At 35.1% G+C, this 72,089-nt stretch overlaps 2 protein-coding genes across 4 annotated transcripts; both read right to left on the minus strand.

Annotated features, from left to right (window-relative positions):
* Positions 1-3,537: 3,537 nt before the first annotated feature.
* On the minus strand, positions 3,538-13,598 carry LOC104901608 (FAD-linked sulfhydryl oxidase ERV1). Of its 3 annotated transcripts, none has more exons than XM_048634339.2 (6): positions 13,295-13,597; positions 11,662-11,739; positions 10,997-11,044; positions 8,077-8,141; positions 4,063-4,140; positions 3,538-3,859 (listed from the first exon to the last, which is right to left on the minus strand). In XM_048634339.2, the coding sequence occupies exons 1-6, from the start codon at positions 13,463-13,465 to the stop codon at positions 3,670-3,672; spliced, it is 630 nt and encodes a 209-aa protein (XP_048490296.1). In that variant the 5' UTR covers positions 13,466-13,597; the 3' UTR covers positions 3,538-3,669. The 3 variants fall into 3 exon arrangements, with proteins under 3 accessions (XP_048490296.1, XP_010687499.1, XP_048490297.1); XM_010689197.3 differs by having other exon boundaries at positions 3,538-3,787; positions 13,295-13,592; XM_048634340.2 differs by lacking the exon at positions 10,997-11,044 and having other exon boundaries at positions 13,295-13,598.
* Positions 13,599-42,641: 29,043 nt separating this feature from the next.
* Positions 42,642-54,986, minus strand: LOC104901609 (uncharacterized). The gene is made up of 4 exons (XM_010689198.4): positions 54,431-54,986; positions 47,497-47,725; positions 43,163-43,287; positions 42,642-42,945 (listed from the first exon to the last, which is right to left on the minus strand). The coding sequence occupies exons 1-4, from the start codon at positions 54,830-54,832 to the stop codon at positions 42,862-42,864; spliced, it is 840 nt and encodes a 279-aa protein (XP_010687500.1). The 5' UTR covers positions 54,833-54,986; the 3' UTR covers positions 42,642-42,861.
* Positions 54,987-72,089: the final 17,103 nt, after the last annotated feature.

A 72,089-nucleotide genomic window follows, 5' to 3' on the forward strand; every position in this document is an offset into this window, starting at 1 on the left:
AAATGGTGCAAATACTGCTCCATGGTACCACTGTATATTAATATATCATCAAAGAACACAAGCACGAACTTACGTAGGTAGGGTTCAAAAATGTCATTCATAAGGGCTTTGGAGGTTGCCAGGGCAATTGTGAGCACAAAAGGCATCACCAAAAATTCATAATGCCCAACATGTGTTCTAAAAGTTGTTTTATGAACGTTATCTTGCTTCATCCGAATCTGACGATACCCTGATTTTAGATCCAATTCGGAAAAATCGTCAAACCCATGAAGTTCATCTGATAATTTATCAATCACTGGTATGTGATATTTATCACGCACAGTAACATTATTCAAAGCTCGATAATCCACGCAAAATCGCCATGACCAATCTTTTTTTTTAACCAATAAGACATTACTAGAAAACACACTATGGGAAGCTTGAATTATTCCAGCAGCTAACATGTCAGAATTAAGTTTACAATCTCATCTATGATTGTGGATATCGATATGGACGTACACTAACTGGGCCAATTCCATTTTTTAGGTTTATGACATGCTCATGACCTCAACTAGAGGGTAGTCCAGGGGGCATGTGAAATACGTGGTCATAGTTCACAACCTTGGAGGCAATCAAATTCTTCATAGTGTTTCACTTGTGGTGCTTCTTCTTCCAATAACCACCACCCTCTTTTGTAAGAGTCCTCATCATCGCCTTAAGAAAAACGCAAGTACACAAGGATGGATCTCCCTGGAGAGTTACAGTGCTGCCACCCAGCTTAAATTGTAGGCTTTGTGTTTTCCAATTTGTCACCATATTGCCTAGCTGTTCCAACCACTGAATATCGAGTTTCACATCTGAATTTTCCAAAGTTAAAGGGAGAAAATCTTTAATCACTTTCACTCCTTACAACACCAAGGGTATCTCCTTACACATATCTTCTCCTTGCACTTCGGCATCGGTCCGCAAAGAAACCCCAAACGTCTTGTTGGTATGTGAAATTGGAAGATTTAACCTCACCACAGCGCTAAGAGAAATAAAATTATGAGTGGCCTCCGGGTCCACCATAATTGTGACAGGTTTTCCATGAATATAACCTTCCATTTTGAGAGTATTAGGGCTGGAGATTTCCATTACAGAATTAAGGCAAATCTTAGGTTATGTTAGGTCGAGAATTTGGGGGTTTGTGGGTTGTTCAAGTTGGGTTAAATAATCATCTAAGGATCCATATTCGAATTCCTCATCTTCATGGCCCAATAAAATGCTCAATTCCTTCATCTTACATCGGTGTCTCATGGATTATTTATCATCACAACGGAAGCATATTCTCTTCTCCTTATTTTGAAGCTTCTTTTCACTCAAGTGTTTGATCTTCCCAAATGGTTTGGCTACTGGCAAGTGGGTGGAGTATTTTTTTCTGGGTTGAGGTGGTAGGTTAGTAGTGTGGGGGAGGATGCTGAAAACCTAGAGAAACTAGAATAAGGTGGTTGATAAGAATGAAAGGATTTTTGTGAGTGCATGGATGGGGTGTAGGTGGACGGCTTATAGGAAGATGGGGCTCATATGAATTGTTTTTGTTTTTCCATTTTTTACGGGGTCCATGGTTTGATTTCTCCTAATTTGGACTGATAGATCCATCGCATGGTCTAGTGTCTTAGGCCCAATTACTCTAAATTCATTTTTTATTTCAGCCTTGAGTTTACTAATGAATTGGGCATGGGCTATTGCTTCAGGATTTCCTCAAAGGGAGCCAATAGCCAATGAACTGTCTCCTGTAATCAGCCACGCTACCCACCTGCTCATGGCTCAACCATTGCTCCTACAACAACCCTAGTGCTGTGTTGTGAAATTGGCGGAGCAACAACGCCTTCATCTCTGACCACCGCAAGATCAGCCGGCTGCCGTTTTACCAGCAGTACCACAACAAAGCATCTCCATCCAACTACACCGCCGCCTCTACTTGTTCCTCCACACCGGATGATCCAACAATCGGGGTTGATGCCGCAGAAGATCGGCAGATCAAGCTTTTTGGCTCGTCAATTTCCTCCTACTTGACCGTCGTATCCTTCTCCGTCGAATCCTTCAAATTCCTCCTCATCTCCAAATCTTCTCACTCATGGATTCGGGTTCCCCTGTGTGGGTTACCAAACCCAGAACCATTCTAGTCGAGTTTGGTCTCACCCTCGCATCTTTTTCTCTCAATTGTTTAGTCGCACTGTCCAAGCTAGTTGCGATTTGGGCCGCTAAGGCTTATTGTGACACTCCTACAACCTTCTCCACTATTGTTGCAACTTCGGTAGTCAGAGAAGCTTGCAACTCAGCGATGCTTTGTTCCAACTGCTCAATCCACTGGGTACTTGACGCCAACATCTTAGCCACCAGAATGTACCGCTCTGATACCAACTTGTTAAGAACTGATTTTCCTAGCACACAAGTACAGAAAGAAAAGCACAATAAAAGTAAGCAAAACCAGAATAGTTGATGTATTCAGCAAAGATCAGAGTAATCTCTGTGTTACATCCCTCAGAGGTCAGGACTCTCCCAAAAGCAATATTTCTCTCCGCAATTTTCTAAATGAATTCCTTAGGCTGAGCCCAGCTCCTATTTATGTACAACCCATTTCTCTTTCTTACATCACTTTCTCTCACTATATCATTCTCTAACAAATTTAGTTAAAAAATACTCAAAGAATATTTCCTTCTTCCTCCACTCTAGTGCCACTTGTAGTATGCTGAATAGTGGCTTCCACATTCTTCTTATGCTTCCTTCTAACATACGTGTATAGTATAGGAGGGATTTAATCATGTGAGGTCTTAACATATTGTAGTCAAAACAATTGGATGTCTCATGAGTCATGACAACTCAAAGTAACTTTTTTTTTAGGACTGAAAATTAGAATTTATTCATTCGTGGAAAAAATACCATTTCTTAAATGGCTTTCAATGTCTTATAGAAACTCTTCTATCCAAATTCTTAAACCCTTAAAAAACTTGCTAAATTGAGCTAGTTTATGTGCTACTACATTACTAATACTCCTTACATGAGAAAAATAAATAAAATTATAAGCCTATCTATAAGCAAAATATTTTGGATGATACTGCCAAAAGTAGTAAGCTCAAATATTCTCTCGGAGTTTCTTGCATCTCCTATTCACTACAAACAACACCGTCCCACTAATACCAGCAATTGTCCTGCATCATGACCCATTTATGGCTTTCAGCAAGTTAGGTTATACAGAAACTTCAAAGGTGACATAAATTGTAACATACATTGGGACGTGTTTTGCATTTCTAAACACTTGTTTTAGTAACATGAAAAACCCATACATGATAGGAAAAAAAAGGAAAGAATAACCATACAAAGATGTTCCATGAAGATTATACAGTTTGGTACCCTGATCTCATCAGCAAAAGACGATAGTGGACAATTAAGAGCTAGCCTAACATTATATAACTTACAAAAGTCAACGAGATGACTGCTAACCAGTGAGAGAGCTGACAGAGGCTAATAGATAACTGGAAGGAACGGGCTTCAGTTGCTAAGGAAGGTTGAAAGGTGTAAATGTAATTATAACTAATAAACTTCCATTATTGCCAACAATTATAAAATAAGCACCGGATAAATATAACCATATTCAATTGAAAGTGATCTTAATATCGACAAACAAGAGAAAATATAGGAAGTAAAGTCTTATAAGATGTCGTCCCCGAAAGTGTTTGTTCCCTGTAAATCGCACATCCGCTTCTCACAATCCAGCTTACCCCATCTAGCATCAACGCGCTCGCAAGGGAATATGGTCTTGCCTAGGCTGTTGAACAAAAGAAGAAAATAAGGACAGAACATGGACTTAAGAGAACACTTCTCCAAAGCAATATTCCATCTATACAAAAAACATTGCCGTCTTTGTTATTCACTTATTGTTACTTTGTTAGACCATAAACAAGTTAAAAAAAAAAAAAAACTAAATTGAGTTATTCAAAAATCCGTCCATCTAACTAGTGCTCAGTCCACAATCATCAATTTGCCCATCAATTTACAACCCATCGCAATTCATTAGGCCGAAGTATTAAGTGTGGTTCTTACCTTCTGTTAACAACATTGTGAACATGACATAGCCATTGAGAGAACTCAACTTGAGATCCAGCTTGTACAGGATTTGCTCTGTTTTGGACCCAAGGAAACAGAAAATGAGAGAGGGAGGTTATAAATTATTATAAAGCAAACAAGAAGGTTCAAAATTTCTGCCAGATCTTTATCAATTATTGTTCACCAATGACAATAGATTCATAATCAAGAATTTAAAGCCATATAATGTTCTGAATCTGAAACCACATAGTACTCGAGCAAGCAAGCAACTTCACAAGTAAAACACGAACAAATGGGTGAATATAGAGACAACTATAGCTGCAAATTAATGCTGAATCAAAGAGGATCATGCCATGAAAGCAGGTTATTACTAAAAAGGTAGGTCTCCAAACTTCCATATCGAATATTGACAAATCAGGAGACTGAGAGCTAATATCAATATGCTTGCTCTTGATTTACAACCCAGACCCCTTCTACCCACCCTGCTAGCAAACAGGCAGAGACTGAGAGCTAATCCTAAGAACAGAATGCTATCTTGTAATGTTTGTATGCAAAATCTTGTGATGAGTCAGACGCCGCTAATTTTGCTTTACATTTGGCCTCGTGATGAGTCAGCAATGTTACTTGAACTCGAGAATAAGGATTGGTTACATGTAGGGATCTTCAGTCTTCTTAATTCTATATAATACAAGGATTCAATTGGAAGAATAAATGTGTGTTTTAAGTTTAAAATATGACTCATAAAAACCCAATACCTCGTCAGAAAAAATTTAAAAGCAAAAAAGTGATCCCATCTAGAAGAAAGATCTATGGGAAAAGGTCAAAGTATTAGGCAGTACTGAATTTCGCAATGTGCAAAATAGAAATTCCTTTTGAGGAAAGTAAACTAGGTTGGGTCCTTGTCACAGATTCGACCTAAGTCATCCTTATGGATGATAATAGCAAGATGAATGTAAGAAACCATATAAGAAGGGAGGGCTGAACCCAATGAGCAACTGCACAGCCTCATTAGAAAAGGAGATTTTGCTTTGGCTTTGGCTTGCTTGTTTCCATTCCATCACTATTCGATTCCTTGCTCCAGATGCACATTGAGTGAAACAATATCAGATTCCCAAAACATATACTTCCTCCGTTTTTTATTAGATGTTACACTTTTCAAATCACGGACTCCTAGGTAATTTTTGGAGAGGAGAGAGATAGAGAGAATGAAAAACAAAAGGGTCCCATGTGAACATGTGATAGGAGAGAGATAGAGAGAAGTTATTACCCAAAATAAAAGTGTAACATTTAATTTAAAACTTTCTAAAATAGAAAGTGTAACATCTAAAAAAACGGAGAAAGTATTCTTTTTGAAAATACCATCTTGCATCATCAATATTAAAATCTCACTATTATTATCAAAAATAGGCGATAAATGGGAAAAGGGGAGGCTAAGGGATCCGAGATCTCATGTCCAGCCAACGAAGATTGCTGCCAAGCTGCTAGAGCAAGCCTGTGACAATATATACACTGATGTATCCATGCTTCACCCTTGACTAAAATCCCTAATAGCTTGACTATTTGCTTATGGATATGGCTTTCAATTGCCAAATAGGTTGCCGCAAGCAAACCAACAGCTGGTAATAGTGTTATTTTCTGATTTGAGGCCCCTTTTGTGGAGGCTAATAGGCCCGGTCACACACATAGAGAAGCATGTGAGGCTGTATCCCCCTCAATGGTCCAAAAGGGATTCTGGTCTGTATCCTGTATCAGACTGTCTTGGCGATTTGTAAGCCCTACATAAAACCCGTTCGAGCATCATAGTAGAGCACAATACGTTTAAGATGACTAAAATAATACTTCCTCTGTTACGTAATACTTGACACACTTATCCGGGCGCGCTTGCCAACGCATAACTTTAAATATTAATATTTCTTAATGTCCTACATGTAAAAATTACAAAAAAGTTGATATTATGAAAATACACGGTACATATCAAGACAAATCTAACAAAATCTCACATGACTATTTTTCCTTACGTAAAAAATCACAAAACACGATCAAAGGAGAGAGTGTGAAACTGTGAATAGTGTAAAAGTCAACACACGTCATCTATTTCGAAACAGAGGAAGTATTACGTTGCTTTCTAGTTTCTCCAACACTCATCGCCGTCATACAATAAGTTTTCATGAAAACTGAAATCACATTAGCTCTCTGCCTTCAACTAAACATGCTTTGCAGCGAAAGTCTTTTGGTTGAATCATTGGCACATCTCACTCAAAAAGAGGACTAGGAGGAATAGAGAAAAAGAATCTTGCACAAAAAGTTAGGTCAGAAATCTTGGCAAGCTAGTTTCGACTTTTGGGTTTCTTACCATGATATATTGATATACATTCTCAATATCCATATACATTATTATTTTTCTGCTAGTATACTTCTTTGGAGTAACTCCTGATTGTATATGACATTTATAGCCAAAAGAGTTGATATTAAACATCCCCCGGACCCCTACTTCAATACAGAGTTCTTTCACCCACCTCTCATCAAAAAAATTCTTTCGATGTATGCCTAAAAGAGTTGTGCAATCTTTGTAATGGACTACTTTAAATGTCTCAGAAGTGTCACTAGACCGTCCTCAACCTCTATTGTGATGTACACTAAATCACTAAAATTTAGAAACAGCTTCTTCCCCTTGCAATTGCATATGAAGTATTGCATACTTCCGATCTGTCTACACCTGACATTAGACAGTTTAAACAAAATAACCATAAACTTCTAAACATGATCCTAGATCTCAGTCAATAAGCCACATATCAGCTAATACGTAACAGTTTGTCAACTAAAAGAATCAATACTTCCCAGTGTCACAAAGGACTGATACTTATCGACTGATAAAAGCTCACAACAGGATTATTACGGCTTATACAACCAACATCAAATCCTTGTTGCATAACATTCAACATCGAACCTTCAATGCAGCACAGCAATCAAATATGTTTCTGCAATGCGCAACCATTTCCACAATTGCAAGCATTACCGCAAACTAAACCCCTGCTTCCTAAATCAAAGTGTGGAGGTGATACCATGCACAACCAAAACATATTCCTAAACCAAGGTTACCGCAAACTAAACCCCTGCTGTACCAAGGCGTTATGCATACTTTGGTTGTTTCACCTCTTTAGTGGTTGAAAGAATGCCATAGTTAGAAAGCAAGGACCCCTACTTTCTTTCTTTTCCTTTTCATACTTACCCTCGTAATGCTTCTACTTCCACTCAATTTTAATGCAAAAACATATACTCCAGGAACAAAAGACAATGTTGAACTCACAGATATCAATTGTGTGCCATACATAACTTTTGAAATTTTATTAGCAGCTTTAGATAAGCTCAAAGTTCTATATTTGATTCATATGCTTCTAAGTTCTAGCCTTTGGGGATTAAGACTCTACCATCGTAGTTATAAACTCCTTTACGACATTATCGAGTTCCTCTTTTATCTCCTCACCTTCAATCCTTCTACTTATTATTTTTCCTGAACTCAAATTATACAATTAATTCAGACCATGCTTCAGTACCATGTGATTGTGAAGGATAGAGCCCTCATTAGTTACTACTCACTACCCAACACCTAAGGCTGATAGTACCAACCCCATGAATTTCCATACAAACCACACTAACCCTAAATATGCAAAGCTTTAACATGAGTCTAATAGTCCCAAATAATATAAGGCTGGTTCATTCCTTATTGTCTCTTGCAAACATATGTAACAAATCAGCTTAACGAACAAAAATACAAACATCATACATAATAGAATAATTTACAGCCCTCTGGGTAAGGAGCAGTTATTCATACTAAGATATTATTCTTTCTTTTTAGACCTCCAAAACAGCAAGACCAATTTAGAAAAAGAAATAGTTTGTCAACATCAGAGGTACTCTTTTCTACTCTTCCGAAAAAAATTCACCTGCAACCAGTTTGACTTTTCACTTTTTTTTTGGGGGGGGGGGGGGGTAACGGAAATAAATGTGTACCTCAGAACTTCTTTGAAGTGATCCGCACATTCCTTGCATGGATACATCCGTGATAAGATCGCCATCTGCATGCAGCATAGATTTGATGATCTAAGAGACTTAAACCTACGTAACATTGAAATATCAAGGAAGTTCACAATGGAAAGGAAGAATATTGCTTATTATAAATAGGATGTTACTATATACCGCCCGTAATTTACTCACTACATTCCTAAACTACCCCTACAAATATCTCCCACTCTCACTCACTATTCTCTCACCTCACTCCAACCTCCCCACCCACCACCATTACAACCACAACCATCACCACCACCATCACAACCACCGCACCACCACCACCACCACTAACAGAACCGTTGGACCACCACCACCATTGCAACCAGATCAGTCAACCACGAACACCACCACCATCGGCAGGACGCTAGCGAGGAGCATGCATCCAAGGAAGAAGGTGAACGAAGTTGGAGAAGCATCAACCGAGGTAATGATTCTTTCCCATTCTTTTTTATATAAATTCGTCGGACCCACCAACACCGCCGGCCATTTCATTTCCTTGGCTGCCGAGGAAACGAAAATTTTCTTTTCCTTTCCTCCGTGGAGGAAACGAAACGTTTTTCCTTTTCTCCACCGAGGAAATGAAAAAAAATTCCGTCTCCTCCATGGAGGAAACGAATCCGAAAAAGGGTTTCGTTACCATGGCCGGCAGTTAGAATTTCGAATTTTGTTAAGATGTTATTATGCGTATTTTTGTTATTTCCGAATTTTGTTACATGTTTTTTTTCAATTTCGAATGTTTAGTTATATTAACATGTTAATTAGTATGTTAGAATTTTTATATAATAATTTGTAACATAATAATCAGATGTAGTATGTTAATAATTTTATAATATATTAATTAAATGTATTATAATTTTATTAATTAAATGTAGTATGTTAATAATTTTATAATTATATTAATTAAATGTAGTATGTTAATAATGGATAATTATATTAACTAGATGAAGTATGTTACTAATTTTGTGAAATTAGCATGTTATGCGACAATTCAGTTATATTAATGTTAATAATTAAAGTAACGACGAAGGTGCTACAATCACTATTAAATTGTGTAAATTGATTGAATAGTAACTAATTTAAAAATTGAAAATTATGCTCTCGAGGGCTTTAGGCGGCGAGAGTGTGGGTCTTGATGGATCTGGGCCACGACACACTCGATCTCGTGGTGTCAATGCATCGAGTAGGCGAGCGAGGGCAGAAGAGCGGGTTAGGCCGGAACCTATTTCAGAGGATGCCCCTCATAGTCCGAGTTGGGATACCCAAGATGAGGAGTTGGAAAACGCTTTGAGTGGTGGTGGAGAGGAAGCCACTTCGCTTGTGACAATGAGGAAGGGTAGAGAAGGGAGGTTTGTTTCGGACTCGTCATATTCCAAATGTAGTCAGACTTCGAGTAGGGCCAGAGCTGCTAGTGATACTTCCTGGTTAGTTAGGGAGTCTATGTGTGGCGGACCTATAGATGGCATCATGATTCCTAGTTATCCCATTGATTTCCAATTGATTTCAGCGTTTATAGAACGTTGGCAGCCCGACACGAACATGTTAAACTTGCCTTTCGAACGTTGGCGGCCGCATAACTAGGAACCATGATGCCATCTATAGGCCCGCCATGCATAGACTCCCTAACTAACCAGGAAGTATCACTAGCAACTCTGCCTGCTCGAAGTCCGACTACGTCCGGAACCTGACGATTCCGAACCAAACCTCCCTCCTCAACCCTTCCTCACTGTCACAAGGGAAGTGGCTTCCTCTGCACCACCACTAAAAGTGTTTTCCAACTCCTCCTCATCCGGGGTATCCCAACCCGAACTATGAGGCGCATCCTCTGGAATAGGTTCCGGCCTATCTCGCTCTTCTGCCAACGCCCTCCTACTCGAGACATTGACACCACGAGATCGAGTGTGTCGTAGCCCAGATCCCTCAAGACCCACACTTTCGTCACCTAAAGCCCTCGATTGAGCATGATTTTCAATTTTTAAAATTAGTCACTATTTAATCAATTTACACTCTTTAATAGTGATCGTAGCACCTTCGTCGTTAACTTAATTATTAACATTAATATAACAAAATTGTCGCATAACATGTTAATTTCACGAAATTGGTAACATACTTCATCTAATTAATATAATTATCCATTATTAACATATTACATTTAATTAATATAATTATAAAATTATTAACATACTACATATAATTAATATAATTATAAAATTATTAACATACTACATCTAATTACTATGTTACAAATTATTATATAGTAATTCTAACATACTAATTAACATGTTAATATTACTAAACATTCGAAATTAAAAAATAAAACATGTAACAAAATTCTAAAATAACAAAATACGCGTAACAACATCTTAACAAAATTCGAAATTCAAACTGTTGGCCATGGTAACAAAACCCTTTTTCGGATTCGTTTCCTCCATGAAGGAGACGAAATTTTTTTCGTTTCCTCGGTGGAGAAAACGAAAAAAAGTTTAATTAAGATAAATATTGCAGTGTTGTGAGTAATGCATCATAATTTAGACCTGATAGTTGTAGCCTTGTAGGTGGGTGTGATGAGGTCCATTGAGAAAAATTCCAATCCCTTCACTTAATTCTGCCCATAACAAATGAAGAAAACAAATTTACCAACCCCAACTGTTAACATAAAACTCAAATCTGTAAAGAATAATGAAATGCTTGGTATGAAGGTAATGTATTAAGAGGGTAATGGAAGAGGGAAAAAAAAAATGAAGGTGGTGGTAGAGGCAAATACTTTAGCCTCCTTCAGCATTGACTGGTTTCTTCATTGTAATGACTACTGTAGAGCAGGTACTGAAAAAAAAAAAAAACATGTGGGAGACAGAATGCAACTTACCAGTTCTTTCACATCCTTTTTCTGCTGCCTGGTCGGGCGTTCTGGATACTGGACAGCAATTTGATATTTATGTCACTCCGTACGGTGTTTAGAAAATATGATAATTAAAACAGGCATATTATTAGCTGCTGACTTATGTATTTTATTGATATTATTAGCATTGACTACAAATTCTACTCACTTATAACTCAAATGAAAGGAAAGAGAAAACAATAATAAAATGAAGAAGAAAAGTCATTTACATTCACAGCACCAACACGACATCTAGAAATTTAATCCCATGTGTACAATATGAGATTCTTAAACACAACTACTTAAAACCTCCATTTATTAATAACTAGATGAACATCACTAAAGGTAAGAGAACAGAGCATAATAAATAAAGGATTAAACTTAACAACTCTTGAAGCTGTTTTGACATAACTGCATCTACTTCAAAAACTTTTCCAGGTATTTCACTAACTTCATTCATAGTCTTAATTTGATAGACATATAAATTAACAAAAATTTGTAGAGGGATATGCTAGACTCCTTTTACAATTGAGACAATAAGCAAATCGAAAGCATGGCAACCTAAAGATACAGCATGTCCTTAAGACATTAAGAATCACAGCAAACCGAACTTAGAAACATTGAGATGCTCGTCATGATAACTACAAGCGTACCTGAGCTGCAAGAGTGTGAAGAAATGTCCAGGTGGACCTTCCAAGCTCCTCCTTAGTCACTGGCTGTGAGGTTGTTCCCTAGATAAAAGTTCAAACCAAACCTAAGAGCAAAGCAATAGACTTTAGCATAAAATATGCTTACATTGCATAAGATGATAACTAATGCGCTTTATCGGTTCTTATGCTAAAATATGCACAAAACTAATCTAAGACAAACTAACCAGAAAGCAAGCGGCTAAAAGAAGCCCAAACAATCAAATGTGAAACAAATTAGATAAATATAAACCTAACACCAGTTTCTGAGGTCACAACTCGCACATCAACAAAAACTCAAAATCTACAGTTTTAAAGCTGAATTTGGTTGCAAGGATTGTAACTGAGCTAAACTTTATATTGCATTGGAATTAAGTTTCAAACTTCATATACTTTGTTTGGTTTGCTGCAAGAAATGTTGAAGTGAAAAATGAATAAGAAAAAGGGGGAAGAGGAGGACAGGAGGAAGGTGAGAAATCGGGAGAAACATGAGCTATTCCTTCCTTTAAAAAGAAATTTTCAGTCCTCCAGGAACCTATTATAAATTAATTAACTATTATAATCCCTTGGCAAAATATTATAATCCCTTGGCAAAACCTAGAAGATGAAAATTGAAAAAGTAGTTTTCTTGAAAAGGACTTCCCTTCCAACGAAACATAGCCTGAAGAAATATACATATTTTTCAAATTGAGCTAGGGATTGGACAGTTCATCTCTATTCAAGAACCACACACAATAAACACTTAAGCAAGAGGATAGGCAAAGCAGAATGTTCTGGAGTCACCAAAGTATACTCTCATAAAACTCAAACCAAATTCTTTTATTAATATTAAACTTCAGCGATGGCATTTTATTCGACACTGAAAATGAGGCGGGTTCATCCTTCACATCCTATTGTCAAATAAGGAAATCAATAAGCTCATGGATTAGCTTCCAAAATGACACAAAGGATCCAAACTTCAAAGCCTACCTCATGTAACACATTGTGATTGAGATTATCTTCATCTCTTACTTACCCAAGAGCTAAGCAAGGTCACTATTTATCTAAAACCACCTAAAAAGTTGCATCTCAGAAACCAGTTCTAGATACGGTCCTAAATTACGAAACCACAATCAATCTCCAAATACAAAAGGACTTGATTTTATTGCTGTTCTAATTTCGATCATCAAAACCCATATCATATTCATATGCACCCTTACCCACTAAGGATAAATAATTATGATTCCAAAGACCCTCAAAACTGTAAATTCTACTTAAATATCATACGAATTCTCAGAGTTTAGTTATTACCAACTTATATTTTTCCAAAGGAGACAGAACACAGCAATAGTATATTAAAAAAATAATAAAAACCAACCATTTAATTGTTGATTTTTCATAAGCGATATAATAAAACAAACAAAATTCAAAAATCCAAGTTATGACATCATTTAGCAAGTTGGTAATTGTCATTTGTCCATTCAACATCATATGTTTTACATACAAAGATGGTTGATAAAAACATACTTCAAAAAATTATAAATTGAAATACTCGAAATAAAGAATTCCCATATAAATATATGAAAGTGAAACTGAGATTGTATAAAAGAATGAGAGATACCTTGGTGGAGACATCAGTAGGTTTGGAGTAAGAGGAGAGAAAAAGAAGAGGTTTTTCATTTGGATGTGGAGCGTGAATAGTTAAGCCAGTGAGAGAAGAGAGTTGGGATTGAATACAATTTGAAATTCTTTGAAAGGTTTGAAATATTGGTTGAAATGGATTCTCAGACATGGCAATTGGGATGAACACTTTTGGAGAAAGAAGCAGAAAAGATTGTTCCAGACTTCCAGTCCTAAGCTCGAAGCGGGAGAAATGGCGAAGCGTGGAAACTGTATTATTAGAATCGATAAAACGGTAAACAAGGTGTACAAATATTGGGTATAACACGGCGAATCGGATCAGACCCGAACAGGTCAAAATTCTGTTAGTCAGTGTCTTGGATCGTGATTGGTCAAGTTTTGTTCATCTGGATCGGTCACCATTGAATGATGGGATTGCCGAGTGTCGGACAGGTTTAAGCGTTTCATTTACATGTCGATCCATTCCCAGATAAGATCTCCCGTGTACATTTTTAAGCCGAGTTTGCTCATATCGGGTTTCAGGTACGCTTGGGTAAAGTTAAGTGTGCTCGGCTTGAATCACTTATGACCTTAGTTCGATCATTGTGAAGCATCGGGTCCATTCATGATTGAACGTTAATTCAATTTCGGGTCGGGTCATTTTGCTTTATTGTAGATTTTGTAAACGAATTATATTAATAAAAGTATTAAGCTCGACATATATATACATGTGTGTGTGTTATAAGTATATGGATGATAACGAAAAACTAATAAAAACACTAGATTGTTTACTGTGATGTTTAATTAGTGTTCTCTGTTAGTGAACTTGTATTGTATAAAGGAGTAGAACGACTCTTTATATGTTTAATATTATGACCAATGATAATAATAACGAGTAGACGATCAATTCTAAGGTTTATATAAATGATTTTTTTTATTGTAAGCATTCTGATTGATTGTAAGTTTGTAAATAGCTATGATGATAATGAGAATAGAAATAATAATAAAAAAACACAAACCGATGATAATAATAATCAAATAATAACATTAGTAGTAACAATGCTAACAATAGCAATAGTAATACAATTAAGAACACGAATACTAGCAATAACAATAACAATATATACAAATACTAATACTCTATTGATTATAAATTAGTATAACGACTCTTGATATGTTATAACATTATAACAAATGATAATCATACATTCATATGTTTACCACGACGGTTCATATGATGCCTAAGTGATTATAATGAGGGTTCATATGATGCATAATATAATAAACATAATAACATAGCCACAAATCATTCTCTCCTATAAAAGCTAACCATATTTTATTGAAAAGTAAAATCAATAAGTTAACTATTAACAAGTAACAATCATAACTCCATAAGTAAATAAATTAACTAGTACTTACTAGTTACTAGATACTAACTTGTTAACAAACATATGGTAACTTAACATTTAGTCTATCGGATGGTGTTGTTGTCTGTATAGCTGTCGATCGGATTTTTCAACTCATTTAAGTTAATCACCATTACGTGTAATGCATTTCGAAACTAAAAAGTTGCTTAAATGATTTGAAGTTAATCGTCTTTAAGTTAAAGTCATTATGAAACTCAAACAATTAATTGAATGGAAAGACTATTTTTATTGAATGAGATTAATGTATCAACGTAAGTCGATAAGCTTGTTCAAGAAAACAATACTCCATTTAAGTTAATCTTCATTAAGCTATATATTCATTTCAAAACACAAAATATATACTTGAATCGAAACAAGTTGTTATGAAATAGTAGCAATAATATTGATCATAATAACAATAAAGATTATAATAGTAACGATATTAATTATCAATTATCATTGCTCATTATTATTGAATATAAAAATCAAAATCTCCATCAAATTTTGTAACGAATATAAAAGTAAAATTGATAGATTTTAGTATAATCTCTCTATCTCATCTATAAATCAAATTGATAGGAATACGAAATCCAACAAAAAGATCAGATCAAATCTATGGCTAAAACCTCACTAACACACCCACACACAGATCACCATGCTCAGCCACTAGATACAAACTCAAATCAACGATATACTTCAATCCCCTTTTCCCATATATAAATCTTACTTCCTTTTCTCACCTTACTCCCTTTTCTAAACCCTAAATCAAAGGCTTTGGTTTTTAAAAATTTAATTTTTAGCTTATTGTATTGGTAGGTGTGTGGGAAAGGTAACATATGTGGTGAATTACTGGCGCACCTAAACCTTAATCGCTTGAGAAACCTGTTTGCTGTAAATTATAATGTAAACTTAGCTTGAAGTTTCTTTGGTTTCCTAGATAGGATTTGGTTTTTGGTTGTTTCACTCAGTGGTGAAAATTTTAAGGCCATTCATTTTAGTTTTGGACCATGATAAGAGTTTTTTTTTTTTTGACGGGATGATAAGAGGTTGGTCTTGCTTGTTATATGCATTGTGTTTAATGATCACTTAGGTCGATGATTAGTTCAACGATTTTATTCATTTTAATTTTTTTTGGGAATGCAGTGGTTCGATTGATTTCCTACTTCCCCACTTATCTCTAGTACATCTCCATTTACTTATATAGGGTATATATATATATATAAATGTATATATATAAATATATGTATATATATGTTTATATATATATATATATATATATATATATATATATATATATATATATATATATATATATATATATATAATGAAAATGAATTTTACGTGTTGCTTGTTATATGCATTGTGTTTCATGATCACTTAGGTCGATGATTAGTTCAACGATTTTATTCAATTTTTTTTTTGGGAATGCAGTGGTTCGATTGATTTCCTACTTCCCCACTTATCTCTAGTACATCTCCATTTACCTGTTAGGGTATATATATATATATATATATATATATATATATATATATATATATATATATATATATATATATATATTGATTTCCTACTTCCCCACTTATCTCTAGTACATCTCCATTTACCTGTTAGGGTATATATATATATATGTATGTATATATATATATATATGTATGTATATATATATATATATGTATGTATATATATATATATATGTATGTATATATATATATATGTATATATATGTATGTATATATACACATATGTACATATATGTACACATATGTACATATATGTACACATATGTACATATATGTACACATATATACATATATATATACATATATACATAGAAATGAGTTCAGGTGAGAATGGTTTTTTATATGAGAAGTGAGAAGAATTCTGGGACCTTAAATGAACGAAATCTAACGGCAAATAATCAACTCGTGTCACTAATGACATAATTGCAATTTTCCTCATGTTCTGGTGTCCCCATTCAACAACCCTTGTTATTCTTCTCTAAATTTATCTCTCCGTCTCACTGTAACACCCCCAAAATCCATACACGTCTAATGCTACGTCGCATCGACTTTGGGAGTGTTACCGCCGCGATGGAACGCAAGACATAATTAGAAATACGGTAACTCAAATTCATTGTCTCAAAACCAAATTGCAGCGGAATAGAAAATGTAAATACAACTCGGGAATCATAGATGACCCCTCTTTATTCAAACTCAAACCATTAACAATGTTCTATAAAATTCAGTAATACTTAAACCAAAAGTTTAACTTCAAACTACAGACTAGCCCCCTTATGCTTGATATCATGCAGCAGCACCAGCTCACCTAGTCTGCTCCCCATTGAAGTGTCAATGGTTCATCACAGGTCAACAAACACATAATAACACACAGAGTCAGCTATGCTGAGTACGTAATGAACCATTGAAACTATATGAACATAAATGATGCACACTTACAACTGTTAATGAACTACGTTATCTCACATCCTTTAATCTTTCATTATTTGGCATCGAACGGGCACCGTCATCTTACTAGAATCATACGGGCTACTGAATCCTTAATAGACAACTTGGTCTATTAGATGAAATGCAAATACGGTTTTGTTCCGTCTCACACCCATCACCTTAGTATGCATACCCCAAGATCGAACGGAACCTTCCGCCTACTTGAGTTATCAAAATATAAGGACACTACTGTCGTCACAGTAGGCCTGCGTAGGAGTGTAGGACAAGTCCACACTCCCCCCTTGTTCTATACTTGTAGGGAATCCAACTACAAGTATGCCATAATCTTCTTTTACTACTACTATTCTTTTTAACTTAAGAGTCATTTACATGCTCTCTTAATTACCAAACTCAATCTTATCTCTGTAACACTCTTGTTACTCTATAGATCAGATTAATAATGCTGATGTTACACTACGATAGAACTTCGCATTTCAATGCAACATATTTCAATGCATCATATTGATTTCACGTTATAAACGTCTAACCAAACAATCACAATCAAATGTTCCCTATCATGGTACTAGGTTCCAATAAAATGAACTGCAACCTAATCATGATACTAAGCTTTGAAAGTAAACTGGTACGCGTACGTACCTTGTAGCGGAGAATTTTCGCTGACTTAATGAACGAGCCGCTTATGAAATTGGGACCTAAACGTTAAAACAAAGCTTTAGTGTTACGTCCTTGATAACACTAACAACTACTACGTACTAAGACCATAACGATCTAACGATTCGAATTAAACGATAGTTAAAACCTTATTCCAGAACTTTCGTTATAATTCTAATCTAGTGATTTAACGTCTTTTAGAAGTCAAAGTTAGTGAGTAACTAAGTTAGTTAGTAACATTAGTCCACTATTTTACCAATCCAAAAGGTCATAAGTCCACCTGTCTTATGTCCAGAAGTTAAGTCATATGTCCAAAAGGTAAGTCATATGTCCAAAAGTAAGTCATATGTCCAAAAGTAAGTTCCATGTCCAAAAGGAAGTTCCATGTCCAAAAGGTAAGTCATATGTCCCAAAGTCAGGTTCCATGAAACAGGTCACTCATGAAACGATAATAACTTTAACTAATAATAGAAACAACTTTTCCTACTTTCAACTTATTCCAATTACAAACCTAACCAGAATTTTAACTTAAAAACAGATAATAACTTAACTAGTTAAACAATCTAATAATTTATTAAACAACTTTAATTACTAATTATTAACTACAAACCTTACGTAATTACGAAAACTGTAAATATAAATAATAAAACTGATATAATATTTTAGGTACATAATAGGGTATACCGCTAAAGTTGCCGGCGATAAACACCGACGACGAATTCCGGCGACCCTTGCTGCCCCGCACGCTCGCGCTATGGCTTCGCACGCCGCACCCGTCCGGTCTCCGTCGCCCACACACTCGCGCGACCCAGATCTGTCGCGTCACCAGTACCGACGGAACCACGTTCGCACAACTCTCGAACACCGCACAACTCTTCGCACTAAACTCTCGAACACCGCACAATCCTTCGCACCAAACCCTCGACGAACTCGCAACACTACTTCGTCGGAACTTGCACCAAACTCGCACGAACCCCTTCGCACGAAACCGCCCTTCGTACGAACCACCCTTCGCACGATTTTCTTGCAGCCTTCGTTGGGACCCTTCGCACCAACACCACCCACGCGCAACACAGGCGACGAGAAGGAGCGGAGCGAAGTGAAAGAGGAAGAGCAGCGAGAGAAAATCCGAGAGAGAGAGAGAGAAAAATCTGAGAGAGAAGGAGAGAGAGAAGTCGGCTGAGGAGAGAGTGAGGAGAGAGAAGTCGGCTGGGAGAGGGTTAGAGAAGGGTTTAGGGTTTTTCTAAAATTCCATCTCCTTTTCTTTTTATACTCCCTTCAAAAGTAGTGACCCTAGGTCAAGTAAAGATCAGTTTAATCTTAACAAAACTCCAAAAATTTCCTAAGCCTATTCGTATTAACAATAATTTACTCCTATTATTTTGTAAATAATCTAAAATACCTTTTTATTAATTCTTTATATTTTCTTAATTAATACGAAATTACTACCAAAAATACGGAGTATTACACTCACTATTTCCCCTCTTCTCCCCCCTCTTGTTCCTCAGTCCTCTGATCTAACTTGATCATTTGTTTAACCATCTCATTCTCTTCAAAAACCTCTGAGCTTTTCATTCCAAAAAAATCTCTTAGCTTTGATGGTCTGATGTTGTTGCAAAGAACCCAAAGAATGTCCTTATAGATGGAAAATTAGATTCCATAATCTATATGCGACAGTAGCATTGTATTTGTTGAATTTTTTTGCTCCATATACATCCAATTGGGTTTTATCATCTTGCTTTAGGTTGGTTTGATTTGTTCTTATTTTTTGGATTTTGCTTCAATTATGCACGACTCTATTGCTATAACTCTAAATCAATGTTGCTATATCTCTAATGTCTACTTCCTACAACTCCAAATAAATATTGGTGTGACTCTAATGAGTACTTCCTATAACTCTAGACAAAGATTAGTGTAACTTTAATCAGTACTTTACGTAACTCTAAATAGATATTGGAGAATTTTAATGATTAGTAAAAACAAAAAAGAGATGGGGAAGAAAGTAAGATAATTCATTGTTGGGGTTTTAGAGTTTGATTAGCAGATGAGAGAGAATTCGAATATCATATTAATGTTCAAGTTGTAAGAGATGAGCAAGATGATATGAGCCTATGACTGTGGTGATAGAAATCAAGCCCCTGCTAGAATCGAGGTTGAACGGTTGAAATTTGATTTAAGGAGGAAGGAAAAATATATATAGATGCTCTAGATCTGTCCGTCCATCTTACTTCATCTAATGGCCCAAATTTTTTATCATTTCTTATTTAAAATGCTTTCTCATGTGATCTTGCCCTATATATATATATATATATATATAATATATATATATATATATATATATATATATATATATATATATATATATAATGAATTTTACGTGTTATAACTCTTATGAATAAGTGATGTAACTCCAAAAATAAGAATATTAGAAAAAAAAATTCAAAAACAAAAATTTTTTTTTGGGCTCAAAATTTTTAGGGGGTATAACTCCAAGGAACAAGTACTGTAACTCTAATCCAATTGTGTGGTTGAGATTCATTCTTATTTTTCATATAAGGAGCATTCTCATGTGATCTTACCCCTATATATATATATATATATATATATATATATATATATATATAATATAATATTATATATATATATATAATAATATATATATATATATATATATATATATTATATATATATATATAATCAAGACAAACAAATGTCATGCTGCCACATGTACTCTCCCTTCCTCCACACAATTAAGTGAGACATTAAACAATAAAAAATTTGTGTTTCAAGACTCGAACTCATGACCTTTGATTTGATATGCTAATGCACTAACCAACTACACTACAATGCTCATGTTGGTCAAGAGGGAAAAAGTCATTTAAAGACATATATTTCTATTTTTGAAGACTTCAAATGCACTTCGGTAAATAATCTGGGGCATGTGGCCTAGACCAAGAACTAGTTACATTATTATTGACAAAAAATCATTTATATAAACATAGAATTGACAATAAATGGTTTTCGTATGTGCTTGTGAGATGCTGCTGATGACGTGCTTGTGGGATGGTGCTGCTGCTGTGCTTGTGGGATGGTGCTGCTGCTTGTGGATTGAGATTCATTAATGTTAGTGCAAAATCAGTTCGTTAACTTTGCACACAAGTCAATGCACACCCAATAGTTTGATATTGAATGCCAAAGAAGTCGTAGTCCCTGGAGGATATTACCGGTTTTAATTTGATAAGACCTTGCTAACGTACTTTGCTGTAATCTAATTGGTTAAACTACAACGCCTAATAAATTCAAGCAAAAAACATTAAATAGAACAAGATGCAATAATTAATCTATTAATTAGAGCCATCTATTCCCATTCACATTACGAACTTTTAGAATAAGTTTTACAACACATATGAGGATAATTCAGACTGGACAATTAAAGGGAAAACACAAAGATGATGACCTCCATGAGTTCATGCTTAAACTGGAGAATGAACAAACTCATCACTAGTACATGTCTAAGTCTAAGAACTAAACTATAACCCCGGAAGGGGGTTGGCTAGTCTAGGCTAAGGCTACACTAGAAAGTAATTTGCAAGTTGTTGTGTGTTGTGTTTGTTGTTTGGCTTGATCATCTCCCTTGTATTTCTACCAATATGCTACATAACTTCCATGCATCTTTAGAGGGAAATTATCTTAATCATCTTTGATTCAAATCATCACTACTTTTCTGGCGCTGAAGTATGCACGTTCTTGATTACATAGCTTGTCCCATGATCATATTGTTAACTTCTCATTACCTCGTCTTGCTTGACTTCCATCTCCTGAATACTTAAATTAATCCTTGACTTCTGTTGAATTTCTTTCACGGGCTTCGCAATACAATTGGGCTTTTATATTAAAATAAATATTAAACCTTTTGAGGCCTAATACAATGTACCATAATAAATGTTTATTCAGCATCTAAAAATGGTAGTAACAAATTGCGCCCCTGATGAGTGGGGGTGATGTGCTTAGTACCCACAAATTATTAGCAGAGGTAGACCTTTAATGGTTATAGCCAATAGCATCCAACAATATACTGAATGTGACTTCTTCCATTGTTCTAAGGTGGTCAACATTATAACCGGGCCGCGGGCTGCGGGCTGCAGTAGGCTACCAAAGGTGGTCGGAGAAAGTCTGCGTGCCATTGGAGAGGTACGCTCGTGGTGGCAAAATAGGGCAGTGTGCAGGTGGTGGTGGTGAAAGAATATGTCCCTAGACATTTCGATAATTACTAAATATAAATAGGAATAATATTATAGAGATAATAAAGTTAATTATTTTAGTAATCGTATTTTCTTACTAGAGAATAAATATAATTAATAGGACAATATTGATCGAGCCTATAGTTAAAATAGAATAATCTTATGAGGTCACACAGTGTAGCACAAGTTGGACAAAGTAACCCAAATCCAGTTAGGGTTAGGATTGGGCCGATGCAAAGGCGAATAGGAGGAAAATTAGTTCTCATAACTAGCCTATGAGTCTTCTATTATACTACCTCCATTTCCTAAAGATCTTCCTTGTTACTGTTACTACAGATACCAATGAGAATCAAGTTGTGTGGGGTGGGTAAAGTACGAGAGAGGAAGGGGTTAAGATAAATAAACAAATAAAAAGGGGTTAAAGTAGAGAGAGAAAGGGAGTAAAATTGAATTAATAATGTAATGATGGATCATATGGTAGGGACATGAGAGGGTAAAAAGGGGAGAAAATTCCAAATAAGGAATAAAGTAAAAGAGGGAAGATCTTTTGGAAACGCACTTAAACGGAAAGAGGGAAGATCTTTAGAAAATGGAGATAGTATATATAAAATATAATATTAGGGTTTAGGTGAAAAATTCATTAATCAGTTTCTTTTCACTAGAGAGAGAAAGTAAAATCCTAGATCTATTCCCTCTAAAACCCGCGCCTATACCATCAAAAGTAAGAGACTTTATACTCTTCCGTTCTAGCAAATGTAGGTGTTCAACTGGTGCTCGTGGACTGATTAGAGGAGCAACACTTGGGGCTCTTGGATCTTTAAAGCTTGCATGCAACAGGGAAATCACGCTACAAAGGTTTGATATTTAATCCTTATTTAATGATTCATGTATTTGATGATGTCTGCGATCCCATGATAGTTGTTAGGAAATTATTTTCTGAAATTTCGCTGTTTGCATCTATAAATTCCTACAGTGGTATCAGTTTTGCCGAATTCATAATATTCATATGATCATGTTATTATATGCAAAGTTATTATTTTTATTTAATTAAGGGAGGATTTATTTATGGCTTGAATTTGACATAATTAATATTTGATATTAATTAATTGGAAATAATAAATAATTGATTTATTTGTGATTTATGCTCAAATAATTTTATAAAGGTTCGAAAATTTTATACCCTGGTCGAAATAAATTGTTTAATTCACTCTTAAATTTTCGAAATATTATAAATATATCATTGAAATAATTTGTTAACAATTAAAGATTTGATTTTTAATTTGTTAAAAAAAAATCTAATTTTCATCACCCACATAGATCTAAAATATTATGATAGCTGAAAATAATTTCGGATATTTTCCATAAATTTTCAAAATTTAATCGTATTATTAATGAATTATGGGTAAATTTTATGTTTAACTTTATTATTCATAAATTTTAAGGATAACAATTAAAATTTATGATTTTATTTGTTATGATAATTCACTAGATCACCCTTAAAATTATTTTCGAATTTTTTGGAATTTAATTGTTAATATTCTGAATTTTTTGGATATGAATTGTTTTTTACCTTATCTTGAATTCTTGATAGATTTAATGTTTAATGGAGATTGTTCATTCCAATCTAATCTCAATAACCTTTAAAATTTGTTGATGAATTCAAAATTTCTGCCATAATTTTTCGGATTTTATAACCTAATTAATCTCCTAAATCTTTAATTAATCTTTAATTAAAGATATCTTAATTTAAAAGTAATGGTTACAAAATTAAAGAAGAAGCCATGGCTGGGTGGCCCCACCACTATTTGGAGGAGTGTCAGAATATGGCAGGGGCAAAAGCGGTACCGACGGGGAAGGCTGGGCGGCGTTTCCCTCGTCGCGCGAGCTGCTGGGTGGGGCTCGTTGGTGGCTTGTGCTGCCGACGAGCGAAATGTGAGATATGACCGGCGGTAGTGGCGTATGACGCAACACTATGACTGGCGGTTTCTGGCGCCGATACCGGGATTCCTGGCGGCAAGTGGTGCCGATTGTCGTGGAACTTTTCGCGTCCACCAAGTTGTTGGTGAGGAACCTTCACTGTTCGATTGAACGTTCTTGCGGTTTTGAAAGTTTTGGTTTATTGGTTGGCTATTGACTAGCAGCCTTGTGCTGCTGGTCGACAGTCAACCAGTCAAAGTAAACCTTTAATAAAAAAATTATTTTAAGGAAATTCTTATTTTTTAAAGTTTTGAGCATAAATCCTAAAGTTTTCTATATTGCAAAGTTTGTGAATAATAATGATTATTATCACATTTATATAAGTAATTGAATGAATATAGTAGAGTTAAGGGTACTTGAGGGTACTGAACTTTCAAAAAAGTTTCAATTATGGTACTGAACTTTCACATGTGATACTTAGGGTACTCAAAATGGACAGACATTACCCTAAGGTACTGAACTTTGGTTTGTACCGTTATCAGCCATAAAATTAAAAGTAAAATGTAACGTGGCAATAAATACATAGTGTCATGGCAATAAATACAAAGTGACAGTTAATTCAGTACCCTTTAATTCAAAAAAGGCAGCGAAATTCTTCAGCGGTAACAAATGAAGATATACATTTTAAACTGAACCATATTAACAGATATATTTGAAAATCCAAAAAATCCTCTCTCTCAAGAAATCAGGAGCAGCAAAAATATCAACTTCCACAACACGAAAAGATCCGATATTGTTGTTCATCCATCAGCAGCAAAAAGAAAAATCAACTTCATCACCTTCAATTAATCAGGTACAAAGCAACTGCATTAAGGAAAATTATACCTAATGTTAATGTTTTTTTTTTCTTTTTACGAATGTGAATTTTAATTTTTAATATTTTGTGCACCTAGGCAACATAATGTCAAGAAATAGCTATGGTTCCATGCCCCTAATTCCCAAAAGATGTCATTGTGGGTTTGTTATAACCAAAATCAGAGCCTTGACAAGGGACAATCCTGGTAGAAGGTTTGTAGCATGCGCTCACTATGATGCCGAGATTGATACAAGGGGTTGTAAGTTATTCAAATGGTGTGATGTTGAAGAGCCTACAGAGTGGCAAAAAAAATGTGATTTTGGGGTTAATGGAGGAGAAACAGGAGCTTAGAAGGGAAGTGATGTTGCTGAGGCACAATATGAAGACAGCAAATGAGAAGGCAAGGAAGATTGGATCAAAATATATCATGCTTAAAATGAAAAACGGTGGATTTATGAGTGTTAGGGCTTTGATTTGTGTACTCATTTTGATTCTTGTTTGTTTATGGTATAATATATAACTATGTAAGGGGTTTATTTAGGACTCTAATTACTATATCAAGCATGTATAGCATATTATATAATTAAATATAAGTTACCTTTGACTAATTTCTCCTTTGCATCCTTTTAGCCATTGCTAGGTCCTGAATTATAGAAATAATTAGAATACATGGCAGATATAAGGTAAGAAAATGTTAGCTAATTCAATCAAATCACATACCTGTAAGGCTTGGCTAGTTATTGTTTGTGAAGCTTGTGAACCCTCTGTGTTGTGACTGACTGAATGAGTAGTCTTGGCTGAATGAATATATAGTCTGCTCACCCTCATAATTTGAATAATATGCTACTCTTCTTTGTGGGATTGTGTGATTGATTGGTTGACTTGGTGGTTGACTTGGTGGTTGTTGTGGTGGCTGTTGTGGTGGTTGGGGTTGGAGAGTAGCAACTCTTTGGTAGCCACTTGGGTAGGTGTATACACCTGCACCTCTATGGTGCATGGGTACATTAGTGCTTCCACTCTGGCAGCTACTACTTGACTCACTTGCACCCATTTGCACAGACTCTGTAGGTACATTCTTGCAACCTCTCTTGTTATGCCCTTGAAGACCACATAGGTTGCATGTCATTACTGAGCCTGTTCTTTTCAATTTCCCCGTACTTGTAACTTTTCCAACTGCCTTCCTTCTTTCACTTGGCGCCTATGTTGCACTTTCTTGAGTTTTGGTGCATTACCAAAGTTTCTGAACTAGGCCACTCTTCTGCTCCATTTAGAGGCTCCAACAATAGTCATATGCCTTCAAATACACTGTTTTGTGAAGAATGGTTAACATAATGTTCTGGTTGTCAACTTTGTTCCAAATTGCAACCACTGCATGTTTGCATGGAATCCCACTGATTTGCCATCCATTACAGCTGCAAGTTCTGGCTTCCAAATTGACAACATATTTTGTTTGTGTTGCCCCTTCCCTCACCCCATAACAGAACCCCCCATATTAGAATACATTCCATCCCCTAGTACCAATCTTGTGCTTCTCAACTTGCTGTTGTATTCTTGGACACAACACCATCTCTTTCTTACCTATTTCATCCCTCTTCTTGTGAAGCCTCTCCATTAACCCCTCCCTAATATCCTCCAACATAGTTATGATAGGTTTATGCTTGAGTTCAATATGTAGGCATTGAAAACCTCACTCATGTTGTTATCCACATTATCACAACAAGACAAAGGAGTGTAAAAGGCTCTACACCATTTCTTGTAGTTCCTATTTAGGAGATCATCAGCAGCTGCAGTAGATATTATCCTCATATTTTCTATGTTATCCAAAAATTTATTTTCTGTGGTGCTCTTAGCCATGCTCCAGAACTGCTCCTATACTCTAGACCACCACCAAATACCCCTCTGAAGTTACAGTACACATGCCTTGCACATACCCTAGTTTCAGCTTGGGGAAATACATCTGACACAACTCTCAATAAACCCTTCTGCTAATCAGACATGAAAGTGTAACTAACACCTTCATTTGATCTCAAATCCTCCCCTAAAAGTGTCAACAACCATGTCCAACTAGAAGTAGATTCAACCTCTACTACTGCCCATGCAATTGGGAACATTTGGTTGTTCCCATCTCTCCCAACAGCAACTAAAAGTTGTCCACCATAGGGTCCTTTTAAGAAACAACATCAAGAGATAAAAAGGCCTACATCCAGCTAAGAACCCCTTTTTCAGTGCCTCAAAACAAATGTACATTCTTTCAAAAAATTTCCATCCATCTTAATTATCATGTATTTGCGGTTACTTTTTTATCTTGCAGCATACCTTGGCAGCAAGGTATATTGCTCCATATACTCCCCTACAATCAAACTTTCCCCCTCCTCCTAGCTCTGTATGCTAAACTCTTCTCACCTTAATCCCACACTCTAGCCAGACTGTCTCTATTATATCTTGTAGCCTCCAATAAGGGTTTATTTTGAACTTACTCTTATAATTTTTAGCAATCCAAGAAGTTTCATGTTTCTGTTTTTAGGGGCTCTTCCACAAGTGTGTTGGGCACCAAGGTTTTCACCATAAAGTTTCTCTTACTTCTCCAATGAAGCCCAAATTCTCCAAGGACATCCTTTTCCTTGTTGATGCATCTAGCCCTACCCTGTTGGGGTCATTCCTACTGAATGGTAGTTCTCTCCCAATCTCAATTGAGTAGTCAATTAATGCTTTTCTGAAAGTCTTTGCATTTCAAATTGTTACCTACAAAAAACTTACAGTCAACTCCAACATCCCATCCATCTACCCATTTGTTGGAACTGGGTGTCTTTTTTTGTGAAGGTGCAGCTTCTAAGTACCCATAGTCCTCATCTTCCCCTTTACTAGGACTATCAAGATCACTATCCCTTCAAAGTCACCTCCAAACAAATCTCACATAAGCCCTTAGTTGCAGATACTCTCTTTAACATCTCTATTTCTTCTCATAAGATTGTTGTTTTTCTTGTCATCACTCACTTTGGTTCTAGCGGTAACGAATTCATCATCATCCTTGTCTGTGCCTTCTGTATCATAGTCTATATCTACATGGGTATCATTTCTAGTATGACCAGTATTTTCATGGAATGCCTCATCTTCATCACACAACAATTGCATGAGACCCTTCACCACACTGACTTGACCCAACTCCACTCCTTCCATTACCCACCCCAAATGGCCTAACTATTGCATGTTCTGTGTACACGTGTACAAGCTTGTATTGTAAAAGCAGTGCTAAAAATGGATCAAATATTTTCTTAGCTAGCCCAAGAACCTAATACCAATACTAAAGTCTTTTATAGGATCAACAAAATGAAGCTTAATGATGTTATTGTAACCCAAGCTTTTTATGATTTGTTTTACATATGAAGCATCAACATTATCAGGTAAGTTTTCAAACACACTTACTTGACCACCATCGTATCTAAGGTCACCATTAACAAACCATTCTCCACCATGGTGCACAATAATTTAAGGTTTTAGTTCCATAGAATATGTCATACAAACATTTATATACTAAATTAAGTGCAAGGAATGGTGAAACAATGATATTATAGAATCCATATATACCATGCATATATAATTATAGAGTAAAGAGTATATAGCATTCATTCATACAAAATTTGGCAGGCTCCAACCAATTAACAAAGCAACATACTTAAGTTTTTTGGAGCCTGCATTCATATCAACCACAAAAATAAATCTGTCATAGCAGTGGCAACCACCCTAAATAAAACCAGTGGCTTTCACATTCTCCCCCACCTACAGCTATGACAGAGGCAAAAAATCTACCCACAAAAAAAAAGCAAAAAATCCAACTTTCTTCCTCTTCAATCCTCCTTGAACAACCATGGGAACCCATCAAAGTACACCGTCATGTCCTTGTTGATCCAAGCATGGAGGTCCCTCCCATTGTTGAAGATTATATCATTCAAAATCCACTTCTCAGTGTGCCTATGCTTGCTAAGCCAGAAAGTACCACATTAAGATCGGAGTCTCCACCACAACCTCTATTTTTTACAGGTTTGCTCAACCTTGATCTGATCCTCCCACCTTAATTAGCCTACTGAATATGTGGGTCACTAGGACGTCTTGATTCGAACATAAGGGGTGTGCATGGCGTAAAGCTTCCATACCTAGTCATTTACAAAAAAAATATTTATTAAATTTCACTTAACCCTAATTTTTATAAAATTATACTTTAACTTTAACAAATAAACTCCAACCATAATTAACACCCAAACCCCAATTAGGAAAAAAATTAATTTACTAATTTTACCCTAATTATCAAACCCTAAGCGTCATTAACATTAAATAAACAAATCCAACAAAAAACAACTTCAACTAGTTCCAAAAATCGCCTTTCTGAACAAGAAAGGAAAAAATAAACCATTACTTTTTACTCTAGTTACGCACAACAACCAAAAAGATAGCCAAAAAGTACTAAAAAGGAAAACAAAAGACGTAAATGAAGATTTGTAAAAAAAATTGGAGTAAATGAAGAAGAATATACCTTCTGCAGAAGTCTCAGTTACTCATGGGAATTTTGTTGGTGGTGCTACTGGCCACATGCTATATTTAAAAACGGAGTAAATAATGAAGAGAAAATGATAAATGAAGAGGACAAGAGTGTGCAGTGATGTAAATAAAGAGTGAGTGAGAAGGAAATAAAGACAATGAAAGAAGACAGAGAAGACAGAGAGTTGATAATATAACCCGCCAAATAAACCGCCTTAATAAAGTAAATCATTAGGTGGCGTTTCGTGTAGCACACGCGCCTAGGAATACGCACTAAACGGCGCATTTCACAGAAATTCCCCATTAAGTAACGTCTGTCCATTTTGAGTACCCTAACGGTCACATGTGAAAGTTCAGTACCCTAATTAAAACTTTTTTGAAAGTTCAGTACCCTCAAGTACCCTTAACTCGAAAATAATAAAGTTTCCTGAATAATTTCTAGCTTAAATTTGTTAAGTTTTATAATTATTATGGAAAATTTTATTTTCTTATAAATTGTTAATAATTAAATAATTTGTGCTTATTTCATTTTATTTTGATATAATAAATGTATGGATGTTTAATATAATATGTGTGATATTATATTTTGCATATTATGACTAGTATGGCCCAAAATTAGGATAGTAAATACGATCTGCGAATTGTTACATTTGCATGTAAATTAAATACGATCTGCGAATCGTTTGTATTTTTGTAACTTAAAATTTTAGTTATTTATTTAATTCAATTATGTAATCAAGCATGATCCAAGAAGTTTCAAGGATGGTGATCCATGGAGATTCAAGGGAGGATTCATGAATATTAGCTATTTTCTTAATTATAGGGGCCATACTAAATCATTTTATTTATATCTTTTATAATTTTCTTGCATTTATTTTGTTTAAATGCTTACTTCTAAGTTTGTTTGTGGTTAATTGATTCATGTGTTCACTATTAATTGACCATATTACTAAATTATGTCCCCACAAGTAATATTGAGTTTTAATTGCTTTTCCAAACAAAGCCTTAGATAATTAGTGACAGGTTCTACCAAAGCAGGGTGTTACTCATGATTCGAGGGATAGTAGGGTAGGTTTTGGAAACTTACATGTTAATGTTTGATTTAACTCATCAAAATCATCAAGAGATAAAGTTTTGGGTTTTGAAGCTAAGAGATAGGAGTAAACAAGGTGTTATTAATTAACATGTCTACCGAGAATTATAATTAGTTATAATTAGTAAAGTGTTTATTTACCATAACTATTATAAATTGAAAGCATGGCCAAAGTCCGTTTGACTGTAGTGGGAGGGGATTTTGGTTATTTCTTTATTCAATAGGTGACTTTCATTTTGAATAAAGGATAGTAGTTAATTAAAATTTGTTTAATTGTTGCTTTCTTGATAAATATTGATTGAATCTTGCTTTAAAATTCTTTTGTTGTAGTTATCATGTCTCGTTCAAACAACAACAACATCCTCGGTTTTAATTTGCGATATTTACTCGAGAAGGACAAACGAATGCAAATAACTTCCTAGAATGGGAAATGTCTGTGAGAATCGTTCTCAGAGCCTAAGGAAGAGAAAATGTTCTTGACAATCCTTTCCCTGAACCCCTGCCAGACACTGCTACTCCAGCTGAAAGGAGAACAAGGCAAACCCTAGAGGCGAATTCTGTGCTAGTATCATGTCTGATGCTTGCTTGCATGGAACCAGACTTTCAAAAGTGTTTTAATGGTCTAAATGCCTACTCTATCCTCCAGTAGCTGAAAATTATGTTTCAGAAGAATTCTAGATTGGAGAGGTTTGAAGCTCATTGTAAGTTGTTGGGGTGTAAGTTGGAAAAAAGAAAACTCGTTGGTCCGCATGTGTTCAATATGATTGGATATTTTTAGATCATGGAAAAAATTGGGCTTCCCTTACCCTCTAGAACTGGCAACTGATATTATGATCAAATCCTTGTCTAAAAAATTTTCAAAACATTCAGTTGAATTTTTACATGCAAGGAGGGAGTCTACCTTGCAAGAGCTATATGGTATGCTAACTCAGGCTGATAGGAGCTTGCCTGCTGAACCTAAACATAAGGATGTTCTTATGGTTAGGAAAGCAAGTTTTTCAAGAAGAAAAAGGGTCCTAATAAGAAGAACAAGGGCAAGGTTGTTGCCACTGATAATACTTTTAAGAAAATGACCACTCCTAAGGCAAAAGTAGCAGCACTAGATGAGTGCCACCACTGCCACAAGATTGGTCACTGGAAAAGGAACTGCCCCAAGTATATGGAGAATAAGAAGATTGGCGCTTCGACTTCAGGTATTTATGTTATAGAGAGTAACTTATCTACTTCTACATCATGGGTATTTGATACTGCATGCGGATCTCACATTATTTGTAATGTGCAGGCACTAAAAAGAAGTAGAACGTTGAGCAAAGGATAAGTGGACCTCCGAGTGGGCAATGGAGCATGAGTTGCTGCTTTGGCTGTGGGAGATTGTAGTCTACTTTTGCGTTTTTGTTTAGTGTTAGAACTCTATAATTATTACTATGTTCCAACTAGTACCTAAAATATTGTTTCGATTTAGGTTTTGGATTCGAAAGGTTTTTTCATTTCAAATAAAGAATAATTGTTGTTCGGCTTATTTGAGTGATTTATTATATATCTCACCCAAGTTATAAACCCACATCTATAACATAAACAAGCAAGAAGCATAAAACAAATGATTTAAACCCTATATTTATATGGCATTGTCGATTAGCCACATAAGCTCAAAGTGTATTGAGAAGCTTCATAAAGATGGAATTCTCAAATCATTTGATACTTGTGAGTTTTGCTTGATGGGGAAAATGACAAAGTCACCTTTCACATGTTCAAGTGAAAGGGCCAATGACCTTTTAGCTCTCATACATACGGATGTGTGTGGACCTATGAGTAATTTGGCTAGGGGAGGGTACAATTACTTCATTACTTTTACCGATGATGTAAACAGATTTGGATTTTTTTACCTCATGCGGCATAAGTCGGAATCCTTTGGAAAATTTAAGGAATTCCAGAATGAAGTACAAAACCAACTTGGGAAGAAAATTCAGGCACTGCGATCCGATCGTGGTGGTGAATATTTATCTTAAGAACTTGGTGATTATTTGAAGGATTGTAGAATACTTTCACAATAAACTGCACCAGGAAAACCACGGTTAAATGACGTTTCTGAAAGAAGGAATCGAACTCTACTTGATTAGGTTCGATCTATGATAAGTCTTGCTGATCTTCCTACCTCATTTTGGGGATTTGCGCTTGAAACAACGGCATTCACACTTAACAAAGCACCATCTAAAGTAGTTGAAAAGACACCATATGATATATGGACTGAAAACGTTCCAAAATTGTCTTTTCTAAGGATATGGGTTTGTGAAGCTTATGTAAAACATTTACTTTGTGGTAAGCTTTCACCCAAATCCGATAAATGTCTTTTTGTTGGTTATCCAAAAGAGACTAAGGGCCTGCTCTCCCCAGCTTATTTTCTGTTCAGTTCAGTTTAGTTTAGTTCAGCTCCCATCAGTTCAGCTCTAATCAGTTCAGTTCAGCTCCAATCAGTTCAGTTCAGTTCAGTTCAGCTCCATTCTTTTATAACCATTTTGTTAAATATTATTATTATGTTAGTATAATTTATTTTACTAATTACTCTTATTATTATTATTATTATTATTATTATTATTATTATTATTATTATTATTATTATCATTATTATTATTATTTAAATATATATCATTACTATTAAGTATTATTATTGTTGTTTCTATATATTATTTTTTTATTATAACTTTACTCATTATCATTACTATTATTATTAGGAGGAACATGGTTTAGGTCAAAGCACAAATACACCCACTTTTTTTAGCCCATAAACCAATCAAATTGCGTCAAGACGGTTTATGATGTAAGTTTCGCAGTCCAACCCAATTATTATTTTTATTACTAAATATCTTTATATTATTAAATCTAATTATTAAAATAGTAATATTAATTTACTTCTTAGATATCATTGTTATTATATATCATCATCAAGTATTAATATATTAATACAAATAATATAAAATAATAATTATTAATTATCATTATTATCATTATTATCATTAATTATTATTATTATTAATTTATGATTATTAATATTATTTATTTATAACTATCATTTAAAAATATCCGAAATACTATTATTATTATTATTATTCATTATTATTACTTATCATTATAATTATTATTGTTTAAAATATTATTTATATATTTATTACATTCAATTTAATCTAATTCAATTCAATTCAATTCAGTTCAGTTCGGTTCAGTTCAGTTCAGCTCCAATAAGTTCAGTTCCGCTGTTTTATGCCGAAGAAAACATGCCCTAAGGGATACTACTTCTACAACCAAAGCGAAAACAAAGTGTTTGTTGCTCGTAATGGTGTCTTTCTGGAAAAGGAGTTTATATCCTGAAAAACAAGTGGGAGAAATGTATATCTCGAAGAAGTTCAAGATGAGCAACAAATCGATGAGGTTAACACCTCATCAGAGGCGGCGCGGCATGAAAATGCTCAGGAGGCGATGCATTCAATTCACGTACCTCCTACCGTTCCACTTGGAGATACTCCATGCGAAGTCACTCAACCTAGTGAGGTAGAAACTATTCTGTTGTTCCCCAATGTAGGTCTAGTAGGACCATCATTCCGTCAAAGAGATATATTGATTTCCTTTTGACTGAAAGTTTTGAAATAACGATTTTAGAAACAGGAGAACCTACTAGCTATATATAAAGATGCTTTGGATAGTCAGACTCCGAAAAATGGATTGAGGTCATGAACTCTGAAATGGATTCCATGTCTAAAAATCATGTATGGGACTTGGTTGATTTGCCTGATGGGGTAGAACTCTCACCAGTAGCCATACTGAAATTATCTATTAGGATAATCCTTGTGATTGTTGTCTTTCATGACTATGAAATATGGCAGATGGATGTCAAAATAGCTTTCTTGAATGGGTTCTTGAAAGAGGATGTGTGCATGACACAACGTTAAGGTTTTGAAGATCTAGAAAATCAAGGGAGGGTATGCAAGCTTAAGAAGTCCATTTATGGACTAAAGCAAGCATCAAGGAGTTGGAACCTCAGATTTGGTGAGGCAGTCAAGAAATTTGGCTTTCTAAGAAATGAAGAGGAATCTTGTGTACAAGAAGTTAAGTGGGAGAATATTACTTTTCTGGTCTTGTATGTGGATGACATACTTCTCATAGGAAATGATAAAACCATGCATGAGTCAGTCAAGGAATGGCTTAAAAAAATTAGGAAAAATTGATTCTAATAAACCAACCTTTAGGACGTTCACTCAAAATAATCCGACCTTTTGATTATTATCTAATAATCCAACCTTTTATCCCAATCCGCTCATAATGCACTGTGAGACCGGTAACCTGTTGGAATGGTAATTTTTTTTTTCATTTTCCCCTTTAATCTCCCTTCCTCCCTCCCTCCTTCCCCTGCCTCACCAGTCATGAAGAACCACCCCACCCCCACCCCCTGCTCACGATCCCCACCCTACCCCCACTCCTTGCTCACAATACCTGCCCCACCCCCACTCCCTGCCCCACCCCCACGATTCTCCAACCAACTTTATACTTTGAAGAAAGAACAGGTTCATAAATTCCTGCTCTTTTCCAAATAAATTGGTATGATGAATGTAAGGGTTCAACCCATGAAATCCAAGTATGGGTCGAATTTCTCCAACCATTTAAGGTGCATTTTAGGGAAATGGGTCGAAATGAGAGAGAAGTTGAGGGTATTTCTGGAATTTTATCAGTTAAACTCAAAGTGGGTTTTATGAAATGTGCGATTTTTTTAGTGGGTTTTCCTCCTTTGGAAGAGATAAGTAGGGTTTCTCTCTCCTCTAAGATTGTTTCTGCCAGTGTTGAAAAAGTGGTGTTTGCAAGTTTGTGTAGGGAGTAAAGTAGTGTGTACGGTTGAAGAAGAGAATTTATAAATTGGGAGTAAACTAAAGTAGTGCGTGTTAACTCTATGGGGTGGGCAAGGGGAGGGACGGAGGGAAGGGGGTGTGGATGGGGGTTGGTGGCAGTGGGTGGAGAAGGGGGTGGAGGGGGTAGTAAAAAAATATTTAATTAAATCACAACGAATTAGAGAAAGACACGTGTGTAACTAACCCGTTCTCCTGGTCATTAACCTGTTTCAACAGGTCACGATGCATTATGAGCGGATTGGGATAAAAGGTTGGATTATTAAATAATAATCAAAAGGTTGGATTATTTTGAGCAAACGGCCCAAAGTTTGGATTATTAGAATCAATTTTTCCAAAAAATTATTTCTCTATAAAATATCTAGGAGAGGCAGAGTACATATTTGGGATAAAGATCTATAAAGATAGATCTAAAAGGTTGATTGAACTTAGGCAAGAGACTTATATTGATAAGGTTCTTGCAAGCTTCATATTGAAAAACTCCAAGAGAGGATAAGCAAGGTTCATATTGAGGATAATATAGCAAATCCTCTGACTAAACCACTTGCTCAACCTAAGCATGAGTGTCATACTAGGTCTATGGGGATTAAGCATATGGGAGAATGGCTTTAGATTGTTTACTTCATGTTTACAATTGTAAAGACATTGATTATTCTTTGGATATTTATCAATAAAAATTCGTTTCTTATGTAATTGTTTGGTTTAGTATTAAATAAAATGTCCAAATAATTTGTGTTTTCAAATAGGATTATCGAAAACGTTTTGATAATGGAACCCTATAAAGTGAACAGAAATCATAATTTATATAGTTGATGTATAGTTGATACATTGAGACTTGACCTAATTATTAGATTCTAAAAGTAGAATCAAAGTATTATATTTAGTGGATTCCTTAGACATGAGTATGTCTTAATAACCACAAAATAATTAGTTTAATTTTGACACTGTTAAACGCCGCGTCGTAAAAGGAGGTTATAAAGGCAGTGATCATGTGGGCTAAGAATTGAGTGGGAGTTGTGGTCATACAAGAGTGTATAAGTCCTATTTAATAGGAATGGTGTCTGGGCGTCTTGATGAGCGAGAACTGGAAAATTGCATGGCCATGTGGAATAGGATTAAAGAGTTAATCCTTATTTGAGCAGTTCGAACTCAACGATCAAGAAACATAAATTTGAGAATAACATTGTGTTATCAAATTTGACATTAAGAGACTTAAGGAATTTAACAGTGCGCTCTTTTCTTCGTACAAGTGGAAGATTGAAGGAATATGTCCTTAGGCATTCCGGTAATTACTAAATATATAAATAGGAATAATATTGTAGAGATAATAAAGTTAATTATTTAATCGTATTTTCTTGCTAGAGAATAAATATGATTAATGGGACAATATTGATTGGGCCTATAGCTAAAATAGATTAACCCTATAAGGTCACACAATGTAGCACAAGTTGGACAAAGTAATCTAAATCCAGTTAGGGTAAGGATTGGGCCAGTCCAAAGGGAAATATGTTCTCCTAACTAGCCTATGACTCTTCTATTATATATAGGATATAATATTAGGGTTTAGGTAAAAAAATTCATTAATAAGCTTCTTTTCACTAGAGAAATAAAGTGAAACCCTAGATTTATTTCCTCTAAAACCCGTGCCTATACCATCAAAAGTAAGAGACTTTATACTCTTCCATTCTAGCAAACGTTGGTGTTCAACTGGTGCTCATGACTGATTAGAGGAGCAACACTTGGAGCTCTTGGATCTTTAAAGCTTGCATACAACAGAGAAATCACGCTACAAAGGTTTGATATTTAATCCCTATTAAACGATTCATATGTTTGATTATGTCTACGATCCTATGATAGATGTTAGGAAATTGTTTCCTAAAATTCCGCTATTTGCATCTATAAATTCCTACAGGTGGTAGTTCGAAGGGTGGTGCGCGAGGTTTTGGCTAACCAAAATAGAAGAGAGAGAGAGATAAAGAGATAGACTTTAGGGCCATCGTTGCTGGTGGTTTCCGGCAAGATATTGAGGGAGAAAAGACTGGAAATGTAGAGGGTGAGTGAGATGCTTGAAGTACCGAGGACATGGCTATTTATAGCCATTGTTTGGGTCTTCTAGAAGCTCAATTATATGAACTTGTTTGATAGTTTTGAAGGAAACCATGGATTGTAAGGAATGTTTCTGAAATTGTTGAATTCTGAAGAAGGTAGGGTAGTTTGTTCGGTGCTATAGGAAGCAAAAGTTGTAAAAGTTTCAACTTGTTAACCAAATGAGAGGAAGGAGCAAGAGAGGTGGAAGGCAGAACAAAGACAACATTTTCTGATTTTTAAAAATTTATTTCTTTTTTCCTTTATTTTATTAACCCAAAAGATTTACGCTTTGCTCTTGCTTTTTACACCTTGTGACGGAGAAATTTTATGTGATTAGTTTGTATAATTAAAAACTTGTATGTTGTTGCCTAGTTAGTTTAAGAATAAAGAAATTTAATCTTCTTGTCATAATTAGTTGGTTAATTAAGCATATTTAAGTTTTTAGGATATCACATAAGCGGTGTCAATTTCTTTTTTGTATGGTAAGGAGAAGTACCTACTAGACCGAAACCTTACATAGGTTAATCCGGCCCACTTACAGGCAAGAACCTGAGAGGAAGGGCAAGTTAAGTAATCACACACCCAAAGTGCCTCTAGTGAAATATGATCCTACAACCTTAAGGTTAAGGTTGTGAGATACAAATCTTACCATTAGACCAAGTACTAGGTAGGTGATTGATGTCATATGTAATCCTATCATCAACATAAAATTAAGAGGTCTACGCGTAGCCTCTTAGGTGGTAAACGCAGGGTGTTCAATAGAGATGATATTTGGCTCTCCCTTATGTTAACTTTGAGTTTTACTCTAAATATACTATGATTCATGCGTTCTTAAATAAGTGTTATGTTGAGTAATTGACACTATTTATCACCTAATGTTGACTTTATTTTCTCGCTGTTATAAACAGAAAAATATATTCAAGTGAGATCTTGTTAAATTCGTCTCAATGTATACTTTTAAAATATCAACTTTTTATAAATTTTACTTGTTCATAATTAAAGATATTAATGACCAAGCAAGGCTTCGCCTGTTGGTAAAGGTTTGGGCTTATGACTTCAAGGTCATGGGATCAAAGCCCACTAGAGGCTATTTGGAGGTGAGGTTTCCCTTACATCTCCCCTCCCTCCCAAGGAGTTTGACCTAGAGGTGGCAATGAGACGAGACAACTTGCGATCTACTCGAGATCGACTCGGTCAAAACTCGGTCAAAGCTCGACTCGAGATGTTAGTGAGTCGAGTTGAGCAACTTGATACTCGACTCAAAAACTCGTGAGAAGCTTGAATACCCAATTATCAATAACAAAATACCTAAATTCAACATTTTTCTACCCTATTGTTGCTTTTAACATGAGACACTTGTAAGCTACTCGAAATCTACTCGATCAAAACTCGACTCGATCAATGCTCGACTCGGTCAAAGCTCGGACAAAACTCGATCAAAGATCGACTCAAGTGAGCTCGACTCAACTCAAACTCGACTCGAAATACTAATGAGTTGAGTCGAGATAGCTCAAACTCAAACTCGACTCGCATCATTGCACCCTACTTTGACCTGCAAATCTGACTGGTTAAACTTGAGCGAGGTACCAGTTCAGTAGGGTCATTCATCTTACCTACATAAAAAAAATAAAGGATCGAAAAAGTACATTGGATTACGTGAAAAGTGAATATTACACTTAGTTAAAAAACGGAAGAAGTGTTAGATATTAATTGATGGTAATAAATTTTCGTTAGTTCCATAATTGCTATTGGCTCATTATTATAAAGGATAATGATGGGAATTGTGAGAAAAATTATTATGAGGCTCCTAAAAAGTTATATTAGTAGATTTAACTCGAGGCTTGAGATGCATACCTAGATTTGATTTAACTCTTGCCAGAATTTGACAAGTGGCAAAATCTGACACGTATGTCAGAAAAAGTTGCAGAGTTAATTCTTTTTGCTTTTCTTCTAACCAAAACACTATCTTTTAGCTAGAGCTTCTCTCACAACTCTTGGCCTCTTGCCAAAACGCTGCATTTTGGCTAAAAGAAAAAGCAAAGAAAATTACAGATCAAGTAGTGGGCTCCACATAACACCAACGCCTGATCATCATCTCACTCATCCTAGCAAATATTTTGCTTTCAATCACTCCAAGATCTTATTTCGAATCATGATTAAAGCTCCAAAATTTAAAATTACAACGCGTGTTGCATACAACGACCACACACACAATTATAGGCGTGGGCGCGCGCTCGACACCTTATCTCATTTTCAAATGGTCATTTCTCACTTGTTTCTCATCAAAATTGAGCTTTTGACTAGGCATTGGAAAGATATTGAGGCAGAGTTTCATCTCTAACTTGAATCTTCCTAAATATTAAGTGTGCTAAGAGATATGACCTTTTGAAGCTGACCCTTGTGCACAAGCTCTTATGAACAAATAGAGTTACTCTTATCAACAAATGGAGTTACTTATATGAATATATGATTACTGTTAGCAATAAAAGGTTGTTACTCTTATAAACAAATATGGTTAATTGTATTAAAAAAAAAAAGGGAATACTAATCAGTTTACGTTTATGAACAAATCATGTTACTCGTATAAAGAAAATAAGTTACTTTTGTGAACAATTGGGGTTACTTGATCAAATCGGATCATTGTATGATTAAATAAGTTAATATTGTTAACTCTTGAGGTTACCCGTATGAAAAAATGAGGTTATTTTTGTGAACAATTGAGGTTACTAGTATGATTAAAGATGGCTCGTCTTATTATTTAGTGAGGTTACTTATATGAAAAAATGGGGTTAGTTTAGTGAACAATAATTTCGGTTACTTGTATGATTAAATAGTTAAGTGTTAAATGAGGTTACTCTTATGAACAAATGAGGTTACTCGTATCAATAAGTGGAGTTACACTTATGAATGAGAAAAGAGTTACTCATTTGGATTAATGAGGTTACTAATCAATTTCCTCTTTTGAATGAATGAGGTTACTCGTTTGAATAAATACGATTACTATTGTGAAACTTTGGGGTTAATTACATGTGGTTACTCGTATGATTTATTAAAATTACTTTGTATAAATAAATGAGGTTACTACTATGAATTGGGTTACTCGTAAGACTTAATAAGATTACTCATTGATTAAATGACATTAAATCAAATTTTTGGAAAAGATGAAGAAAAAAGAAAAGAAAAGCTAAATTATAAGCCTTGTTAAATGTTAATGGCCTACATCTCCCACAATTCTCTTTCTCCCATGATTAAGCACTAACAATTCTAGGCAATTGCTTCATCTCCCATAATTCTCTTTCTCTCTCCCCCAACTTGATCATCATCTACTCTAGACAAAGCATTCTGATTTTTGAGTTGTCAATGGTTGCTTGAGTTATAAAATTCAGATTAAAGACCTTAAAGATTTGTATATCATCAATTACCAAATTGAGGATCGGAAATTGAAGAAATCCCAAATTGGGGGTTGAAAATTTTCTCCTGAGTTTGGCCCTGTTCTTCTCGCTAATCCTCTCCTCAACTTTCTATTGTTCATCTAGCTACAAACATTTTCAACTTCATACCTTCAAAAGCAAACCTTCAACCATGTAAATAGTGGTGCATAAGTGAAATATTCAAAAGCATTTGTTGTTAAACTGACAGAGGAAAGAGAAAGAGAGAGAAAAAATAGTGGTTGATTGATGATTGAGGAGAGAGAAATAGAGAGGAATGAGTAAATGATTGATTGATGATAGAGGAGAGAGAAAGAGAGAGGAAAGAGAAAATGAAAAAAATGGGTGACACTGGACCATGTGAGGATTGAAGAATGATATCCTAAATTAACTAGGCCTTTTTGTCTCTTCATATTTTTTAACGCGTAAAATGATGCATTGGCTTCATTTGGGCTAAGAGCAGCCTTACTCAAAATTGAAAAATAAGATCAAAGTCATCAATCTTGAGAAAAAGCCTCTTAATGGTGATTGAGAATAAGATTGTGGGATGAGTGGGGATGATTGGGGAAAAACAATATATGGGGTGAGTGAAAACTTGATCAGGCATGGGAGTGGGACCCACCGCATGGTCTGACAAAAAATAATTTTTTTTTTGGCTTGGGGAAAGCTAAAAAAAAATAAACTTTCGTCAGATTTCTGACGCGTGTGTCATTTTCTAACTCACGTCAGAATTTGACACTTGTCAAATTCTGACAGGTGAGAGAAATAATACAATTATAAATATTGAAAATGCAATATCTTAAAAAATACAAAGCGAAAAAATAAAAAAATTACCAATGGCTCTATTTTTCTGAGATCTAAAATTAGAGACCCATTTTGTAATATTTTGGATAATTTTTTTTTTCTAGCTATTTACTAATTTTCTATAATTTTGCTTATTTTATATGAAATATATTCCACTTTTACACTTTTAAAAAAATTAAAATTTATTTTTGTGCATTTAATTTAGTTAATGCTAAAAACGCTAATTATGTATTTATAAATAAATTTTTTTTATCAATTAGTAATGAATATTTAATATTATTAAAAAAATAAATAATAAAAATATTGTATAGTGGTGATGGGGGTGATGAGAGAGACAAAGTAGTTGGATGGGGTACAAAAAATAGTTGAGTAGGCAAAAGTAGTTGGGATGATCTTTTTTTGGTTCATTGTTAAGAAGATAAGTGGGAAAAGATTGTGGGATGTTATTCTTTAGAGAGAGAAAGTTAGAAAGAGAGTAGGATGATCTTTTTTCAAGAATCAAGATTGTGAGTAATGATGCTCTAAACAGTCTAAGCTACACGAAAGATTTTTTATGTGGTTTACCACATCAGAATTTGTGTTAAAAATAGGCTCAACCTATTATTCTAGCCGTGAATGGGGTGCTCCTAGAAAATCTAGGCTACATTTTTGTCACTTCAATTCCCTTTATCTGACCTCGAAATTTATCTGCTTCAATCTTAACTTATCAAAAATATTTGAACTCGTCATAGTCATGAATTAGATTGGATCCTTTGACTAGCCATAAACTTGCCAATCCTAAACCGTGCTTATAATCACTTATAAGCTTCTGCCTTGTGTCATTGGGTGAAGTGGGACGAGGCAAAGTGTCCTCATTAGGCAAGTTCAATCAAATTGATCAATTTTAGGAAAAAGACTTGGATACGATGTTCATTTTAAAAATCTGAAGCTCGATTGCCTTTAAAAATAAATTCATGCGGCGTAATAATATCGCTAAATTATAAAAAAGCTGATAAATTAATAAGGTACCGTTTTACACTTGATTTTAAAATATATTACAAAACATAACCAGCTATCCCCTGCTCAACAATATTAGGCAAGAAAGCTGATTCCATTGCTTTGACAGCTGAAGGCACCGAACAGACTTATAATCCATCATCGCATTCTTAAATTTGTTCCAAAAAGTGGTAACCCAGCTCCTGAATGATTTTTGCATCATCAAGCCAAGCTTGCTTTCTCCAGACTTGCCATGTATGTCATATAAACAGTCCACAGATACGAAAATGAATTGCTCACTAGCGGCTGCCAAAACAAAATTGGAGAGGAAGTTACAAAATCAAGCTAAGAAGGCTAGGATGAGGCATAAGCTTTACAAGTCAAAACTATGAAACTCGAAATTTTCTGCCCCTATTGCTGGTTAAAGATTATCGAGCAATTTCCTGGACTTTCTCATTAGGCGATGTACATGCATCGATAAGAACACCAGAACATATCACTTACAAGCTAATGACTGTCTTACCTGTAAATGGACAGGTACAAATTTGAATGTGATAAAATCACACATTGGCCAGTACATAACACCATTTAGCATTGTTGGAAGTAAATCCCGCTTTAATCTTGCGACAATTTCCGTGGCATCTTCACCTAAATAACAATTATTGGCAACATAAATATAATAAACAATACATATAAATAAGGTTCACCCCAGCAGTTCAACACATTGCATTTCCAGATGAATTTCACCAAAACAACACTGTACAAGCCAAACTGAGTATGGAGCATGATAAAAAACACTAAGACAAGTTCCAAAACATAAGGTTCACAAAAATGAGTAGCAGATCTGAAAGCCAGGGTCCTGATCAGGCAACTAGAGAACATTTGAAGAAAACCTCTCAAGGCATCAAAACATTCCGCTTTAGAAAAAAAGTTGTCACCCATCTTTCACTCTGACACGTAAACTCTGCACTTAACTGAATACTATCTGTCCGTACACCTCTCCATATCAGTACAAAAAAATTACGCAACAGAGGAAGATTTCCATATGATGGCAAACAACACCAACAAACTCATTTTTTTACCTAAATTTTAGGACCCTATGTATGATACAGCTATCAAAGATGGAACTGGTACAAACTCAGTTTGTGCAAGCAGGGATTGCATGCAATCTTGAAAAGTTCTGAAAGTGATCCTCACCCTTTAGTACCCAGATTTTATCAGACAAAACCTTTCGGTTATCCGTAGAGATATTTGAATACCTTAGGCATATATCTATTAGCTCCTAATGCGCTGTTGGTCGTGTCACTGCAATGTACAATGCACACAGTGATCATCCAGATCAGTAAACCCATGCGAACCGACTGTCAGGACATCAGCCATCATTAAGGCACATTCTTATGCTCATTATGAAATACAAAAGCATCAGAAATAGATACACCATACATCATACATGTCGACTAAAGTTCTCTCGAGATATTATCAGAAGCTGTAGACCTAACAGAAAATGATGAAGCACGTTTTTTCTGTTATAATGTCTTATCATGCATTCATGCTACATAGTTGGATAATGACTGATATCAGTACAGAAAAGTGTGAGTGGGTCAGACATGAATTCTGAGAAGAATATAGTGTTTAATTCCAATTAACATCGATGGGAAAAAAAATAGCCTCTCACTTAACTGAACAACATTCTGTTCAGCACAAGAAAAAGAAATAAAGGGGACATGATAGAAGATGAAAAACTGTTCCACTTAAGTGAAAGTAAATAGTAACAAACTATACCTCCAAAACAACTCCTCTTCCAAGCTCATTACCATATGGTATGATAGTCATTTTTATATTATACTTGTCTGTATCCTTTCACAGAAATGACAGAAAAATGTAACGTGCAGATTGATAGGTTTTAATTCTGAGAATGCTGGTTGGTATCCTACATGTAACCGATCACCACATGGAAATGCCCAGGAATCTCGTGGAACAACAGCAAGAAGGAGTGACAAGGTCGGAATAAGTACAGGACCAGCAACTCTAGACGATGATACAAGCTCAAGTCTTATTCTACAATGTGTTTGATAGAATGGATTCCCATTATATAAGACTTTTATGAAGGCAACACCGCAACATCCTATGTTACCTTTCTCAAGATCTGCACTTAATTCATATATTTTCCCAGCTAAAAGTAATCTGGAAATACAAGTTTACTCAAAAACTTTCTCACCTATCTATCCAATGATCATTTATTTACCTCTCCAGCCAAAAGCTCTCTTGCCTCACATATAGGGTTCCAGATCCACACCCCTTTTTCTATGTCAGAAAAATTTACAACTTCCTTTGAACTCTGTAGAAAGGAAGTGATTCAACATATGAATCCTTGTCTAACAATTCAACTTTTTCTCCAACAGTCGCCTTGACAAAAGTAACTTAGTATGACAACCAAATTTTCAACTGCTTTCATTTTGCTTGTTAAGCTTCAAACAAATGTAGATTCAGTCCACAACCACAACTACGATGATTGTCACCTCATAGATTTCCTCCAAAACCAGTACTACTATTTAAGAAGCAGCCTGCTGCTGATAAGCTACTGTCGATGCATTTCGTACTCATGTGAGCATGAAAACTGCTCAATATGCATCTATCACCTTTGAATAACTTCATCTGATAGTTTTGCATCATGATACTTTTCTTCAACACAATATTTGTGGATTTCTTCCAATCAAGTTCCTATATCTAATATCCAAAAAAGGACTTACATATGATTTTATCGTTTGTTCACAACTTCTTGAGGAAATCGTAAAATTTCATGCACTTTAAAGTTCTTATAAATTAATAATACACTCCCGTTGTCCCTAAAACATAGCTTCTTTTACTTTAAACACATATTTTGAGGAAGGTCAAAATGCACATAGAAAAAAAAGATTTACTCGCAAGCCCAAATTACAGAGAAAAAGTAGTGGTAAAAACTTGACCAAAGATAGGATAGAGCAAAGAGTTTGAGACGGACTTAAAACGCACCATTTTGGGACGGAGAAAGTGTTCAAATAATTGAACTTGAAACCTAATATATATATATATATATATATATATATATATATATATATTAAAATATAGAAGTGAGTTCATATGAGAATGCATACTTACATGAGAAATGAGAATGGATTTTACACGCTATAACTCTAATGAACAAGTGATGTAACTCTAATGAAAGAGTGATGTAACTCCAAAAAAAAAAACAAAAATTAGAAAAAATATTTTGAAAAAATTTTTTTTTTTAGGTTTGAATTTTTTTTCAGGGGTATAACTCTAATGAACAAGTGTTGTAACTCTAATCCAATCTTGTGGTTGAGATTCATTCTCATTTCTCATATAAAGAGCATTCTCATGTGATCCTGCCTCTCTCTCTCTATATATATATATATATGTTAAACAAGCATAATAAGCAACTTCAAAATTCTTGCTATGAGATCTCTTCTGATAAACTTATTGTAACTCATGGAGCTCTTAAAGATGCTAATTACGTATATATTTATAACCAATAAAAACCCTTCATTTTATTACTTCTATCTTATAAGTTACTCCGTTCATATTTTAGTACTTGACCAATTTGGTTTGGCACAATGTTTGACAAAGGATGACATGTGGTCCAAAAAGTTAGATAATGGGGTGTAAAGTAAAAAGTAAGTAGATATTATATTCATATAATTTCATAGGAGATAGTGGGGTTTTGGTCAGAAATTATCGTTTGAACACAACCCATTCAAGGAAATGGTAAAGGATTGTGAGACATCATAAGGAAAGCGGGTGAAGTATTGCAAGACAGAGCAAGTATCACCCTAGCTTTTTCTCACCACTTATCAATTTTTTCAACTAGAAAAACAGAGGAAAAGGCATTGATACAATCCCCCCAACACACACATTCACTACTAGAACATACGCTACTCTAAGTCTCTTGCACTCTTGTGCTTCATTCTCCATCCTCATGAACCTTTCATAGGTCACACCTTTTTTTTCATTTTGTCCAACTACAAGAGATCACAAATCCGAAAAGCCAGATCACCCAAGCACCCACCTCCATTTTTCACTATAATTCTACACGAATTTGGTCATCAATTTATACAAGGTAAAGCAATTCAGAAGTGTATATTATTGTTGAACTGTACAGAGAGATTGAACATGTACTAATGTTTTAGAAAGGATATGGTAATGCACAATTAGTAAAGGATGCTTTGACTGTGCAAATATATTACAATCACATTGGTGACATTTAGGAAGGCCATATTAGAATCATAGATTGATTTGATATGGTATCCACTTAAGTAGCCAAAGGTAAGTCATAAACTTCTCTCAAAGTGCTCTACCATAGGATGCGCCACAAACATGTGTTGACAACTTCACAGAAGGATCTGTTGAAATATCTATTACTGACTAGGTATAAACAAAGCTTTACTGGACACACCAAAGCCTTCACTCCTTCATGGAACATGGTGGCGGATTGCATAAGACACGCTAAAGTTTAAAAAAGGATATTTATGTCTTCTTGCGACCAAACCAAGTACAAGCAAATTTGTTTGTAGAATTACTACCACAGGTCTGGTTTCTATGTGAACCAATACTGTTATTCAAATTGACACTTATTGCTAGCTCCTTCAACTGCTACTGCTACATATTATCACCCTATAGACCATCATGTCATCGTAAAAAACATTGCTCATTCTGCCAATATTAACAATGGCACCAAAAATAGTACTCGCCTACTGCTTATCCTACCTGATTTACTTGGAAGATAACGCAAGACATATGACAACATCATATAAATTCAACATCAGTAGCTTATATAACAATGGGATATAAAAATCATACCTTGCAGAGCAGCATTCATGGAAAAGAAAACAACTGTCATAAATGGTCCGTAAACTGTCTGCCCCAAAGCCATTTTCTTCAATGTAGTCACTAAGTCTCTTCCTGGAAGAATTCTTGACATAAAATTGAACCAATAATGCAGTGTTGGTCCTAATATTAACAAACCATATCCAGCCATGCGTAGTGTCCTAATATAATCATATGGCTCAGAAGATGGCAATCCAATTGTCTGTAACAATTGAACCACACCATATTAGTATATATGCGATTGAAATATAAGGAAATAAAGAAATTAAAGATAGATTTCATCTAAAATATAGCCTTTTGTCAATTATATGAATGAAATTAGTGATTGTTTGTTGAACATTGGAAGTCATATTTCCTAGTCAGTTCTTTTTTCAATGTAATAGCAATATAGCATTTCCTAAGACGTTCAAGTATCTGTTTGGTTGATCATGAAAAGTTCCACCTACCTAAGGGCACATACATTAGTAACTTCCTCCATTCTATGGAAAGCCGAACTTCCTAGAAAGTGTCATTTCTCCCGTTTTGCCAACCAAACAACTCCACATTCTTCCACTTCCTAGGAACTTTAACCCCATGTTTTTAATGTCAGCCAAACAAGCACAGTGCACAAAACCAGGTTTCCCTAAGATGAAACACAAAGTCTAGACAAAGCTATAAGAAATAAAGTACACTATAATTCATGTATATCCAGCAATTAACAGCATATAAGCTTTTTAACACTTCCATTCAAAATGCTACCTTAGTTATTCTTATAATCCCTTCCAAATTCTTTGGCATTCATACTATACACTCACCAAACGTTGAGCACGCCTCAACTTCATTATACCAATATTTTCTAAAGGTACATCGAAAAAGTTCATTTTCTACAAAAGGCAATCACTTTGATAACTTCTTTACTTTGTTGTTTGATTCAAAACTTTTCCTGGATTTGCCGTCATAAACTGATAACAAACATATATGCATAAAAAGCTACATCAGAAGAATTTCAAAACAAAGCATAATTTCTACAATTTCTGAAAAGAGGAGAGGTATAATGGTAGTAGTATAATAAGTATAAGTATAAATACTAGTAAAAGGCTGCTGAGCACCATGTTAGTGCGTGTCCTTGTACTGATCCAAGAATGATCATATGACATCATACATTGATGACTCATTGTCCTATTATAGCTGTTATTTTTGTCTTTCCTAGGAAGATACTAGAAAGGTCACTCTCTTAGTAGAGGACTATATATATCCTTGTATCTACAGCTGTTGGGGCAAGCTTTTGAATGAAAATGAAAACAAATCAAGAGAGATCAAACTTGAGAGAATTACTGAATGAATATTTGCTCTAATTATTTAGCAGTCTTCATGGTATCAGAGCTAGGTTATAAAAAACCTTCTCTGACTGCTACCTAAATATCCCTTCTTCCTTTTCAAAACCTCCTAAAATCTTCATTTTTCAAACCAGAAAATATGAGCACCAAAATAGAAACCACAAGTCCTTTATACCTTCACCCATCTGATGGGAACAATTTCCTTCCTATTGAAAAACTCCAAGGAACAACAAATTATAGATCTTGGAGACGATCCATGGAAATATCCTTAGCTTCTAAAAGAAAGTTGGGATTTGTCACTGGTGCAGTAAAGAAAGAAACTACAGATGCAGTGAAAAGTGAAGCATGGGATACATGTAATAACATGATAATATCCTGGATATTGTCATCTGTCTCAGACTCCATCAAAAGGTCTGTCATGTTTGTTGAAAGTGCTAGAGCAATATGGATACAGTTGGAGAAAAGATTTTCTCTCACAAATGGATCTAGAAAATATAAACTTAACAAAGAAGTTTATGAAACCAAACAACAAAACAAACTCATCAGTGAGTATTATACACTCATGAAATCATTTTGGGAAGAGTTAGAATCTCTAAACACTCTTCCTGCTATCACTACTGTCACAACTGAGATTACAACATTTATTGAAGCTTTAACTGAGCAGAAGGAGGAACTGAAATTATTTCAGTTCCTAAATGGGTTAGATGAAGAATATGGGCCTCAGAGAAGCCATATTCTCATGATGACACCCCTACCCTCTGTTGAAACAGCCTGTGCCTATATGGAACAAGAGGAAGCACAAAGAGACCTCCTTGTAAGTGTGAAGGAGGAGAAAGAAACACTTGCTATGTTTAGCAAGGGCACAGGGGGAGTTTGTTCAGCCTGCAATAAGGTTGGTCATACCAGGGAAAAATGTTGGACTATAGTGGGGTATCCTGTGGGACATCCTAGACATCACAAAGGGCAACAAGCCAAGCCTAAGTGGAAGTCTGGTACTAGAAATAACCAGAGATGGAGCAAACACAAACAGGAAGGAACCTCAAGAGTGGCAGCAAATGTTCACAGTGGAAGCCAAAGTGACATGAGTATAGATTATACTCCACCTATCACCACACAACAACTTGAGCAACTTCTCAAATTGTTGCCTACACCTTCCAAAGCTGGACCTACAGACACAGATGATGAAATAGACACATCTTACTCAAGTATGGTCTTTTGCTATCTTGCTGAAAGTGTGCATAGTGAATGGATAGTGGACTCAGGCGCCTCTGACCATATGTGTGGTGATTACAATATGCTGATTGATCCTGTGGCAACCAAACATGAACCTAAAATCAATCTTCCTACTGGTGAGACCTCTGTCATCTCTCACACAGGGAAGGTTAGACTCAGAAATGGGTTAACCCTTAACAATGTGCTTTATATTCCTTCATTTAAGCATAATCTTATCTCTGCAAACAAGTTGTGTATTGATGCTAATTGTAAGGTGGTGTTTCAATCTGAATTTTGTATAATACAAAATGGAAACACCAGTACTGTTGTTGGTGTGGAAAAATGCACCAATGGTCTTTACTATCTACTGAATGAGCCTGTTCAGAAGACTCTTGCTGACCTAAATCATCTTATCAAGTCACCCTATACCAGAACCATCACAAAAACTACCAACAAAAATGCCCTGAATAGCTCTTCCTATCACAACTTACCTTCCACTCTTACCCATGTGCCCACTCTCTCCAAAACTACCCTATGGCATTACAGACTAGGACATGCTCCAATGTCAAGAATTGGGAAAATAAAGGAACTTGACATAAAAGAAAACAATGAGAGTGAAATTTGTATAACCTGTCCCCTAGCCAAATTCACAAAGCTACCCTATCCTACCAGTGAAGCCAGAGCAAAACAAGTTTTTGACCTTGTGCATATTGATACTTGGGGACGTTACAAAGTCCCCACAAGAGCTGGATACAAATACTTCCTAACTGTAGTAGATGACTACAGTAGAGTGACTTGGGTTCACCTACTCAAATGCAAATCTGATGCATTTGAAGCCATAGAAACATTTGTGAACATGGCAAGGACACAGTTTGAAAAAAGAGTGAAGGTCCTGAGATCTGATAATGCACTAGAATTCGATGACAAGAAGTGCAGACCATTCTTTACAAAGCTGGGAATTGTTCATCAAACCAGCTATGTTGACAGACCTCAGCAAAATGGGAGAGCTGAGAGAAAGCACAGGAATATCCTAGAAATGGCTAGATCTCTGAGGTTCCAAGCAGGCCTTCCTCTACAATTTTGGGGTGACTGTGTACACACAGCTGTACACATTACCAATAGACTTCCCTCATGTGTGCTGAAAGACATCACTCCATTTGAAGCCTTGTATAATGAAAAACCAAAGTACAAACACTTGAGAGCATTTGGATGTCTTGCAATGGCATCAAACCTTCAATTGTGAAAGATAAATTCCAACCAAGAGGAGTACCCTGTGTCTTTATTGGATATCCTTCAGATCACAAAGGATACAGATTGTTCAATTTGCTCACAAGCAAGACCCTTGTGTCCAGGGATGTGAAATTCCATGAAAACATTCACCCTTATCACATCATCCAAACCACTTCTTCACAGCCTAAGCCTAACAACAACACTGATCTTACAAAAACCTCACCCATTGCCTATGAAGAAGAAGAACCTGAACTTGAACAAGATCTCCCTTCAAGCCAACCTAGCCCACAACCTGTTCTAAGACAATCTACCAGACACCACAAAACTCCTGCCTGGCACTCAGACTACCATATATCAACCCTTGCTTCCTCTATGAAACCTAAGCCAAATCAAATCCACAAAATATCTGAAACTGTGACATCTCCCAAATTCTTTTGCTTCATGACAAACTCAGTGAAGAGCATGATCCAACTCACTTCAGAGATGCTGTGAAACATCCTAAATGGAAACAAGCCATGGATGATGAACTGGAGGCCTTGGAATCTAACAACACTTGGGAGATGTGTGATCTGCCAAATGGAAAAAACCCTATTGGGTGTAAGTGGTTGTACAGAACTAAGTACAATCCTGATGGAACTATAGAAAGAGCTAAAGCTAGATTGGTTGTACTTGGGAATAGACAGAAGTATGGAACAGACTACTTGGAGACCTTTGCTCCAGTAGCTAAGATGGCAACAGTAAGATCTCTCCTTGCAGTTGCAGCAATTCAAGAGTGGAATGTACATCAAATGGATGTAAAAAACGCATTCCTCCATGGAGATTTAGAAGAAACTGTGTACATGAAGCCTCCACCTGGCTACATCAAGGCTGGGTTTAGATTTTGCAAAGATCACAATGATGATACTCACCATGCAAACACTGGACAAGTATGCAAATTACTGAAATCTCTATATGGGATTAAGCAAGCCCCTAGGCAATGGTTTGCCAAGCTCAAAACAGCCCTCACTTCTCACAATTTTAATCAATCTAAGACTGATTATTCCCTCTTCACAAAGCATGATGCACTTGGATTTGTTGCAATCCTAATCTATGTTGATGATCTTATCATCACTGGTGATAACATGAATGCTATTACTTCTGCAAAACAGGTTTTATCATCACAGTTTCATATGAAGGATATGGGTGAACTGAGGTACTTTCTGTGAATTGAGGCTGACAGATCTTCACAAGGGATTTTTTTGTCCCAGAAAAAATATGTAACTGATCTCTTGCATCAATATGGAATGCAACATTGTAAACCTTTGAAGCTGCCAATGGACTCTCATGTGAAGCTCACTCACTCTACTGGCTCACTTCTCTCTAATCCTGAACCATACCAAAGATTGGTAGGAAAACTCATTTACCTGACTCTTACTAGACCTGACATAACATACACAGTTCATGTCTTGAGTCAATTCATGCACCAACCTACATCTGCTCATTTCCAAGCTGCTAAACGAGTGTTGAGATACCTCTCTAACACCATTAATCAGGGCATCTTACTAGCCTCCAAATCTGCAGCCACTCTTCAAGCCTATTGTGACAGTGATTGGGCTGGCTGCCCCAACACTAGAAGATCCACATCAGGCTTTTGTATCCTACTTGGGAGATCTCCCATATCTTGGAAAGCAAAGAGGCAAACTGTGGTAGCCAGATCAACTGCAGAAGCAGAATACAGATCAATGGCACTCACCATTTGTGAAGTTATGTGGATAAAGCAACTGCTCAAAGATCTAGGCCTAAAATCTTCTGGATCCACTCCCATCCTATGTGATAATCAAGCAGCATTGGCAATAGCAGCTAATCCAGTCCAACATGAAAAGACAAAGCATGTTGAGATAGACTGCCATTTCATCAGAGATCAAGCTCAAGCAGGGACCATCTCTCCTACCTATGCGTCCTCAACTGACCAGCTAGCTGATATATTCACCAAGATTCTCCCCACACAGCAGCATCAGCTAATCCTATCCAAGATGGGAGTTCACTCTGATCCCTCACTCTCAGCTTGAGGGGGAGTGAAAACAGGAGAGGTATAATGGTAGTAGTATAATAAGTATAAGTATAAATACTAGTAAAAGGCTGCTGAGCACCATGTTAGTGCGTGTCCTTGTACTGATCCAAGAATGATCATATGACATCATACATTGATGACTCATTGTCCTATTATAGCTGTTATTTTTGTCTTTCCTAGGAAGATACTAGAAAGGTCACTCTCTTAGTAGAGGACTATATATATCCTTGTATCTACAGCTGTTGGGGCAAGCTTTTGAATGAAAATGAAAACAAATCAAGAGAGATCAAACTTGAGAGAATTACTGAATGAATATTTGCTCTAATTATTTAGCAGTCTTCAATTTCCAGTTTTTAGTTTTATGAATGTAAAAATCATACTCCTTCCGTCCCAAAATATAGTTCCCATTTCCATTTTTTCACGGTAATTTATGCAAGTAGGGATAGTAATTATTTTTTGTTTATTTAAATAAATGTTGTATGGGAAAAGATAATTTTAGGAGAGAGAATGGAGTATAATTGGTGAAAGAGCATTAATTGTAATATTTTAGTTGAATAAACAAAGGAAAAAACAAAATTCAAGAAGCAAATAAATGATGGGACACGGTTTTTCTAGACCAATTACGGAAAAATGTAGAACTAAATATGGAAATGGGAACTATATTTTGAGACACCAAATATGGAAATGGGAACTATATTTTGGGACGGAGGGAGTATGATATAAGAGGCATAATGAACATAAAATTAGTCATACTTATACTAAACATGTCAATTTTGAAAACTTGCAACCAAAACTACATTTTGTGGTTTCCATATTTTGTTTTCAGTATTTAGAAGGAAAACTGAAAACCCAAAAGAAAAAAGATAACTAACAGGATAAGCATCTCCAGATGAAAATCTCTGCCAAAAATAACGAAAAATTCCCTCCCTAATTTACCAATGTCAAGACCAACTTTTCCATTAATACAACAACAAAATCAACCAATTATTTTCGCAAAATACTCTCACGTTTAGTATAACACCAGGTCAATTAACCAAAACATTAAAAAAAGATTATAAAATAAAATAAAAGTACAAAGGATATTGAATGAAATTCATACCTGAGAGGTTAAGTCGGCGGCAATGTAAATAAAAGAAGAAGTAACACTTTTGGTAAGAACAGGGCGAGATTTAATCATCCCTAAATACCACTCAATAACCCTAAATCTCGATAAAATCGATGATTTTGTTGATGTTGATGAGAAATTCAATGACCCAAATAAAATTGGTGAGGTAGGAACGTCAATATTTTTCCCTGATTTTCTAAACAAATTCGAAAATCTGGAGTAATACTTAACATAACTTTGTTGAAATTGTTGCTGTTGTAACAATTGATGATGATAATGATGAGAAACAGTATGCTTGGTGTTATTGCAAAAATGATGATGTTTAATTTGTTGGGATGAATTAGAGGTTAAATAATGGCGGAAATTGCCAAGATTTTGTTTGCGTAGAAACGCCATTTGCAAGATTTCGAGTTGGGAATTTTGTGTATTTTTTTTTGAGTTGGTTAGAAACTAGAAAGTTGAAACTCTGAAATGAAGAACAGAAGAAGAAAGAAAAAGGGTTTTTGAAGGGTTTGGAGTTTTGAGGGTGAATATGTGGAGTGAGGTTACGTAGTTATTTGTTTGTGTTACGCGTGGCATTTGGGAATACGCTGTTAAGTCTGTCTGTTGTTGACTCGTGGGCTTTACTGTTTCTGAATGGCTGGCAATTGGAGAAGGTAATCCGGATTACTTGGAGATTTGGAGTTGCACCGTCATGGCATTATTCACCCCTGTTGCTCTACTTCAGTTTGGACTTTGGACTAAAGTTCGATTACACGGCGCGTGGAGGTCATGCGCGTTGCGAGCATCACACATGTCGGTCTGGTATATAGGGAATGATAAGTACTACCTCCGGTTTTTTATTATGTGTAACGATTTGATGTAAAGTAGAGAGGAAAATGCCTAATCGTTGCAAATAATAGAAAACGGAGGTAGTATGATATATTAGACTGCTAAGACAATCTATATTGGGTCTTTGACTCTTTTCTATCATATTTTTGTTTATCCAATCTTAATTAAACTTATCTAGTTGATTTGAACTTTTCTATAAACATATATATTAGACTTATTAGTTATTATTAGACCTTAACTGAACTTATCTTTATTACATAAGGGAAGGGGGGAGCAACGGTGTCCTCTTTTGAACTGACTATTTTGCCCCCTTCCCTTTCTAAATTACAAAAGGAATCTTAATACCAAAATGGAGGTCAAACAAAGCCACCGGAAATTAATTTCAACAATTCTGTGGAAACTTTACAAATCTATTACATAAGGGAAGGGGGGAGCAACGATGTCCTCTTTTGAACTGACTATTTTGCCCCCTTCCCTTTCTAAATTACAAAAGGAATCTCAATACCAAAATGGAGGTCAAACAAAGCCACCGGAAATTAATTTCAACAATTCTGTGGAAACTTCACAAATCACTCATAGAATTGAGAAAATCACGTTGTAAATATCACGTAAATCACTCAAATGATCAAGAAACTTTACAAAAACTAAAAATTAACTTACAAAGTAAAACTAATATACTAGGACATCAATACATACAAAAACATTCACAAAATTCACTTATTTTTTTTTTTGACAGCACACAAAATTCACTTATAAATCATTGTTCTCAATAACCATTCACAATTACATACTCACAAAAATTACCTATAAACACAAATCTGAGAAAAACATAAGATTTTGACAGTGATATGACACATTCGTCCATCGGCGATTGGCGAACTTTCGAACAGGTACATAATTCTTTTAATCTTCAAAGTTATATTATTTCACATTAGTCGACTGTTATGTAGTTGAAAAAATGGAGATAATATGGATTAGTTGAAAAGGGCTTTCATATAATTAGACTTAAATTTGATTCATTTTCATATAAAATCTGAAAACAAGATGTGTATGAAATTTGATTCATTTATGACACTGATGAAAAAGTTACAAATTAATTTCAAACAAAGTTCTTTTTTTTAAAATTCCAATATAAATTTTTCCCCAAACTTTTGCAAAATGTCCATGTTCAAAAATAAATTTTGAAAAACAAAATAATATCAAACTTTTTTGCGAACAACTTTTACAAAAATCCATTTTCAGAAAAAAAAGATTACATTAATTTGCGAAATCAGATTGTGTATAAAAAATTTAAAATTTCATTTCACCTATAATTGAAACTCAAAGTGTTAAATTTTAGAAAAGGAGAAAAAATGACCTTTCATCGAAATCAGATTGTGTATGAAAAACTTAAAATTTATTTAAATATAATTGAAACTCAAAGTGTTAAAATTTAGAAAAGGAGAAAAATTAATATGACCATTTCATGCAAAATCAGATTGTGTATGAAAATTTTAAAATTTCATTTCAAATATAATTGAACTCAAAGTGTGAACATTTAGAAAAAGAGAAAATTAAAATGATGAAAATTTTTAAATATCAATTTTTGAAATCAGAAATTAGAAGTTAGACAAGGAAAAAAAAAAACTGAAATTGTCTTATACTTTTCTATATTACAATTTTGGGATCATAGAAAAATTACTGAAATCCATATCAAAAACTATTATAAATTACAAAAATGAATAAAACAAAAAAAAAGAACATGACGATATTTAGTAAAGAACATCATATTATTATAAAAGAACATGCGCATATAAGACTTGAGAACAAAAAATTAAACTATTCAAAATCACAAAAATGAATAACAACATAAAAAGAACATTAAAGAATATTATTCACAAAATAGAGGTGGACTTAAATACTAACTTGCATTTTCAGTTTGTTTACTACTTAGTATTAGGCCTAAAAATATCATCGCACGCATCGTGTGCACACAAGGCTAGTTTAAACATATTATAACTTATCTAAATTTATATTGTGAGTTTGTTGAGCATTATTTTTACTAAACTGAACGAATATGAACTTAGTAGATCTTATTAGGCCATATTAGACCTTATTTCAACTTATCGGGATATAATTTTTTCTTTTAAGGAAGGAAAATAAATTGAACGGAACGAGGTCGATATATGGCTTGCCCTTAATGGGGAAAGGCTACCTATAAGTAAGATGTATGTATCCTCCACGTGCACCAAGTATTACTTGGTCTAATGGTAAACTTTGTATCTCACAACCTCAAGGTTGTTGGATTAAACCCCATTAGAGACACTTTGGGGGTCGGATTCCCTTGCATTCCCCCCACTACCAGAGGATCTTGCTTGTGTAGCTACGTTAGGTTAACCTAAGCGAGATTATGGTCCATTAACAATGAACAATTCAATAATGGAGGAAAAAGAGGTAGCACTTTGGAGGGGCATATTTAGTACCTTGGAGCCAAAAGGGGGAGTTGGGCGGGAGATTACAAACTTCATAGGAGTTGTAAATTCATTTGGAGGAAAATATATGACGTGTCATTGGTCATAATTGCTACTCACTTTCTCTTTGTTCATCAATGGTCATTTATTCCATACTTTCTCTCTCTACTAGTTGTAAAATGGCGATTGTCAAAAGTGAGAGAAAGGAGAGGAATATCGACGATGACATTTATCGAGAATGTTCAGATTTACTTTCGTCAGTCTAATCTTGATGTCAACTTTTCTCCCTAGTTCTTCAAGAATGACTTCAACAATACAGATTAGTTGAAATAAAACTTCTTATCCAACAGATCTTCAGGCCAAGATTCCTCATAGAGAAGTGCTTGGACACAACATGATATAGACTTTTGTCCTCGTAATTCTTTAATCTACAAAAATTTGGTTCGAGCTATTGACAAAATTCATCAAATAATCATTATTATTATTTTAGTTCCCTATACAATTTATAAGAAAGAATGTTGCCTAAGAAGAGATTTCTCTCTCCTATATCTAGCACCCAAGACTTAGAAGTGGTGCTAAGATTTACCCAGCATCAACCACATCAGGTCATTGTTTCAGTATAGAATATAATCTGAACCTTAGTGACAACCTCCTTCGTCTTGTTCACGGCTGGCCCAAAAAATCAGTGGGCTTTGTCGAGAATAAATACATAGACTAGTTGGAAAAAAAGAGACAATTAGGAGGGGAGAGAGATATCGAGGAGAGAGATAATTCATGGGAATTTGACAACAATAAAACACTTAGAGTCCACAAAAGAAAGTTTTCAGATTTTATTTGAAAGTAAAACTGAAATTTCAACTTCGTTGGTGGACCCTACAAAGGAATAGCCAATAATATACTTTATGTATAATGTATTTTTTTAATAAGGTAAGAGAAGTAACGTTAGTTGACCCTCTGTGCGAGGGAAACCCCTAATGCATTATTGACGATGATAGAAGAAAGAGTAGAATTATTATTACAACGATTAATAATAATAGAAGAATATACTAGATGACGTTGATTACATATCCAATTATGTCACTTGATTAACTTATTGAAAAATGTATGTGATCTCACAAATATTGAACAAGTAGAGGAGAAGTTGGATATCTTTGATGATATTGGCTATTTGCCAAGGGGGATGACCCAAGCGCCTTTCACAAAATTAATTACAAGGAGGTTGCCTCCTTCAGTGACAATGTTTAATACTATTTCCTGGATGGCTAAGAGGATACCTCATTGTAAAGCTGAAGGCAACCAAGATAGGAGTTGAACCCAGGTTAAAAGTGCAGGCGTAGACGAGACTTCTAGAATGATTGCAGACCATAACACCCGGTACATCAGATTAAATTCCTCGTAAATTTATGAATTTTATAGATATATTTTAGTATATATATATTTATATTTAAATAAAATTTAGTTTTAAGTTTATTTATTTCTTTAAAAGGTTGACTATTTGAAAGTCAAAGGAATTATTTTAAGAATTTAAAAAAGTTAAAATATTTTACTTAGACATGCTTTGAAAAACATTTGAAATACTTTTTGGATTTGAAAAAGGAGTCTAAATGGGCTTCAGAAATCCAAACACTAGTTAGATTAGGAAAATGACTCCTAGTTGTTCTAGGAGTTTCAATAATCAATTCTACTCATCATTAAACTTTATTTAAAGCTCAATTGCCTTTTTCCTAAGCCCACAAAGAATACACATATATAAATTCATTAAACCCATAATTTTCCCCACACATAATTTTCACTCTCCTCACTCCAACAACAAAACCGGCGCCTATTCTCTCTTTCTTTCACATGATTTTCTTCTTCTTTCTTCTCTTCCAAAAAAAACGATTTCTTCTTCAACAAGAAACCTCCCTTCCTTAATCAAACCACCGCCAACCACCGTGCGCCTGCTGCCACATCACATGCCGGCAACCCTTTGTCTTTTCTTCCTTTGTTTTGGTTTAATTATCTTTCTTCCTCCTCAAGTTTTATTTAAAGATTGTGTTTTTAAGATTTGTTTTAGTTTAATTATATTTAAAAGCTCTAGTTTGATGATTTGATTATGAATCTAAGATTATATAATTTATGTATTAAAGAAATATAAATTCAAATTTAATTATTATGCTTAGATTGGATTTTTAACTATGAAAGCATGGATTTTTAGGGTGTTAAAGATTGGAAAATCATCGTAGTATGTTATAAACTATGGAATTGATTATTCTTATAAGTTTAAGTATGTTGAAAAGGAGTTTTAATAAATTATATATGTTGCTGGAATTTAAAAAATGATATTATTAATGGAGTTTTAAAGATTTTAATAACTAATATAGTAGTACTATGCGAGTAAGTGTTAGTAATTGAAGTTTTAATGATGGAAACAACTTTTAAATACTTTAAAGGAGGTTTGAAGTATTTCAAAAATGACGGAAATTGTTTGACTATTGATTATGAATTTTTTGTTGGTTAGTTTAGGCGCAAAATTCTCTCTATTAAGCGACTTTAAGACTGTTAGAGTGGCCTATCGGTTTGTTTACACAAGGTACGTACATGCCTATGTGTTGTTTGATGTAGTATCATGATTTTAAGAAGGAAAATTATGTAGTATCATGTATCGGGACTATGTTGAGTTCATATATGATTGCTATTATGTTGAATGCATGTTTTATGTCATTGTGTGAACATGTTAATTATGACATTTATATCATGTTTGTATGGAAAATTGATGCAAGCATGTTGTTTGGGAACTTTATTTTATTAATTCACATAGGGAAATTCATATATTTATTGGTATGTATCATGATTGAATCATATTGTTCCCTTTTATTATTAGTTCACTACTCTATGAGGACCGAGAGCCTTATGTGGTAAGTTGATATTTTTTATAGCTTTGAAGGTAAGATGGTTGTTGCCTAGGTTCAACAAATAAGGAAGGTTGGATTAAAGAAGGAATTAGTCTTGGGTTGCAAGTTGTGTGATCACTTATTTAATCCTAAGATAAAAATAAAACTTGTGATTATTTGGTTATGTATTATCTGGGTTACCTGTGTGTCATAACAAGTAATAAATGGTAAATCATATAAAGTGAAACTCTGATGGTAATAAGCTTTAGACTTGTACACGCTGAAGTATTGGACAAACAGGAGTTGAGGTACATGGTGAGTGTCCATGGCTTTTTTCGGGATCAGATTGATCACTATTCCTATTTTATTTTAAAAGGTTCCTCAATATCGTTGGTCATGTGAATACGGAGTCGCACCCGTATTTCGCCTTCCAAAGGAAAGGCTGGTTTAGTTAGACAACGCGGTCCATTGACTGTTCCATTTAAAGTAATAAGAATGTTGTGAAAGTTTAGTTCAATAAAAGTTATTTGCAAGTTATTATGTTATTATTTATTCCTGTTTACTACTTATTAGTATCATGTTGGGATTGTGTATTTATTTATTATGTAGTACTCAGCTTTGCTGATTACATGCTTTTGTTTGTTTGTGTTGATCATGGCTATGTCTTATTGATCCTATGATGATCCATTTTGGTGACCAGACTCTCTAGATCAATAGTGAATTGTCGTCTACAAGTATGAAGATGATGCATCATTGGGCTTGGGATTTGAGAGCTTGTGTATTTTATTATTTAATTATCGTACACTAGTTTATATACTTTATAGTTGGTTTTATTTTAAGTTAACGTTGACATTGTTGGTTGACTTTTGAAATTGACTTTTTTGTTAATTAAATTTCAATTCTAAAAGTTAGTTATTATGTTTTCCGCTGCAAAATTCTGCATAAGCTCATACGTTATCATATGGGCGATAATGCTTTTGATGATTCTCTAAGTTTATATTGAAAGGTATTTTGGAAAAGAGAGAATTATCGGGGTGTTATAAAGTGGTATATGGGAGCTTTAAGTTTATTTTAAAAAATTTAGACGCCTGAACTTGCTAGTTATTTAAAATGAATTTCTTAGAATTGCGCTCTTACTTATTCGTTGTGTTTAAATTAGCTTTTGAAACATGTTTCGAGGTGTCAAGTCTTTTAGTTCGAATTAAAATATTTTTAGGGTTCGAATTATATTTTTATTATTTCGAAAATTTCGATTTTCGTAAATTTTATTCTAATTTTTTTCGGTTCTTTTTCTGAATTCGAAAATTATATTATTCACTTTTTTGATACTTCTAAGTTTATTTCGTTTACTTTATTACTTTGTGAGAGATGGGTAATATAGGATAGAAATATTATATGTCTGCATTAAATAGTTAGTTTAGAGTAATTATAATTTTTTTCCTTGCTCACTGTTTATATTCTTATGCTTATATTATTTGTTGTGCTTGCTTGTTTTTTATTGCTATGAATTACGTTAAGTGAGAGTACTAAATATTTGTGGAAGTATGTTTATTTGTTGTAGATCTTTAACCATGTCTGATAGAGAAGATACTAGAGTAGGGAGCTACTACAGCCCAATTGTATTGACTGATGATGAGTATGATGGTGAGTATGATAGTGAGAGCTACATCAGTTTAGACCTTGTTATGCGTTGTGTCTTGAAAGTAGGCATCCATGATAGCGATGATGAGGTAATTCAAGAGTTTGATCGTAATAAAGGGAAAACCCGAAAGGAAATCTACAGTGCTACTTGGAGATCTTATCCGAACAATGTTAGTAATATAGAGTTGAAAGAGGATGGACCTGAACCCAAAAGGATTAGAAGATCTACTAGACCTAGGAATTTAGATCATTATTATTCTAGGAAGACTCTAGAGACTTGGAAGATGGAATATTAAGTCCATAAAAGTATAAAGAAAATAAGGATAGGAATGATAATGTAACTTCATAGAGTATTTATTTGTGTCATAATATTAGTATTAGTTAAATAAGTAGCCAAGCTACAATGGTTTAAATTTTCTTATTCTTTATATTGTTGAGGAATAAGTTGGTTATTTTGGATTGGAAAAAACATTCTTGTTATCGTTCGAGGAATAAAAATTATTATTCAGTTATTTGAGTTGAGTGAAATTATATTTTAGTACGCCAAAAGGAGAATATTTTATTTACTGCGTTTGGTTTCATTTATCCTTATGTGATTATTGATGTGAATATTTATTCATGTGTGAATATATGATTGTTATGGTTGATACTGTGTGAACTTAGTATTATAATAACTTCATGAGAAATTGTTTGTTGATACGATCTTGTATGATCAAATCAAATGTTGACTTCCTAGAGAATGACAAGTAAATTGTGTATCAAAACCTAAAGTACATTTACGTTAGACTTTAGGTTGCGATGTAGAATGACCAATAACAATAATGACTTAGTTGCTGCTATTCGCCTCTTGGCGGAGAAACTGACTAAGGAAAGAGCTGAGCGTCCCGATTCTGCTGGGGACATGTTTGAAAGGCTGGATAGCAAAAATTAGCCACCATACTTTAAGGGGTAAGCTGATCCTACTTTCTTAGAGAGTTGGATTAGGGAGTTTGAAAAGATATTCGGGGTTGTGAACTGTCCCAAGGTCATGAGAGTAGGTTAGGCTGTGTTGTACATAAAGGATGAGGCTGGTTTGTGGTGGAGAGAAAATGAGGCTAGACTGAGTGCTGTGGAAGGTTTCACTTGAGATTCTTTTGTTATCGCCTTAAAGGGCTAAGTTTTACCCTGCATTTATGAGGAAACAAAAGGCCCATGAGTTTATCAACCTTAGAATGGGTAGTATGATCACCTCCGAGTATTATAGAAAGTTCATATTATTGTCTAGATTTGCACCTGAGGTAGTAGCCATTGAGGAGTTAAAGGCTCAGAGATTGGAGCAAGGCTTGACTGAAGAAAATCAATTTGGGAGACGTAGATGTTATTCTTGGGATGAACCGTTTAGGTTTCTACAAGGCTAAGATAGGCCGTGAAGTTCAGAAAGTAGTTTTGAGAAACCCTTTGAGGAAATTGACCTCTTATAGACATTTTAGGAATCCTAAGAACTTTGGGATTATTTCTGCAATGCAAGTGAAGAAATTGATGAAGAAGGGGTGTGAGCTATTTTTCTGTAGTATTCAGGATGTGAGTAAAGAAGTTGGGGTGAATATTGAGGATGTTCCAATTGTGAATAAGTTTATGGATGTATTTTCGAGTGAGATTTCGGGTATGCCGTCTGCGAGAGCTGTTGAGTTCACCATAGACTTAGTCCATGGAACTGCACCTATATCAAAAGCACCATATAGAATGGCACCACCTGAGATGAGTGAGTTGAAGATGCAATTTTAGGAGTTACTGGATAAGGGTTATATTAGGCCTAGTGCATCACCTTGTGGAGCTCCTGTGTTGTTTGTGAAAAAGAAGGATGGGAGTATGAGGTTATGTATCCACGATAGAGAATTGGACAATGTAACCATAAAGAAAAAGTACCCTTTTCCTAGAATAGATGACCTATTCGACCAATTAAATGGAGTGAGTGTCGTCTCGAAGATTGATTTGCGTTTGGGGTATCACCAGTTGAGGATAGCTGATACGGATGTACCTAAGACTGCATTTAGGACACGTTACGGTCATTATGAGTTCACTGTAATGTTGTTTGGGTTAACTAATGCTCCTGTCATATTTATGGATTTAATCAATAGGATTTTCCATGAGTTTTTAGACAAGTTCGTGGTGGTATTCATTGATGATATTCTGATATATTTGAGGAATGAAGTAGAGCATGATAAGCACTTGAGGATTATATTGGAGACGCTTAGGAAGAATCAATTATATGCCAAGTGCTCTAAGTGTGAGTTTCGTTTGGAGAAAGTAGCATTTTTGGGTTACTACGTGTCTAAAGAAGGAGTCTCTGTAGATCCTGCTAAGATTCAAGCTGTTAGTGAATGGCCAACTCCAAAGAATGAGTCAGATATTAGAAGTTTCCAAGGTCTAGCTGGCTATTATAGGAGATTTGTGAGAGATTTCTCGAAGATGTCGAGGCCAATGGCTAATTTAATGAAGAAAGAGTCAAAGTTTGAGTGGAGTGAGAAGTATGAGGAAGCCTTTCAGACTTTGAAGGAACGTTTAACCTTAGCACCTGTTTTGACCCTGCCTGATGGAAATGAGGGATTTAAGGTGTATAGTGATGCTTCAAAGAATGGTTTGGATGTGCCTTACAGCAGAATGGGAAGGTAATCGCGTATGCTTTTCGTTATGAGACTAATTATCCTACCCACGACCTAGAGTTAGCTGCTATAGTGTTTTCCTTGAAAATATGGAGACATTACCTTTACAGGGTAACTTGTAAGATATCTACCGACTGTAAGAGTTTGAAGTACATTTTCACCCAAAAAAACCTCAATAAGTGGCAGAGAAGGTGGTTGGAGTTGATTGAGGACTATGACCTAGTCATCCAATATCATGAGGGGAAAGTCAATGTAGTTGCCGATGCCTTGAGTAGGAAGTCGAGCCATAACATGAGTGTTTTGGTAATCTCTGAGGAGTTGTGTCGAGATATGCAAAGGCTTAGCTTAGAAATTTTAAATCATGGGGAAAGTGAGGCAAGATTGAGCGCTTTATCATTGGGGTTGTTAGTTTTCGACGAAATAAAAGAGGGTCAAGTTGGAGATGAGCACCTAGATAAGATTAAGGAGAAGATGAAGCAAGGTAAGAAAGTCAATTTTAAGATCCATGATGATGGATGTTTGAGGTTTAAGGGAAGTTGGTGTGTACCACAAAAATGTGACAAGCTTAAAAGACGTCTTATGGATGAGAGTCATAACACTCCGTATTCTGTGCACCCTGGGGGTGGCAAGTTGTATAAAGACCTTAAAGGGATCTATTGGTGGCCAAACATGAAGTGGATCGAGGTAGCCGAATTTGTGTCTTAGTGCCTAACCTGTCAGAAAGTGAAGATTAATCATAAGAGACCTACGGGGAAGGTTCCATCCTTAGCTTAGAGGTTCCTGGATGAAAGTGGGATTCCATTTCAATGGATTTTGTGACTGCTTTGTAGGACGAGGAAGGAAAATGATACTATTTGGGTTATTATGGACCGACTAACGAAGTCCGCCGTGTTCATACCTATTAAAAAGACATGGAAAAAGAAACAACTTGCAAAGACGTATATTAGGCATGTAGGGAGATTGCAAGGGGTTACAAACAATATTATTTTCTGATCGTGATTCGAGATTTCTCTCGAAATTTTGGAAAAAGATCCAATAGAATCTTGGGACAACATTAAAGATGAGTACAACTGTACAACCATTCACCCTGCAGCTGATGGTCAGACTGAGAGGACTAATCAAACTATGGAGGATATGTTGAGAGCATGCACTATTGATTTCCAAGGTAGTTGGGAAGACCAATCAGACTTGATCGAATTCTCATGTAACAATATTGTTAGTCTAGTAGAATCACTAGGTCAACTACAAGAGAGGGGGGTGAATTATAGTTGGGGAGATTTTTTAACTTTTTGCGGATAAACTAAAACGAAAGCTAATAAAGAGAAGTTGTAATAAGGTGGAACACACGAAAATTCTTTTAACAAGGTTCTCTTCCTTTAATTCTTTAGGAAGAACCTTGCTCTTTTATTTATAACAGTTCTTACAACTTATTATAAATCAATTCTCACTTAGTTCCTCTAGGAACCAGTTCCCAGTCACCTTGTTCCCCCTGAACACGTGACTTTCCTCACTTGACTTCACTAGAAGTCTTCTTTTTCTCTTTCTCTCGATTGAATACATAATTTTTCTTTCTCTCAACCCAAACTCAAATACAATGATTGAAATAATTGAAGAGTGGAAAGCCGAATACACTTTCTTAGATATATTAGATGAAAATCTGGAAAGTCTTAGATTTGAATTCAATTATTCACAGCTATAAGTAGGAATCTCTGTTGCTTCACGTTTTGCTCCATTAGTACATTGTGGGCGCTAAAATGTAGCTTCACACCAACCATTTCTGTAGCCGTTATTCCTCTTAAGCCGCCTCCACTCCTTCAGTTATGCTCGCGCTAACAAAGAGGATGTTTGTTGTGCTCCCTAGAATCTTGGAACTAATCAGCATCTTCGTTCCTTATTTGTAGCGCTGGTAGTTAGAGATTGTTGCAGTTCAATTTGCTTATGTATTTTTCCTACGCATAAACCACTAACTCCACTAACATTGTGGAATCCAAATTTATTCAAGTTAATGTTCCATAATATTGAAATCATACAATCATGTAATGAGCCTCTAATATAAACAATTAGTCTAAATAACTTAAATTTGATTAAACTCATAATCAATTCTCCATAAGTTATATAATAAGCTAATTGTGTGATATGATAACAAACCTAATATATACTATTCGAATAAAATCTAATCAAAGATATAAAATAAAATCTAATAAAAAACAAATAAACTAGCTTAACTAAAATAAACCAAAGTAACGAGAATAAACCAAACTAAATATTTGTCATTATCAAAATAGTTAATACAACAATATTCCCCCTTTTTGATGATGGCAAATAATATTGACAAAAAAAAAAATTTTAACATTAAGAAATTATAAATTAGAAACACCTTAACACAACCTAAGTGACAAGATACAACAATAACTGGGAACATGAACTAGGTGAGGTCAGAAAGACTATAGGAACTAAGTAAGAATTTTTTTTTTGAAAGCACCAATAACATCTCTTCCCCCTTTTGTCATCATCAAAACCAAGTTATGTACCTGCAGCACTAGAGAGTCAACAATATAGGCAGCAAGCAAGTAGCTCAAATAGATATCTCAAAATATTAGTCATCCTAGCACACCAAAACACGAAAGACAGGAACAAAGGTATGGACAACAAGAAAAGAGCTAAGTGTACAACACAAGATCATAAAAAGATAGTAGATAATAAAGTACTTCATGTGTCACAGAAGGACACAGGAAGAGAAAGGAAAAAAAATTTATTCAACCGATATTACAGCCCAAAAAAAACTTGTTCAGTTAACCATAGTGTAAAGAAAGAAATTAGGTCTTAGGGCGTTTGAAGAGATCGGTGACCACATAGTCTATCTTGGAGACCACACCATCAACCTTATTTCCGATCCTGGTGTCTACCTACTTGATAGCGGCTAAGCTCTGCTGCTGCTGAGAGTCCAAGTTGGATAGAGTGGCTTCTATGGTACTGATCCTGGAATGCAGTAGAGTCAGAGACTCTTGAATGCCCCTTAGCATCCCATGAAGCCTAGTGGTTGAAAGCAGAGGAAAATCTACAGCAGTAGAAGGAACTGGATCTGCATCCAAATGAATCAGCACAGCATCACCTTGACCCTGCTCCTTGAGAGACTTGGAACCAGCAAGTCTCCGACTCTTCCGAACAGATCCTCCAAGACCTCCTTCCTCAAACAATTTCCGTTTAGAACCCGTCTCAACCTTAACAGTTGTCTCCTCTCTTTCAAAGTCCAGTTTGCCATTAACACTCTTAGACTAAGTCTAGACAAAGTTTCTTTGGTTAAGTAGTTCTCAGGTTCCAGATTAAAGGAGGGACTGGGAGAGAGTTTGACTTTGCTCTATTTGAGTATATATGGTGGTGATGAGATTACCATACTCAATTTTGGTATTGTGAGAAATGCAGTATGAAAGATGAGATAACATTAAGGAGGAAAGTTGATCTTGATATTTTTGGCTACGCAATACATAATGGAGAGGTCCATTAGGTTTGCTTGGGTTCTTTTGGAGGATCTGGGTAAATCAAAGCCACAAACAAACTGGAATAAAAGTTTATGAAAAGGGGAGAGAGATTTTTGATCAAGAGACAGTGTAGTAGGGTTTCCATTAAAGAAGGTCAGAATTTTTTCATTTGAGGCTCCATTAACATTTAATTTTGCTCGACCCTTGATGTATTCCTTATACCTTTCAGACGACAATTCAAACCAATCACTTAGTTTTTTCTTTGTTAGGGTTACCACACTACCATTTACCAAACTCACGCAAACACCCTCAGTAATATTAAAACTAGAACAGAAATCACGCATTTCTTTTTCAAACAACCCTTCATCCAAACTAACCAATTTCATCCATTTTTGAAATTTCAGAATGTTCAAAAGTTCCGTCCATTTTGATTTTTTGCACCATGCAAGATCGACACAGAAACCCACAAGAAATTGAGAAGATTTGGTTTTCTTACCCCGCTTGGTAGGAATTTGAAGTTCCTTTTCTTGATCGCTCTCAACTTCGTTTTCTCCATCCTCATATTTTGGAGAGAGAGATTCATGAGCAGAAGATACGACTTTTGAACCCATTGAGTCTTCCTTTGATTGTGAGGATTCTTGATCACTAATGTCCGCCAATGATGAATTTTTTTCCGCCGGAAGGCTCTCATGGTCACCAGAATATTTGCTTTTGGAAGACATTTTGAGAAATTTTGAGAGAGGTTGAAGAAGAGAGTTGAGGGAGTGTGGAGAGATGAAGTGAAGGATGGCAGTGATGTGATGGGTTGGGTGTAAAAGGTAATGATGAAGCCGTGTGAAAAGTGAATAAGAAGGGGTGTTGGGTTTTTGAAGCGGTTCACAGGGTTCCGTGTGAATTTAATAAATTTTCTCGTTTCAACTTAGATTATCTGAATCCGTATTTTGGCCAATAAAAAATGTTGAAGCATTGAATCATAGAATTTAAGAGAGAGAATTTGAAAAGACAATAATTGAAGAGACACAAAAACAAAAGAAAATAGAAAAGATATATATAAGAAGAAGGAAGAAAAAAATTTGCTCTTGCTTGTGTTAAATTTTGTCCAAAATGTAATTAAATTCCACTTACGTATTAAATTATGTGCATGGACAATAAGGGTAATATTTAAAGATAAGTGTGAGTCCTTATACTTGACCCTAGGTGTATGAATTTATTCATGAAAGTTGCATGGCACACTTAGTAAGAAATAACTCTTAGGGAATTAATATCAATGGTATGTTCAAACAATTCTGATCATTCCTAGTTCCAAGCGAATCTTTTCAAACCTATCCCTAGAGAGTGGTTTGGTCAAGATATCAGCTATTTGATTTTCAGTGGGACAAAAATCAACTTTAACTAATCCTTTTTCTACATTGTCCTTTAAAAAATGATGACGAATATGAATATGCTTGACCCTAGAGTGATGTACTGGATCCTTGGAAATACATATTGCACTTGTATTATCACAGAATATAGGAACACATTTAAATTTTATGCCAAAGTCGCGTACCTGCTGTTTGATCCATAATACCTGGGAACAACAAGCAGCTGCTGCTACATACTCGGCCTCAACTGTTGAAAGTGCAATAGTATTTTGTTTCTTTGAACTCCAAGAAACTAAGCTTGTTCATAGGAACTGGGCAATTCCAGAAGTACTTTTTTGATTTACCACGTCTCCAGCATAGTCAGCATCAAAGTAGCTAACTAGATCAAAGATGTCACTTCGAGGATAGAACAAACAAAGATCATCACTTCCTTTCAAATACCTAAGAATTCTTTTGACTGTTGTCAAGTGTGATTCCTTAGGATTTGATTGAAATCTTGCACATAAACCAACACTAAAGAAAATATCAGGTCTACTAGCAGTTAAGTAAAGTAGGGATCCAATCATACCTCTATATAGTTTCTGATCTATGGACTTACCACTTGGATCCTCATCCAACCTTGTTCCTGTTCCTATTGGAGTATGGTTGGTTTTTGCTTGATCCAACCCATATTTTTTCAGTAACTCCTTCACATATTTTTGCTGATGGATCATTGTTCCTCTTTCAGTTTGCTTGATTTGCAAGCTAAGAAAGAAGTTTAATTCACCCATCATGCTTATCTCAAATTCACTACTTATTAAACCAGCAAATTCCTTGCAAAGAGATTCGTTAGTGGCTCCAAAAATTATGTCATCTACATAAATTTGTATTACTAGAATGTCTATTCCTTTAGATCGAAGGAACAGGGTCCTATCAACTTTACCTCTTACAAAATCATGTGAAAGCAAGAATTTTAAGAGTCTTTCATACCAAGATCTAGGAGCTTGCTTCAGCCCATAAAGAGCTTTATCTAGCTTATAGACATGGTTTGGAAGATCAGGTTTTCAAATCCAGGAGGTTGTTCCACATAGACGTCTTCCATTAATTACCCATTTAAAAAAGCACATTTAACGTCCTTTTGGTACAATCTGAAACCCATAAATGCAGCAAACGCAATTAAAATTCTTATAGCTTCTATTATAGCAACATGAGCAAAGATTTCATGGAAATCAATACCTTCTTGTTGATTGTACCCTTTAGCTACAAGTCTGGCTTTGTTCCTTATGACTGTACCATGCTCATCCAACTTATTCCTAAAGACCCATTTTAACCCAATAACCTTATGGTTTTTAGGCTTGGTCTCAAGATGCCCGACCTTGTTCATCTGGAGCTCATTCAGTTCGTCTTGCACGATGTTAATCCAATTAGGGCATCATTGTGATCTCGAGGTTCTGTCATAGACAGAAAGGCTTGGAATGCATAAAAGTTTTTAAGTTGGGATCTTGTTTGAGTTCCCTTCTCAATGTCACTTACGATCAAGTCTAAAGGATGAGAATTCTGGTGTTTCTAGGGTCTTGGTTCAAATCTCGTTGTTTCTGCTCCTTCAACTTGAGGTTCTTCAGTTGCTTCATTTTCTGGATGAATTTCTTCTACCTGCGATCGTTCATCTACCTGTTCCCCCTGAGGAACAGGATCAGGAACAATTATCTCATTTTCTGTAATATGCTTATTGTCAGTATCTGCAGGTGTTAGTTCCTCATCAAAGTTGACTGACTCTTCAGAACTAATCAATCCAATTTCAAAATCATTTTCATAACATGGTTCCTGCAAAGAGTTAATTTCATCAAAAATGATATGGACACTTTCCTCAACACAAATTGTTCTTTTGTTATAAACTCTATATGCTTTACTATTTAAAGCATATCCTATAAAAACTACCTCAGCCCAAAAGTTCTTTGGAAGAATGCTGGCTATTAGCATTGTTCTTGCCATGTCCTCCAGAGTACGATTTTTCCTCTCCACCACGCCATTTTGCTGTGGGGTCCTAGGAGCTGAGAAGTTGTGGTCTAGTCCTTTATTGCTGCAAAACTCATCAAACTTGGAGTTTTCAAACTCCTTACCATGATCATAACGCAAATGTTTGATTTTAAAACCACTTACCCTTTGTATTCGTTTAGCAAAGTTTACAAATTCATCAAAAGTTTCATCTTTGCTATGAAGAAAAATAACCCAAGTGTATCTTGAAAAATCATCATAACAAGTACATATCTCATACCTGATCTGCTTTGGATACGTACAGGGCCACATAAGTCCATGTGAATCAATTCAAGTGGACTTTGTGTGCTTACCATCTTCTTTGGTATGAACGAGGATCTAACTTGTTTTCCTTTTGCACAT

The sequence above is a fragment of the Beta vulgaris genome, chromosome 8 (assembly GCF_026745355.1).
Source record: "Beta vulgaris subsp. vulgaris cultivar EL10 chromosome 8, EL10.2, whole genome shotgun sequence".
In the NCBI taxonomy this organism is placed as follows: domain Eukaryota; kingdom Viridiplantae; phylum Streptophyta; class Magnoliopsida; order Caryophyllales; family Amaranthaceae; genus Beta; species Beta vulgaris.

Bases quoted from the DNA above. Each gene is read 5' to 3' on its own strand.
- LOC104901608 (XM_048634339.2), bottom strand. From the start codon at position 13,465: ATGTCTGAGAATCCATTTCAACCAATATTTCAAACCTTTCAAAGAATT. The intron at 11,045-11,661 runs GTACGCTTGTAG...ATTGCTGTCCAG, and splicing joins TTCACACTCTTGCAGCTCAG to TATCCAGAACGCCCGACCAG. The intron at 3,860-4,062 runs GTAAGAACCACA...TTTTTTGTATAG, and splicing joins CACAATGTTGTTAACAGAAG to ATGGAATATTGCTTTGGAGA.
- LOC104901609 (XM_010689198.4), bottom strand. From the start codon at position 54,832: ATGGCGTTTCTACGCAAACAAAATCTTGGCAATTTCCGCCATTATTTA. The intron at 47,726-54,430 runs GTATGAATTTCA...CAATTGTTACAG, and splicing joins CCGCCGACTTAACCTCTCAG to ACAATTGGATTGCCATCTTC. The intron at 43,288-47,496 runs GTATGATTTTTA...ATTGTTATTTAG, and splicing joins CATGAATGCTGCTCTGCAAG to GTGAAGATGCCACGGAAATT.